The sequence below is a fragment of the Rosa chinensis genome, chromosome 4, assembly GCF_002994745.2.
Source record: "Rosa chinensis cultivar Old Blush chromosome 4, RchiOBHm-V2, whole genome shotgun sequence".
NCBI lineage: Eukaryota > Viridiplantae > Streptophyta > Magnoliopsida > Rosales > Rosaceae > Rosa > Rosa chinensis.
Genome location: NC_037091.1, coordinates 10,388,662 through 10,442,549, shown reverse-complemented (window position 1 = coordinate 10,442,549; position 53,888 = coordinate 10,388,662). Strand labels below are relative to the sequence as shown.

Sequence of the window (53,888 nt, the reverse complement as noted above, 5' to 3'; positions counted from 1 at the left end):
CCAAAAGGACTTCCCAATTCCTCCTCTTGCAAGCATGCTTCATACCATATTTACAATGGTACGATTCTTCATTTCACATGCACCATTTTGCTGTGGTGTATAGGCTGTAGTAAGCTGCTTCCGAATTCCATGCAAAGCACAAAAACTCACAAACTTCTGTGAGTTGTACTCACCACCACGATCAGTCCTCAGGATCTTAGTAGGTCTGCCAACCTCCTTCTCAACTAGAACTTTAAAGCTTCTAAATGTAGCAGGAGCTTCTGATTTTTCTAACAAAAAATAAACCCATGTTTTCCGGCTATAATCATCAACAAAAGAAATAAAGTACTTTTTACCATTAGATTCCGGAGAGATGGGTCCACATATGTCAGAAGGAACTAGCTCAAGTGGTGCACGAGCTCTCCAGGCTTTTCCTTTTGGGAATGACTCACGATGCTGCTTGCCAACACAACAATCTTCACATACTTTGTTGGAGGGAGGACAAATTTGAGGAAGACCAGTAACCATCTTCTTCTGATATAGTGTCTGCAATCCATTAAAATTCAAATGACCATTGCGAAAATGCCATAGTCATGTTGAATCTTTTATCTCAGTCAAAAGGCATGAATGAGCACTCTTGATTCGCAGCGGAAATAGTCTGTTTGGCGTCATCTTTACATGAGCAATTAGACCTCTTTGAGGATCATAAACTTCATAAGCACCTTCCCTGATTGTAGACATATATCCCTTCTCTTGAAGCTGATCAATACTCAACAGGTTACTCTTCAAATCAGGAACATAGAACACATTGGAGATTGTTTCAATATGATCAGCTTTAGTTCTAATTCGAATATCACCCTTGCCCATAACATTTACAGTAAAATTATCACCAAACCTTACAACAGTGCGAAATGCTTCATCCAAAACAGAGAAAGATGACTTACTATCGCACATGTGATTGCTACACCCGGAGTCTAAGTATCATGTGTTTGCTTCAGGCTCCTCCTTCACATGCAATGCCATCAGAAGTGTCTTTTCTTCCTCTTCCTTTTTCTCTGCAAAATTGGACTACTCCTCATTCTTTTGCTTGTCTTTGTGAAGCTTCGCATAACACTCCGAATGAAAGTGACCAAGCCCATGACATCTGAAGCATTCAACCTTGGACTTATCAAAATGCCCCCTGCCTCTACCTTGGGAATTTGAGGACTGATGATCGTAGGAGTGAAAATCATGTTTGGTCCTATCGTAGGATTGAAGATCATGTCGGGTCCTACTGCCACTGCCATCTCGAAAGCCTCTGCCTCTACCTCTCCAAGTCCCACGACCTCTTCCTCTTGTTGGAAAACCACCATTTGTTGCTACTTTCAAGCTTCCTTGCTCCTCTCCATTATTTTGATTGAGTTTTTGCTCATATACGAGCAACGAATTCTGCAGCTCATCCACTGATAACTGATCAATGTCTTTGGATTCTTCAATGGAGCAGACTATGTAGTTGAACTTGTCAGTCAAGGAGTGAAGTATCTTCTCCACTATAGTAACATCTTGCATCTATTCTCCATGGGTTCGCATCCTATTTGCCACTGACATAACTCTTGAGAAATAATCTGAAACAGACTTACCAACCTTCATCTCAAGGGTCTCAAACTCTCGACGCAGTGCTTGGGGCTTGTTTGAGCCCAAAAGTATTTTTGGTAAGATCCTTTAATGGATTTAGCATAGCGGGCCGATACCTGCGGCCAAAAAATAAGCCTGCTTGGGTTTGGGTTACAGCTTCGCTCATTCTGTAATCCATAGGGAAAACGAAGCCTTATTGGAATCAAGTAGCAGAGATTGAATAGGAAACTTCAATCAATAATCCTTCTATAGCAAGGAACAGTCAAAGCCCTAGGTATAAATACTACGGTTCAAGGATAGAAGAAGGACCTCTCTCGAATCAACTAATCCCAGCGATTACAAAGCCTCCCCGGAGCAAACCTTCAACCTCGTTGAAACTCGGTGACCGCCCGCCAGTCCTAGTCTCCTCGCGAGCCGACTGTCAGTATCACCAGATCAACCCGGCGACCGTGCTTCCAGTCCTAGTCTCCTCGCGAGCCGACTGCTAGTACTACTGCCAACGATACTACCAGCGAAGCAAGGGTAACGCCCTCGCAACCCAGCGAAGCTAAAGATACGCTTTAGAAACCCCGTGCTTTCTCCAAACTTCCCAGTGATTGCTCTGCTTAGTCTACAATACTAAGTATCGATTCGGTGACGCGAAGAGATCACACCCAAAGTCCTTATCCGTAAGGCAAGAAGTCCTTTCTCGGAAGGCTAGAGAAGAACCCTGTGACGAGGTTGGTGCTTTCCTCGTCCACAGCGCTTGAAGAAGAAGTCAGGTCAAGGGACTACCCCGACGACTGCACCCCACGGTGCTGGCACGCCTGCGTACACACGCTCAAAAGAGACAGTTTGCAAGCCAACTGGTTTCTGCGTCAAACATTTTGGCACGCCCAGTGGGACCTGTAATAGTGTCTCTTCGTGAACGCAGCCATTGGGAAGTTGACTGAAAACCCTTACCAAAAGGTTTACGCTAACTGCTCAAGACACAAGACCTCCAGTTGCAGACTGCACTCTCGCGCGAACTGTGGTGGTCTTTCTGAAGAACAAGTAAGTCAACGATTCTCTCATCCTGCTCAATCATCCGACATGTCTACTGAACGGGAAGAGAATCACCCGGCCACTACTGAGGGACAGAATGTTACTACTCAACAAGCCGGTGCTGCCGTCAATGTTGTCGCTACCGCTGTTCCTAATAAAGTGGAAAGTGGAGGAAGAGAGGCTTTTGTCGCGAAGCCTATTCCAGAAGGAGCGTCCTCGGTGGTGAGGTTCGCGATCATCATGGAGAACATTGAAAATCACCGCAAGAAGATACTCGCTGATTTTGAAAGGGAACAAGCGAAGACTGACCAGCGCATGCGCGAGTTAGACCAAAGCATCACCCAACATGCAGCAGATACCCAACAACAGATCGCACAATCAGAAAGTGCAGTAAGGGCTCATGTCACGGGTGTCGCTAGTGAGCATAGTCAGCACCAAAAAGAGATCCTGGCGGCCATCGCGAACCAAACTCAGCAGACTGCATCAGATATGGCAGGTCTTCGCAAGGACGGCGTTAGCCTCGCAACAGAGGTGGCCATGTAGAGAGCCGAGCTGAACCAAGCAAGAGAAGTGCTGAACAAGGCTTTAGGGGACCCTAATGCTCTCCTCGGTTCTCTTGGCCAGCCATCTGGCTCTAGCAAGTACGTACCGCCTAATCAGCGAGAGAAAGCTAGCAGCAGCACCGCTACACTGGCCGCAACCGTTGGCGCTACGCCACAGAAAGGCAAAGAGCAAGCTCTGGTTATCAGTGGCAGCAAAGAAAAGGTCACCTCGGCAGACGGACAGACCACCATACAGAAGCATCCAACGTCGAGGGTTATTGGAACCGCATCTGGTTCTACCACTTTTATCCAATATGATAGCGACGGGGCAGAAAATGTGTATCAAGAGCTACTAGGAAGCTATTATGGTATTGACCAGACGGGTAACCCGGTTAAGATAACAGCCTTGGCAAAAGAAATGCCCATCCCAGCAGTAACTCTTCAGCCACCAGCTACAACCCACGTGGTACATGTAGGAGAAAGAGTAGGGGCTTTGAACCAGGCACTACCCTTACAGGCTGCCCGCCATACTGTGGCAACACCTCCTCCTCCACCTCCGGGTCAGGAGTATGTGAGACGCGACGAGGTAGAGGAGATGATCAGGCTGGCTAATCCTAGGACCCAGGTGGATGGGGTCTACGAGGGACCTTTCCCTCCGCATGTGATGCTCGCGCCCTTTCCCAGGGGTTATAAAAATATCATATTTTCTACCTTTTCAGGAGAAGATACAGAGAACGCGGCAACACATCTAGCCAGGTTTAGGGTACAATGCGGCCAGTACCAGAACGATGACATCCTCAAATGCAGGATCTTTGGCACTTCTCTCTCAAGAGCTGCCTTTAGGTGGTTTTCCAAACTTCGGCCAGGGACCGTCGCAGATTGGCCCTCGATGGAAAAGCTGTTCTGAGAAACCTTTGGAGCCATTGAGCCTGAGGTTGACTTGGCTTCTCTAACTCAGATGGCCCAACAGCCTACAGAGTCTGCTGTGGCCTATCTTCAGCGCTTCCAAATTCAGAAAGCCAAGCTGAATGTCATCCTGCCCGAGAAGGAGTTAGTCAAGCTGGCGGTCAAGGGCTTGGAACCTCGCCAAAGAAAAAAGCAACATGGCAGCATGATCTGGTCAATGGGAGAGATCATCACAGAGGTAGGCAGCTTTGAACATCTCCTCAGAGAAACAGACGCCAGGAAGAATGCGTCCAAAGGGACGTATGTGCCAGGGAAGCATCGCACTGTAGCGGCCCTGAGCTACCAGCCAGCTACCTATGACCCTTACTACCATCACCACACTGAGGAAGTGTTTCAAGATGACGATGAGGAAGAGGAGAATGATGTCACTGCTTATGAGCTGACCGGGAGGAAGAATCCAGTCCTGAAGCAGCTGAAAATATCCAAAGAACCTGTCAAACTCAAAACCATGGCCTTCACCAAACCTGAGTTCGCGACATATACTTACGATGCCAATAAGGCACATGAGATTTTAGATGAGATGATCGTCGCGAAGATGGTGAAGACCGATTTTGGGCCTTTTCCTAGACCGGACCAGCTGAAAGGGAAGAAGTACTGCAAATTCCACAACTTGTGGAACCACAATACTGCAAACTGTGTGAAACTCAAAGACCATATCCAGGTAAGGCTCAATAATGGCAGTTTGCAGGTGGAGGCTCCAGTACAGGCGACAGCGCTCGTAGACTTGAACCCTTTTCCTGACACCGGGATCAATATGGTCGATGTGAACTGGTCCAGGCAGAAACAGAGGAAAACAACCTTGGATTTAAATACCAAGGGGCGAGAAGGAAAGTCTATTGAGGATGAGGTCCCTGCACAACAGACAACTAAATTAGTCGGGAAAGCCTCACCAGTGATCCTATGCTCGCGATGCAAAGAAGAGTGTGGCGTCCAAGTGTCATATGAAGAGGTCGAGCAGACGTTTCGCTTTGGCTCTCTCCCGCCGATTTAGTGGGCTTCACCATCCCGGAACTATCAGCCTTCTAGCCCAAGAGAAAAGGAAAGGGTGGAGTCGCCACCAACCCCTAAGGACTCCAACTTGTTTAAGAAACTGAAAGCAGCCGCGGTCGATCAGAAACAAGCGGAGAAGGCCACGAACGAACGAAAGGACGTTCTAACCAAGCCCTACGTCCCACCTGCTCCAGCTACCACCGTCAAAGAAGGAAAGTGGTACACTAGGGAAAAAGGGAAGGCAGTGGAAATAAGCTCTTCCAGGAAAAGGAAACTGCAACGCAGGTTCGGGGAAGCCAAGCGCGCTCTAGAGGCTCTGGATCAGGGCCTGATCAAGCCTTCGCAATTAGTCAAATCGCCGGAGTAGTATCAGAAGGAAATGGAGGCACTCGCTGCCAAGCCATTAGTGGCTCCCCGCAGCCTCCAGAAACAAGCAACAGGGGCAGATAAGCCCAGTGTTTTTTGCAGGATCACTGAAGAAAGGATCCCTCCGCCAACTCAAACTGAAACTTCGCTGGCAAGGCGACCTCACGTTAGGCGTAGGTTATTTCGCGAAGAACCAGAAGCTAAACCTTCGGTTTTCAAGAGACTGGGGGGCAAGGAACAGACTACCGAAACCTTACAGTGGAGGCCAAAAAGGGTCCAGAGTGTAGTGGTCGCCTCCCCTAAGGTCAGCGCAGAAGGGGAACCGAAGCCAGGCTCGCCCAAACAGACACCTGTGGTACATGAACGCGAGCAGTGCGAGGTCAAAGGCCTTACAGAGGAGTCGTTGGTGGATCAGTTGGCTAAGCAGTTCAACACTGACACCCCTTCCAAAGAGCCCAATCTTACTCTAGATGACAATAAGGAGGAGACCGACGTGGCTGATACGTCTTGCAATATGGTTTACGTGCTTCCCGTGCGGTATGCACTGCCGGTCGCCGCTCAGGAATGCGTCGAAATTGGGGAAAACAGTGTGCAACCCTTGCAGATCACATCAGCGGTCAAGACACCTGTGGAAGAAGCGGCTTTGCTTGAGATGGAGGATGCTCATAGCAAAGAATTCTTCATGAGCTTCACCAAGCCAACACCTGCGATGGTCCAGCACATGAGACCTCTATATATAACTGCAGACATTGGTGGCATCAAGGTTAGCAAGATTATGGTAGATACCGGCGCTGCCGTTAATGTGGTCACTACCAGAACCATGCACTTGCTCGGAATCAAGAGGAAGAAGATCCAGTCCACATCCCTTACGCTCAAGAACTTCGCGGGGACTGTGACAAAGACCTTGGGACTTCTTTTCTTGCGCATCAAGGTTGGCCCAGCTGAGGGAGTTTATGCTTTCTTTATGACAGATTGTTATACGGCCTACAGTGCTATTCTGGGCCGAGACTGGATCCATAGGAGCTATTGTGTTCCGTCTACTCTTCATCAGGAGCTCGTTATGTGGAACCGCAAGACAGATAAAGCGGAGGTGATTAAAGCGGACCCTCGTCCATTTCCCGTTTCCGCGAACTATGTAGATGCCAGGTACTATTTGGAGCCTATCACTCCATTACAGGTCGGTGGTATCGATGACAAAGGCCGCCCCACAGGGGTGACCGCCTCTGAATTGGCACAGTGGGGGCTAACGCTCGCAAAAGAAGGCTTGGAAAGGCCTGGCCACGCTGTGCCCAAACCCTTAAATGATTAATGGATTACGACCTTCCAGAAGGAGGGATAGAGGCCTTCCACTCGCTGTACGAAAGACTATCATCGTACTTAGTGGAAAAAGAGGCCTACGATCGGGTCGCGACCTTAGAGGTCGTCCATGAAGAGCTCTCTGACCAGGAACAAGAGGCTGAGGTAGATATTCAGCTCGCTCCAGCAGCGCTGGATGATACACCTCCTAAAGTTAGAGATCCTACCGAGAAAGTCAATCTCGGAACAGCAGATGAGCCTATGGAAGTGGCCATCAGCGCTTACTTAGAGCTTAGCGAGAAACGGAGGCTCATTGCGTTATTACATGAATTCAAAGACTGCTTCGCGGAGAAGTATGAGGATATGCCAGGCCTGTCACCGGACTTAGTTTACCATCAACTACCAACACTCCCTGACAAGAGGCCTGTGAAACAAGAGCCGCGACGAATGAATTCCGAAACCCAAGTCCTCGTCAAAGAGGAAGTCGAAAAAATGCATAAATCAGGCATTATCAGGGTAGCCAAGTACAATCAGTGGCTATCTAATATCGTGCCAGTTCACAAGAAGAATGGCAAGATGAGGGTCTGCGTTGACTACAGAGACCTTAATGTTGCTACACCTAAAGACGTCTACCTCATGCCGGTCGCGGATATGTTAGTAGACGCTGTAGCAGGACATGAATTATTATCTTTCATGGACGGCACCGCAGGGTATCACCAGATTCCAGTCGCAGAAGAAGACAGACATAAAACCGCATTCCGTTGTCCCGGCTTCGCGGGCGTTTTTGAATATGTGGTTATGCCTTTTGGACTGAAAAATGCCGGGGCAACGTATCAGCGAGCCATGAACCTGATCTTCCATGACATACTGGGGAAAATTTTAGAGGTCTACATCGATGACGTAGTGGTGAAGTCTCAGAAGAAGGGTGACCACATCACCGATCTCAAAAAGGTATTTGAGCGCATGCGCCAACACAAGCTCAGGATGAATCCAGCCAAATGCATTTTTGGAGTTCAAGCAGGAGATTTTCTAGGATTCATTGTCCATCAGAGGGGCATCGAAGTCCCTGAAGACAAAGCAAGCGCGGTCATCAATGCCACCGCCCCACGAACAAAGAAGGAGTTGCAGTGCTTGCTGGGTAAGATCAACTTTCTGAGACGTTTCATCTCTAACTCTGCAGGTAAAATCCAGCCCTTCTCCCCGTTGCTGAAACTACAGGGTCAGGCTGAGTTCGTGTGGGAGCCTAAACATCAAGAGGCTTTCGACAGAATCAAGACCTACCTCGCGAGTCCACTTGTGCTTGTTCCTCCGAGGGCTGGATTTCCATTGAAGTTATATATATCAGCCGCTGAAGCTTCCATTGGCAGCCTGCTAGCCTAGGATGATGAAGAGGGCGTCAAGCATGCTATTTTCTACCTCAGCAGAACACTTACAGACTGCGAAACCAGATATACTCCAATGGAAAAGCTGTGCCTTACATTGTACTTCTCCGCATGCAAGTTGCGACACTATATGTTATCTTTCACTACTTGCATCATCGTTCAGACCGACTTGGTCAAGTACATGCTATCGCGACCTATCCTCAGAGGCCGCATTGGCAAATGGGTATTGGCCTTGTCCGAGTTCTCCCTACAATACGTTCCTCAGAAAGCAGTAAAAGGACAGGCCATCGCAGACTTTCTGGCACATCACCCTACTTTGGATATCCCGACGGTGAGAGAGTTAGAGATAGCACCGATAACTATCACCCGACCAGATTTGGCGCTCATTCCAGAGTACGCCATATGGTATCAAGCCACAATCTCCTTACAGCCATGGGTATTGTTTTTTGATGGTTCAAGAACTGAAACATTAGCAGGGGCAGGGACTGTTCTGGAAAACCAAGCGAGCGATCGTTTCTCTTATTCTTTCCAACTGGAGTTTAAGTGTACAAACAACCAAGCTGAGTACGAGGCCCTTATTATTGGCCTAGAAGTCTTACTGGAACTAGGGGTCAGAGATGTTCAGGTCCGCGGCGATTCTTTACTTGTGATAAATCAGCTTCAAGAAAAATACAGATCTGCGAGCTGCTTACTCGTCCCCTATCTGAACCGCGCCGTTGAGTTACTGGATCAGTTTGACGAAGTTGGTTTTGAGTACATCCCTCGCGAGCGCAACTTCGCGGCCAATGAGCTCGCTCAGTTGGCTACAGGCGTTACATTGAAATATGGAGTTCGCGAACGCATTCTGAAAGTTGAGCACCGCACACTTCCTTCATGGCTCGTACTGCTTGACCCTCCTGATGATCCAGTCGTCGCTGCCCTCGAGCCTATTGACGTTGATTGGCGCATTCCATTGATCCAATACCTCAAGCAGCCAGACGAAACAGCTGACAAGAGGACTCGTTTTCTTGCCTTAAATTACTTCCTCAGGGACGATGAGATGCGTCGGCGCGGGGAGGATGGCATAGATTTTCGCTGCGTGTATGACGACGAAGCAAAACGACTAATGCGCGAAGCACATACAGGGGTTTGCGGCGCGCATCAAGCGGGACCTAAGATGAGGTGGCTTATCAGAAGACATGGGTATTATTGGCCTAGCATCTTGAAGGACTGTATCGCTTTTGCTAAAGGATGTCAGGACTGTCAGGCACACGGTCCGGTCCAACATGTTCCTAACATTCCCATGCAACCTATCATTAAGCCGTGGCCTGCGCGAGGCTGGGCATTGGACTTGATCGGGATGATTCACCCACATTCTTCCCTCCAACACAAGTTCATCATTGTGGCTACTGACTTCTTTACCAAGTGGGTTGAAGCTAAACCGTTGAAGGAGGCTTCTGGTGCCACCATTCGCCAGTTCATCTTTCGTAACATTATCTGTAGGTTTGGTATCCCCGAGGTGCTCGTTTCAGACCGGGGGGCAGCTTTCATGGGAGGTCCTGTCGAGCAACTTGTCAACGATTTCGGTATCCAGTTTATCCACAGCACTCCATATTATGCCCAGTCCAACGGTCAAGCAAAAGCCAGCAACAAGATTATTATTACCCTGTTAAAGAAGATGCTGATCGAAAACCCTCGACAGTGGCACGACACTTTGTATGAGACACTCTTGGCTTATCGCACCTCCAAGAGGAATCCCACTGCTACCACACCCTATGCACTAATGTTTGGTCATGATGCAGTTTTACCCTTGGAAATCAACGTTCATTCCTTACGTGTGCACGATCAGCACCACCTGATCGGTGAAGATTATGTCCAGGCAATGTGGCAAGAACACGAAGACTTAGGCGAGCAGCGCTTGGCGGCCCTGGATAATTTAGTAATGGAAAAACAGCGCATCGCCCGCGCCTATGATAAGCGGACACCTGGCCGCAGTTATAAAGAAGGAGACCTTGTTTGGAAAGTTGTTTTGCCTTTTGGCGAGAAATTGACCGGTCGCAGTAAGTGGACTCCTCGCTGGGAAGGACCCTTTGTTATTCACTGCATTTTGGAGCGTGGGACTTTTCATCTCAAGGATCTGGATGGCGAAATCCATCGCAATCCCATCAATGGGTGATTCCTGAAGAAATATTACCCTAGTGTTTGGGAGTTCGATGATCCACCCGATCCACCTTCGTCCCAGCCTGGGGGGCAATCATAGTTTTCCTCGGTTCGCATCATCTTTACATTCAGGCCTTATTTCGTGGCCTTCGTCTCATATGTTTGCTTCACCTACGAATACTAGGGGGGCAACACTCTATACACTTTTGTAACATGAGGCCTTCCTTCCTTTGGTTGTGGCATTGTTTTGATTAATTCCAGGCCTTCTTTTGAGGCCAACTTTTGTTGTAATTTTTTCCTTGACAATGTGTGTTAAGGATATACAGGATGGCCTATACATGAGGCCTTATTTTTAGAACAATATTTCTTACTTGTGCCCAAAAACATTCATTCATAGAGTGGCTTTGCGGCCAAAAGCAGTACAAATTGAAACAATTACATTTACAAGTACAAGGCCAAAAGTGGCTTAAGGAAACATAAGGATCGCAGATCTTCTGAGAGTTCCTGGATCTTGTGGTGGCGAGAAGGATCTGGGCCGTACCGCTGGCACTCTTCCTCTCTTCACCCAGATCCTCCTCCGATCTGAGTCGCCGCTGCTCTCATTTGTACCGGAGGAAGAGGGAAGGAAATAATCCATCCCAACCCTTCTAGTTGAATATCCTCCGGGATGGAGTTGGTATCCAGAGCGAGCGCGACTCACAACCACATCTACCTCCAGGGAAAAAACAAAAGCCTCGTAGTCGGGCCCTGGAAGTAGACGGCTGAAGAAGAGTAGGTGGCCTCAACGTGGCCTTCCGCCCTTCTCCCTCCTACTCCACGAGAGCAGTCTGAGAAGAGGGACCCCTCAGAATCATGTTCTGCCGCGTTAGGAGCATGACATGTTCTTCGGTTTAACTGAGACTGGCAAATTCGTCCAGATTCCCAGAAACCAAAGACATGCCACTGGACCTGAGATTAGGCCATGAGGCCTACCCAGGTTTTGAGATTAAGCCATGAAGCCTATGAATTTGTGGCTAAGGATGAGATCATGGGAAGAAGATTTTAGAAACTGAAGAAAGAGCAGCAAGGCTCGCGAGGTTATCTCTGGAAAAGACATGATGGCTTGGTTGCTTATTCTCCCTGAGTACAGGTATTTATAGTGCCAGTCGTAGTAATCCCAACTGCGCAGTGGGCAGTTGAAGTACTTTCAACGCCATCAATGAGAGAATCAATGGAATTGAATGCCAGAATCTCGGAAATGAAAGGATTTGAAAACGCGTGGGAAGCGGGGCAGTCTCCAAGGCGAAAACCGCCCAAATTGGGGTTATCTTTTCAACAGTTTCGATGTCAGTAACTACCGGAGTTAAAGTAATATTTGGGCCAAGCAAAGTGGGCCAAAACATAAATATTAATTATAATATTGTACATACAAAACAAAAAGGGCCTAAACATAAGAGGCCTAAAGTTTTCGGCCCGCATGGGTCAAGCGAAGTAAGTGTTCATCCAGACGAAAACTAGCGTCAGCAGCAGCTCGCTCCGCTTTTCGGGCTGCTTCGCGAGCCTGAGCTAAGTTTTGAGACATCGCTTCGAAGGCCGCTAGGGGTTGCTCTAGCAGAGGTTCCTCATGCTCAAGCCGGGCCGTCACCGCAGTCAATTGGGCTTGCAGTTCCTGGATTTGAGTCCTAAGATGATTCTGTGTAATCCGCAAGTCTCTGACGAGGATAACTCTATCGCCCAAGAAATCGCGAGATGTCTCTGTTTGTTGTGCAAGGCCCCGATAGTGGGCCTGAGCTTGCCTCGCTTGTGCGGTCACGGTTGTTCTTTCATTGATTCGCTCAGGAAGGTTTTGTAACAGCTCATATATCTCGATGAACTCGGCCTCAGTGATAGTTTGCTCGCGGCGAAGAACCATCAAGTACTCCTGAGCTCTGGCGGACGCGCCCGGCAGTAAGATATCAGGGCTCAGAAGTCGATGTAGCCCATCCTTCGCCTCATCTATAACTCCAGGAGGGGCTACTTCGAGTACGCGAACAAGCCTTTCCATTCTGGAGGGAGGCTCAGGTAGAGGAGCAGCAGCAGCGGGGGCCTCATGAGGCTCTATATCAGGGACCGCTCCTGGTTCTGGTTCGACATTCGTTCCTTCTCTCACTTCAGGAACATGAGGGGCAGGTTCCTAGATCACCATAACTTCACCGATTGGGTCTACTGGATCAGCGACAGGTACCTCTGCAGCGATAGCTGTTTCCCCGACAGGATCAGGATTCTGTGGTTAAGGAGGAATTATGAGAGGGCACAAAGAATAAATTAAGGACTAAGACATTATGCTCAAAAAAGAGTATACCTCTGCGGCCAGGGGCTCAAGCAGGATTGCCATCGGTGCAGGCTCTTGAGCTGCTTCACCAGGAAGGGGATCAAGCGCTATTTGCGTTAGGGGTTGTGCGGCGATCGGTTCCTCAGGCGGCGCGTCTGAAGGGGATATTCCTTCTTCCAATTCGGGCGAACTGTCGTCTATGACCTGTACCGGAATTGAGGTCAATGGCGCGTCGTTCACGTTGCTGGCAGGAGGTGGAAGATTACTCGAATCCGTGGGTGCTTGGGCAGGCGGGGCAGATGTCTCTTCACCAGCAGCCGAAGAGCCTTCCCCAGCATGGCTAGAGGACCGGCGACGAACCTGAGAGCCAAGACAGTTATAGGAATTGAAATAAAGGATGACTAAATCCTAACGTGCGTTCCCCATTTCTTACCAGTCGATCAGCGATTGGTTCATCCTCTTCCCAGGGGTCAGTACGAGGGTCAGACCGGCTGCGCTTGCGAGCCAAAGCAGCGGCGACCTGCCAAAATCAAAGGGTCAGACTCAATTCGTAGAGAGGGCATGATCATGAGAATAGAGGATTCTTACGGTCTGCGGATTGTCATCATCAAATGAGGAATCTTCAACTTCAGGCTCCGCGATCACCGCTTTCTGCTTTCCAGGCTGACCAGCGGCCGGAGAAGCGCGGATTGTGCGGCTTCCAGAACGTGGCGCGTTCCCCTGATCCAATGAAGGGTGAGTGAAAAGAAAGTAATGGAGAAAGATACATAAGATAGAGCTAAGATACTTACCTCCAGAGGGGGTTCGCGGATTACGATACCAGCCTGGGCCGGGAGAGGGGCTCGCGCCGGTTGTGTTGCCGGAAGAGGCTGGGATCGTTTAGCGTCCTCAGAGAAGCGAGCGAGCATTTCAACATCGGCAGGATAGGGATTTTTCAGTTCTCCAAAGATGGCCGCAAAGAGTTCATCATCCCGCTGAGTCCAGCAATTAACGGAGACCTCTGCCCACCATGCTTCATATCCTTCCTCAGTCCCGTCCACTGCGTCGATGACCTGAGCCCAGTCAGGAAGATCAACCAGTGCGAGCATGCTTTGTGCTGGCGCAGGCCCGGTAGGGGGCCCGAATCTACGCCAAGAAGTGTTATAGTTCCAAGCATCGTACAGAGGGAATGGCACCAATTGGAAGAGGCCGAATTGGCGAGCGAAATGGTTCGGAGCGTAGAGCTCGTAACTAAGTTCTTCAGCAGCGATCCTGATATCTGAACAGGAGATCGCGCGGCGAAAGGCTAAGCGCGCGCGGTCACTGTAGCGAGGATCGCCAGGAAGGAAGCCATATTCAAGTACAGGTGGGAATCTTCTACCCAAAATTGTATCGCAGTATGGCATCTCATCCAGGAGATACAGGTAGGAAAAACACTCGGAGTAAGGAGGGGATGAGTACCTTCCCTCATGGCTGAACCACCGACCCAATAGCGGGATGTCATCGCGACGGAAGAATGGAAAGTAAGTTTGGATCCAGAAGTCCAAAATCCAAAAGGGGCCAGACATGCTAGTCTCAAACGGATGCATCGTGGCTTGGTATAACATGCGGTAGAGGGCTCCTAGTACCGGTTGCCCGAACCCGACGTTGCGGCCGTTGTAGAGGGCCGTCGCCAGAAGAGTCCAAGTACCAGTGGGCTTGCAGGAGGAGGTGCAGAATATGAACTTGGAGAGCCAATACTCCAGGAAAGTGATTCCGCAGGTCGCATTGTGCTCTCGGCTGTAATACGCCAACCATCGTGGGTAGGAGCCACTGTGGGCGCTGCGACCGTGTTGGGCCATGGTTGAAGTAAAGTTCACAGAATCAAATTGACCATGCAAATAGGGCTCGCCATCGATGGGCAAGCCAGTGATGGCAAGAATATCCAGCAAGGTGATACTCATTTGACCGAATCTAAAGTCAAAAGTGTTGGTGGCCGCGCGGAAGATGGAAACATAGATCGATGGTGTGTGTGATACCTGCTGCATTCCAGCGCTCCAGATCCCGCGCCCGCGTCTCGCGATACCAAGAGGTCTCCGCTGAACTGATGGAGGACGGCCAATGTCCTATTTTGGCTCGATGGTTTTGAGCGCCCCAACTGCTGAAATCTCCAGGAGTCCTTCGGAGGACCAGAATAGGCCGCCGGACGGGTAGGCCGTAGAGAGCGGCAACATCGACTGGAATGGCATCTTGTGGCGCTGGCCCAGTCCGGTTTGGTGGTCGGAGAATCGAAGGAGAAGGGGTCGATGGATAGAGGTTTGGAGATGAATGCGGGCACCGATGTTGGTTCCCCAAGTATGGGCGACTGTTTTGTTTAACTGTTCTTCTTGATCGATGATTATTTTCTTCGGGGGAGCCATTTCTGGGTGTCTGCGAAGGAGATATCGGAAGAAATGGATTTTTCTGGGTTTAAGAGACTGGAAGGGTTTCTGATGTGACAGGTCTGGCGGTCGTGGGTTTAAATAAGGAATTTGTGAGGGAAACGATACGACAGAAAGGTGTTTTGTAAACGAAGGGACGCGACCTTCATTAATGACATCGGTTCAAGTGTCCGACGCATCGTTTTAGTCCCCTTCAATCAGTTACATCTTCGTGGGCCTGCTTTCGGGGCCTAGGGGGCAATGTTTGAGCCCAAAAGTATTTTTGGCAAGATCCTTTAATGGATTTAGCATAGCGGGCCGATACCTGCTGTCAAAAAATAAGCCTGCTTGGGTTTGGGTTACAGCTTCGCCCATTCCGTAATCCATAGGGAAAATGAAGCCTTATTGGAATCAAGTAGCAGAGATTGAATAGGAAACTTCAATCAATAAGCCTTCTATAGCAAGGAACAGTCAAAGCCCTAGGTATAAATACTACGGTTCAAGGACAGAAGAAGGACCTCTCTCGAATCAACTAATCCCAGCGATTACAAAGCCTCCCCGGAGCAAACCTTCAACCTCGTTGAAACTCGGTGACCGCTCGCCAGTCCTAGTCTCCTCGCGAGCCGACTGTCAGCATCACCAGATCAACCCGGCGACCGTGCTTCCAGTCCTAGTCTCCTTGCGAGACGACTGCTAGTACTACTGCCAACGATACTACTAGCGAAGCAAGGGTAACGCCCTCGCAACCCAGCGAAGCTAAAGATACGCTTTAACAAACCCCGTGCTTTCTCCAAACTTCCCAGTGATTGCTCTGCTTAGTCTACAATACTAAGTATCGATTCGGTGAAGCGAATAGATCACACCCAAAGTCCTTATCCGTAAGGCAAGAAGTCTTTTCTCGGAAGGCTAGAGAAGAACCCTGTGACGAGGTTGGTGCTCTCCTCGTCCACAACGCTTGAAGAAGAAGTCAGGTCAAGGGACTACCCCGACGACTGCACCCCACAGTGCTGGCACGCCTGCGCACACACGCTCAAAAGAGACAGTTTGCAAGCCAACTGGTTTCCGCGTCAAACAGGGCTGAAAGCGTTTCACTCTTGCATTGCCTTCATACTTATTTTTCAGCGAGTCCCATATCTGCTTCGCTATGTCCTTTTGGAGAATGGTCTCCAAAATTGCGCGGTCAATTGCCTGAAAGTGGTAATTCTTTACCTTGAGATCTTTCAGCCTCAACTCATCCAATGTCCTTCTCTGTGCAGCCATCATCCCCTTTCCAGTGGCAGGCTCAGTAAAGCCTGTCTCAATGAGGCTCCAATACTCCTTCGACCTCAGGAAGTTCTCCATTAGCATGCTCCAATGGTCATAGTGACCATCAAAGCGTGGTATTGAAGGCTGCATGTAATTGTGCTATGTTGCCATAACCCTTGCTGCTGCAAGACACACAAAGCTGCTGCTTTTCACCTCAGGCCCAATGGGGGCTCTGATACCAGATTGTTAGAATAAGAGAATGATATGAAATAGAGAAGGATTATTGGAACTGAATTGCATTATCATTGATTGAAAGAGGCTCTGTATAAATAGAGCGTACAAAACAAACTAAGCAAAAAAATCTGGAACAACTACCCATGACTAACAACTCCTAAGTTCATGGGATTTCCCTAAAGACTTGGTAAACAAAACAACCTCCTAGTAGACTAGGACTTTTACTTATTCAAAGCTAATTCAAAACAGAAAACACCTAACAACTTTTTTGATCACGTGCGCCTCACGTGCCTCCGGATAACGGTTCCGTGACGAAAATCTGACGTAGGTATTCCGTTGACAAGAAAATTAGAGTTCAGGTATCGCTTTGATCATTTTGAAAGTTCAGGTATCATTTCAAAAATCATCGAAGAGTTCTGACACTGTTGAAGTAAAAAAAACTCATACTCTTAACAGTACAAACGTGCGCTGCACAACCTCATTCCAAACTAAAAGAAAGTCTTGGACTATATGCTTGAATTAATTTTGAAAGTCTCAAACTAGAACTCTAAAGAACAGAAAGTCTCTTCCCAAAATTTTACAATAAAATAAAATTTACTTTGACAATAAAAATCGTTAAATACATAATACATAATGTGGCCAATGAACATCGGGAAACCCACTTTTTCTCTTTTGGGATATATTTTCCTTGGTAAAAGAAAAAATCCTGGCGCCACCTTCTTGGTGGCAGAAGTGACTCAGAGCCGACGTGAGGGGTGCCACATGAGGCAGCTGTCTCAAGCCACCGGTTGGCGGTGGGACTTCAGGATATCTGAATTTCAATGTATAACGTGTATTTATAACTTTTGCGCATTAGTTGCATGTCGTTCACGTTGGCGTAGCGGTGACAGTCTTACAGTGCATCTGCGCATTTCTTGCATCCTTGTAGTTGAGGCGGGATAAAGGTTTGAAGCACTGTTGTTGATTTTTAATTGTTCAGTTGCAGCCCCCATTCGTCAGAAACTCTGGCCTCTCCCGCTACACCGGAACCTCTGTATAGCTATGGGTTTTGCTGGTTTTGTATGTGCTCAATGGAGTAGTGAGTGCCGGGGTTTGGCCCCATCAAGATGTTCCTTTTCGACCTCGTTATTACTCTAACAAATTATATTGATGGGGAGATTGGTCAACCAAATGCACCGGATGTGTGGAGAATCACGGAAATCAATGGCTATGCCAAAGCAGAGGACGAAGTTCATACCTAGTCAATGCTTAGTCAGTTGATAGTAGTCAAGCTTCTCTTCCTTGTTTAATCTTTTTGCTGATTTTGGGATTGAATTAGCTTTTCTATCCTTCTTTTTGAAGGATCACTCCAAATATATAAGATCTAGATATCGCATTAGCTAGCATTATGTAAAACTAAATTGGCTCAACTCCTAGAAAATAGTGGTTCGTTTTTGGTCGGCGGCGGATTGGGATCTCATTGATATGGGATTTGTTGGGAGTTGTTTCACCTGGTTAAACAAATATACCAAGGAGCTAGCGTTTGGATACGAGCTTATGCTCCACTTCTTGGAAAGATCTTTTTCCACACACTACCGATCATAATACTATTTTGGTGATTGTGGTAATAATGTTCTTTTTGTGTTTTGCAAAGGGAACCAAACCATTTCGATTTGAAGTAATGTTGGCTTCGTTATTCAACAAGGTAGGTCTCTACCTTTATATGGTGGTAAACTGGTAATCCTACGCAGAAGGGTGTTTTGAAAATTAAATCTACAGGCAACATATAACTGAATGGCACGAGGGTGTTTTTCAACACCGGTTGACGTAAATCAACTTGGCCCGTGGAGAGCTTGATGGCCTAGTATAGTACTTACAGGAGCCAGCGGTCGAGAGTTTTATGGCTAAACGATGGTTATTGGAATACTTCTATTTTTCCGTAAGAGAGCATCTAAGCCACGAGCTAGAAATGGAATCTCTGGTCCAACTGATACTGAAAGGGTTCATCATATTCAACCCGAGAGAGTTTAGAGTACCCTTCTGGACTACTTTCCGAAAGTGTATTCTTCAAAAGGGACAGATCAAGAGGCCATTAATTTGGTTCTGGAGAACATGAATATAGTATTGAATAATAAGCTGACTTTTGGTGGTAAAATTGTAAACAAAGTGAATTAAATTAAAAAAAGATCGATCGCCAGGCATCTCCTCCAAGCAAAGCATAAAAATCTGAAAAATCCCCAATTAACTTCCAGTTATGTTTCATCTACGCAGACACACTTTCAAAAATACCATACTTAAGAAGTGCAAAGCAAAGTTAATCCCACTACAAGCAAAAGTGCAAAACCAAGCTAAGATCTGATAATGACCATTTTGATTCAGAATGTCAATTCAGGAGCACGGTTGTTGAAATGCTCATGCTTCTTTCCCTACAAGGAAGGCAGTGCTGAGAGCTGACTCTGACTGCAGGGACGCCTTAAGCAACTTCAGACCCTAAGTAAGAAGCGAACCAAAAATGATCACTCCAAATATATAAGATCGAGATATCACATTAGCTAGCATTATGTAAAACTAAATTGGCTCAACTCCTAGAAAATAGAACACACAATTCTCATATTTGGGAGAAATGTAGAAATAAATTCATACCTCTTCGTTGCCAAGAGGAACCACCTTCTCTATAAGGCTACTGACATCCTTAACATTGAATTTTTTTAACATAGCCATAATCAAAGAGGCAGACATGGGCCTCACTTCGAAATCATCCATTACAATATAAGTAACAACATCTTTCACATACGATCCCTCGCGGGATGATACTTCATCCTCAGTAAGCGGTGGAGCAACATAAGTCGCTGGGGTCGACATTATTGCTTTGCACCCTGGACAAATGGATTTAGAGTTATCCGTGACATAGTATACCCGTTCTTTGGCATTGCTCTTGCCCAAACAGGACACACATATATAGAAGTCACTATTAGCATTTGATTCATTGTCATCACTTGATTGCTTGTCGCTTGATTCATTCTCATCATTCCATTCATCGTGACTGGATTCATCATCAGTACCTTCCTCTTGGGTCAACAAGTTCAAAATATCAGCAGTATCAACTGGTGACATAGGATTTAGCAGTACATCTCTGTCAAGATCAGGGTTTAGCAAGTATGTGCTACTGAGATTTTCAACACTGTTGTAGAGTTTTCCTAAGCAACCAACCATTCCATGTTCTTCTTTGAGTAAGCCAATGATTGTGCCAATAGGCAAAGGCAGAAGAGTGAATAGAAAATCCACAAAATCCTTGCTCACTTCAGCAAACAAAACCTTTTGACGCAGCGGGTCTATCATGATTCATGAGCTTCAACTTGATAGGAGAGGTGTAGGTCTCCATGGATGAAATGAGTCTGATCAATATGCAGACTACCTATAAGAGTATATATGAGAATCAAAACCTCAATTAACCTAAATACAATAAATTATAGTCAAACCAATACAGGGAATAGGAACAGATGCGTAAAAAAGATTTCATTGAAATGTTTGGAAGAATAACTCATTGAAGATTCTTCCATCCTACATCATCTAAACTGATGTGCATTTACATATGCATGATTTAACCTACTTGAAACAAACCATAGTAGGGCATGCTACGAAACAAAGAATCACAATTAAATGAAAGTTAAGGGTGTTTCTTCAATCTAACAAAGAGCAGATTTGTTTCAGCATTTTCTAAACAAAACCACGGAACCAGTTACCAGCTTCTTGATCACTAAAATTATCCAATTGGTAAGATTACCTCCTCCATTACTACATGCTCTATCTGTAAAGAAACTTGCATACATAGAAACATCAAATGCTATAGTACTCTGAACATATTTGTCTCAATCTGCATATCAAATTGAAGGCAATTCACTATTGCCGAAGTCGGCAATGCCAAATATAAGCTTCCATTATGAGAATCATTATGATCATGAGAATGTCTAGACGCATACGCCAGTATCACACATTTCTTACTTGTACAAATAATTAACACGCAAGACACATATTACATCCCATCTGTATATCGATTTGCAGGCACAGCTACGCAAGACAAAGTCAATTTTTTTCTGAATTTAGGAACATATTTCCATGTATTCAATCTTTCGAAAATGAAACTTAGAAACAAGTTTAGTTCATTAGCAAATTTCGTACCTTTCTACCATTTAGTACTAATTTGAAATAGTTCTAATCAAGGAAATGGAGACCCAACTAAATGTAGCCTATATTATTATCAGATTTTTGGTCTTAATCACATACAAGAATAAGCAGTTCGTAAAGGGTTTTCTCAAAGAAAAATAAAATAAAGCTACAGTTCATTGTGTTGATGGAAAAGGCACATAGGCAAATGGGTCTAGCTTATAATGAAATGAATATCAAGTAAAACTTTGATGGGGAGAGAATGATACCTGGTAATGGAGGAAACCCCAACTTGAAATGGAGAAAGAATGGTGTGAGTGAGGACAGAGGGGTGTGTTCTCAGGGAGGGAGACGATGAGACCCACAGTCCGCTGTAGAAGCGTGTCCGAGACGAGTCGACTCTTCAGACCAACTATTATCTCAGTAGTTTTCGTATTAGCAATTTGGACCGAGTGCTTTACTAACTTTGCATTTTGTAATTTTGTCCCTCATAAAAACAATTTTGTAGACTCTGGTTACAGACTTACGGTAACTCAAGGCAATAAATTTGTTGGTAAAGGATCCGTTTCGTTGGCTATTTTAAGAAATCTCTTGTGGGGCCCACTTTTTATTATATCACATTTCGGCATTTTGACCGTTCAGTTTTTAGGTTCTAATGTGTAGATCACTTCTGCAAATTTTTAGCCAAATTGATGATGGTTAATGTATCAAACTAGATTAAATCAATAGATAAACCACATCTATCTACTCTGAACCGTTTATGTTTATAATTGTAAATTGCAATTATGAATGCTTTAATGATTATCAATTTAGCTAAAAATTTACAGAGGTGATCTAATCAATATATATATATATATATATATATATATATATATATAAACTGAACGGTTGAGATGTCGATAGGTGATTGAAAAGTAGGTATAAGAAGGGATCCCTTAAAATAGGCAAAAAATGGATCTCTCACTAGAAAGTCCCTTTCAGTGAGGGATGCAAGATAGTTACCATCTCACATAGAAGCCATAATCCAAATATATAGATTGGCACTTGAAAACCATAGATTGACCCAACTGCCCAAAAAGGTCCAAGTCCTAGACCAAGCCAGCCCAACTCAATAAGAGATAAGTGGACAGCCTCCTTGAAATCCTAATAAACAGGCACAACTATCCCCAACCTACACCAAGACCAGTCGAGCGCAACCTCGATCCAAACAGATCTGACTTGATTCGGGTCGTCCACCAAATTTACAGTAGGCAGGCTAGAGAACCCGTAGGAGACGTTGAAACTCTCTATGCTCGATAAACCCTAGAGCGCTACTCTTTCTATCCTCTACCCTTCCTTTTTCCCCTCTGCAAGTTTTAATTTTTTATTATTTATTTATTTTTTGGGACAATGGCTAGTTTTAAAAATTTGAAATCCTCATTGGTAAAAGTATAAATATATTACTACAAAACATGTGCTCCAAAATTACCAATTAAACGCGTTTCTATATTTAAGAGAAAATAATACTTGGGGGCAATTATTTTTGGCTTTTTAGTATATATTAACTGTAAATTTTATGATAGTATTCGGGGATCACTAGATCAAGTATCAAGCAACTTAAAAAAAGGCCTCAATATTTTATTTTTTTTGAATCGGCCCGAGGGGCAATAATATCATTCATCCCAAGCTAGAATAGACAGTTACATACCCTTCCGCTGCCATTTAAGGATATAGGCAGACAAGAAGATAGTGGTAATACTCACAATGGTACATAGAAATAGACCTACTCATTAGACATCAAATACGTAGAGATAGCGGAGATCCTCCATTGGTACTACGCAGGTGGTGCTAAAAGATCTAGGTTCCTAATACAAGAAAATTATTGTAATTAGACAAAACCAAAAACATAAAGTTGGGCCAAGGGTAAAAGCCCTAGCCCAAAGAGGAGAAGCCCAAAACCACATGGCCCCAGTAGGAAGCAGGCCTAAAATTGTATCTCCCCGTGTATCTGTGCAACGCCATCAGCTCCCACCACTAGCCTGACTGTCCGCCGTAACTCACCGAGCCGACAACGCCCAGCCACGCCAGCACGACCCAGCATACGGCGACCACCACTTGGCCTCGCCGCGCTCCCCACCAGAATCCCAAGCCGCTCGGATCCTCTAGATCCCACCGTCGCACCGCTCCTTAGAACTGTGTCGCTGACCAACCCATCAGAACCACGCCGCCATCCTAATCGGCAGAGCTCCATGCCGGACCCCCTATCCCTGCTGTTTGGCTCCAAAACCAGTTGGCGTGCAAACTGTCTCTTTTGAGCGTGTGTGCGGGCATGCCAGCACCGTGGGGTGCAATCGTCGGGGGAGTCCCTTGACCTGACTTCTTCTTCAAGCGTTGTGGACGAGGAGAGCACCAACCTCGTCACAAAGTTCTTCTCTAGCCTTCCGAGAAAGGACTTCTTGTCCTATGAATAAGGACTTTGGATGTGATCTCTTCACGTCACCAAATTGATACTCAACGTAGAAGGCTGAGCAGAGCAATCACTGGGAAGTTTGGAGAACGCACGGGTTTTGCTAAAGCGTGACTTTAGCTTCGCTGGGTTGTGAGGGTGTTACCCTTTACTTCGCTGGTTGTATCGGTGGCAGTGACACTGGCAGTCAGCTTGCGGAGAGACTGAGACTGGAAGTACGGTCGCCGGGTTGATCTGGTGATGTTGACAGTTAGCTCATGGAGAGACTAGGACTAGCACGCGATCACCGGGTTTCAACGAGGTTGAAGATTTTCTCCTAGGAGGCTTTGTAATCGCTGGGATTGATTGATTTTTGAGAGGCCTTTCTTTCGTCCTTGAAACCTAGTATTTATAACTAGGGTTTCGACTGTTCCTTGCTATAGAAAGATTATTGATTGAAGTTTCCTATTCAATCTCTGCTACTTGACTCCAATAAGGTTTCGTTTTCCTTATGGATTATGGAATGGGCGAAGCTGTAACCCAAACCCAAGCAGGCTTATTTTGGGCCGCAGGTATCGGCCCGCTGTGCTAAATCCACTAAAGGATCTTGCCAAAATTACTTTTGGGCTCAAACATTGTCCCCATGCCCCGAAAGCAGGCCCGCGAAGATGTAACTGCTTGAAGGGGACTAAAACGACATGCCGATTGCTTGAAACGATATCATTAATGAGGATGCGTCCTTTCGCTTGCGAAAACACCTTTCTGTCCTATCGTTTCCCTCACAAAATTTCCTATTTAAACCCGCAGCCACTTCAGACCTGTCACATCAGAAACTCTTTTAGTCTCCTAAAACCCAGAAACCCTCTTACTGCTAAAACCACCTTCATTGAAACCCAGAAATGGCTCCTCTAAAGAAGATAGTCATCGACCAAGAAGAGGAACTAAATGAACAGGCCGCCCACACTTGGTGAACCAGCATCGGTGCCCGCATTCACCTCCACACTAATATTCAAAGACCCCTACTCCTCCGGCTCCCAAATCACCATGTCGGATTGGGCCCCGCGCCGCGAGACTCTATTCTGGCCGACGCAATCGCCTTCTATGGCCTGCCCGTTCGTCGACCCATCTCGGTCCTCCGAAGGACTCCTGGAGATTTCACCAGTTAGGGTGCCCAGAATCATCGAGCAAAGATAGGGCACTGGCCATCCTCTATCAGCGCAGCAGAGCTTTCTTGGTATCGCGAAGCATGCACACGAGATCTAGCTCGCTGGAATGCTGCAGGTATCACTCATACTATTGATCTCTGTTTTCGCCTTCCGCGCGGTGGCAATTGTTCACCGCTCGCTGCTTTTTGTGTTTTTGGAACACCGCCACAAACACCTTTGATTTTCAATTTGGCCAAATGGGTATCACTTTACTAGATATTCTCACCATCACCGGCCTACCCATTGATGGCGAGCCTTATTTGCATGGCCAATTCGACTCTGCCACTTTTACCTTGACCATGGCCCAACATGGTCGCAGCGCCCAAAGAGGCTCCTATCCGCGGTGGCTGTCTTATTACAGCCGGGAGCACAATGCGACCTGCGGAATTGCTTTCTTAGAATATTGGCTGTGTAAATTCATCTTCTATACTTTCTCCTGTAAACCCACTGGTGCTTGGACTCTACTGGCAACGGCCCTCTATAACGGCCGCAGTGTCGGGCTCGGGCAACCTGTGTTGGGCGCCCTCTATCAGACTCTCTACCAGGCCACTATGCATCCTTTCGAGACTAGCATTTCTGGCCCTTTTTGGATTCTTGACTTCTGGATTCAAACCTATTTCCCATATTTTCGTCGCGATGACATCCCGCTGCTTCCACCGGCTGACCAACTCTTGGGTCAATAGCTCAGCCGCGAAGAAAAGTACTCATCTCCTCCTTACTCCGAGTGCTTTACATACCTGTACCTTCTACATGAGATGCCCTACTGCGACTTAGTACTGGGCAGGAGATTCCCGGCTCCGCTTCAAAACGGATTCCTCCCTGGCGCTCCTCGCTACAGCGATAGCGCGCGCTTGGCTTTCTGCCGCGCGATCTCCTGTTCAGACACCAGAATTGCTTCCGAGGAACTTAGTTACGAGCTTTACGCCCCTAACCATTTCGCTCGCCAATTCGGCCTCGTCCAACTAGTGTCATTCCCGCTGTATGATGCCTGGAACTACAACACCTCGTGGCGTAGACTTGGGCCCCCTTCTGGGCCTGTGCCTGCACAAAGCATGCTTGCATTGTTTGATCTTCCCGAATGGGTTAAGGACATCGACGCTGTGGATGGGACTGAGGAAGGATATGAGGAATGGTGAGCAGAAGTTTCCGTTCATTGCTGGAGCCAGCGAGATGATGAACTCTTCGCGACTATCTTTGGGGAACTGAGATTTCCCCATACTGCTGATATTGAGCTACTTGATCGCTTCCCTGAAGACGCTACACAACCTTCGCCTCCTTCTGAGCCGGTTCCGCAATCTGCACGAGCCCTGCGCCAAGCCTGGGCTGGTATCGTAATTCGCTAGCCCCCTCAAGATGTAAGTATCTTTGTTCATATTTTATTCCTTCTTTCACTCTTCCTTTTAACTCAAACTTTGCTGCACCAGGGAAATGTGCCACCTTCTGGTGGCCGCGCGGTTAATGCTTCCCCAGCCACTGGACAGTCCGGGAAGCAAAAGACAGTGATAACGGAGTCTGAAGTAGAAGGTTCTTCTTCCGACGTGGATGACCTGCAAACGGTAAGAACTTTGTTGATTAAACAAACAGTTTTTTTTTTTATCAAGTCGAGTCTAATCCTTTCCTATGAATCCGGAAGATCGCTGCTATCTTGGCCCGCAAGCGCAGTCGCTCTGACCCCCGAACTGATCCGTGGGCGGAAGATGAACCAATCGCTGACCGACTGGTAAGAAACTGAGAATGCACATTGGAATTTTCTTTTTATGCCATGCGACCACATAACAATCCTTGCTTGTAGGTTTGTCGTAAATCTTCAAGACAAACTGGGGAAGGCTCTTCAGCTGTCGGTGAAGGCACATCTGCTTCACAGGCCCAAGCGCCCACTGGTTCCAATAATCCTCCACCTCCTGTCAGCACTGCAAGCAATACACAACTGGCCTTGATCCTGGTACAAGTCATAGATGACAGCTCACCTGAAGTGGAAGAGAGAATGCCTCTTTCAGATACACCTTGTGAGGAACCAAACGCCACACTTGTCCTGGCACAAATAGCGCCTGACCCAATTCCTGGCGAGGCATTTCAAGAACCCGCGCCATTAGCGACCCTTCGCGAGCCTCCAGCCGCTGAGGTACATTTCTATTTAACAAGCATGATGTCCTGATTTCTGTCTTATTCTTTGGGCATTCTAATGATTTCTCCTTAACACCAGACTCTTGGTCCTGTCGGGGAAGTAGCTGGTGCTGTGGAAGGACTTGGTGCTATTCCCACTGACCCAGCTAGTGAAGATGTGGTCAACCAAGAACCTGCCCCTGCTGTTCCTGAAGAAGAAGGAGGGGTGAACGTCGAACCGGTGCTGGAAGCGGTTCCTGTTGTGAAGCCCCAAGAGGCTTCTGCTGCTGCTCCAAATCCACTGCCTGTGCCTCCTTCGAGACTGGAAAGGTTAGCTCGTGTACTTAAGGTGACTCCTCCCGGAGTTATAGATAAAGCCAGGGACGGACTCCAATGTCTTTTAAGTCTCGATATTTTGCTGCCTGGCGCATCCGTCAGGTCTCTGGAATACTTGAGGGTTCTTCATCGGGAGCGAGCCATTACTGAGAACGAGTTCATTGAGATAGACGAACTGTTACAGAATCTCCCCCAATGGATTAATGAAAGAGCGGTCGCTACTGCGCAAGCCAGGCAAGCCCAGGCCCATTATCGGGGCCTTGCTCAACAAATGGACTCCTCGCGCGACTTCCTGGGGGATAGGGTGACCCTTGTTAGAGACTTGCCAATCACGCAAAATCATCTCCGGTCCCAAATCCAAGATCTTAAAGCTCAATTGACCGCTGTGACGGCCCGCCTTGAACATGAGGAACCCTTGCTGGAGCAACCCCTAGCGGCCTCTGAAATCCTATCTCAGAACCTGGCTCAAGCTCGTGAGGTGGTCCGACAAGTGGAGCGAGCCGCTGCCGATGCCAGTTTTCGCTTGGATGAACATCTACTTTGCTTAACCCATGCGGGCCGAAAACTCTGGGCCTCTACTATTAGGCCCATTTTGTATGAACAATATTATTATTCATCTAATCTAAATATTTAGCCCATTTGCTTGGCCCAAATATATGCTCAAATTTTTAAGCAGTTCAATGTTGTTCAATGTTTTAATTTACCTTTATTGCTATTGAAGTTGGTTTGAAAAGATAATCTCGAAATGGAGCGGTTATCTCTTTGAAGACTGCCCCGCTTCCCACGCATTTTCAAGTGCCTTCATTTTTGAGATCCTTGCATTCAATTCCATTGATACTCTTATTGATGGCGTCGAAAATATTTCAACTGCCCAACACACGGTTGAGGCCACTGAGATTGGCCCTATAAATACCTGTACTTTGGATAGTGATAAACACAAGCAAATATGGCCTTCCCAGAGATAGTTTCGCAAACCTTACTTCTCTTCCTTAAGTTTCTGAAATTTTCTCCTCACGATCTCAACCTTAGCCTCCAATTTCTAGGCCTTATGGCTTAATCTCAAAACCTGGGTAGGTCTTATGGCCTAATCTCAGGTCCAGTGGCATGTCTTTGATCTCTGGAAATCCGGATGGAGTCCATCAGTTTCAGTTAGACCGAAGAACATGTGGCGCTCCTAACGCGACAGAACCAGATTTTGAGGGATCCCTCTTCTCAGACTGCTTGTGTGGAGCAGGAGGGAGAAGGGCGGAAGGCCACTTTGAGGCCGACTGTTCTTCTTCCGGGCCTACCTCATGGGTCTGAGTGTCAGGCTTCCGTTTTTCCCCTGGAGGTAGATGTGGTTGTGAGTCGCGCTCTCTCTGAAGACCATCTCCATCCCGAAGGATAATCAACTGGAAGGGTTGCGATGGATTATTTCCTTCCCTCTTCCTCCGGTACAAATGAGAGCAGCTGCGACTCAGATCGGAGGAGGGATGTGGGTGAAGAGAGGAAGAGGATGAGCGGTCACATCACCTCCCCTTATCGCCACAAGATCCAGAAACTCATAGAAGATCTGCAATCCTTATGATTTTCAAGCCACTTTTGGCCTTATAATTGCAAATGTAAATGTTTCAATTTGTACTGCTTTTGGCCGCAAAGCCACTCTATGAATGAATGCTTTTGAGTATAGCTAAAAATAAGGCCTCATGTACAGGCCACCATGTATATTCTTAACACGCATTGTCAAGGAAAAATTACAACAAAAGTTGGAAATTAATCAAAAATAAGGCCTCAACTGAGGCCCTGAATGTATAGAGTGTTGCCCCCCTAGTGTTCGTAGGCGAAGCAAACACATGAGACTAAGGCCACAAAATAAGGCCTGAATATAGAGATGATGCGAGCCGATGAAAACTATGGTTGCCCCCCAATCTGGGACGAAGGTTGATCCGGTGGATCTTCGAACTCCCAAACACTAGGGTAATATTTCTTTAAGAATCGCCCGCTGATGGGGTTGAGATGGATTTCGCCACCCAAATCCTTGAGGTGAAAAGCCCCGCGTTCCAAAATGTGGTGAACAACAAAGGGTCCTTCCCATCGTGGAGTCCACTTGCCGCAACAGGTCAATTTCTCGCCAAAAGGCAAAACAGCTTTCCAAACCAGGTCTCCCTCTTTGTAACTCTGACCACGCGTCCTCTTATCGTAGGCGCGGGCGATACGCTGTTTTTCCATCACTAAATTATCCAAAGCCGCTAAGCGCTGCTCGCTTAAGTCTTCGTGTTCTTGCCACATCGCCTGGACATAATCGTCACCGATTCTTGGACGCGTAAGGACTGAACGTTGATTTCTAAGGGTAAAACTGCATCATGGCCAAACATTAGTGCATAAGGTGTTGTAGCAGTGGGATTCCTCTTGGAGGTGCGGTAAGCCCATAGTGTCTCATACAACGTGTCGTGCCACTGTCAAGGGTTTTCAATCAGCATCTTCTTTAGTAGGGTAATAATAATCTTGTTACTGGCCTCTGCTTGACCGTTGGACTGAGCATAATATGGAGTGTTGTGGATGAACTGGATGCCCAAGTCATTTACAAGTTGCTCGACCTCACCGCCCATGAATGTTGCCCCCCTGTCCGAAACGAGCACTTCCGGGATACCGAACCTGCAGATGATGTTATGAAAAATAAATTGGTGAATGGTGGGACCTGAAGCCACTTTCAACGGCTCAGCTTCAACCCATTTGGTGAAGAAATCAGTAGCCACAATGATAAACTTATGCTGGAGAGAAGAGTGGGGGTGAATCATCCCAATCAAATCCAGTGCCCAGCCTCGTGCAGGCCAAGGTTTAATGATAGATTGCATGGGAATATTGGGAATATGTTGGACCGAACCGTGTGCCTAATAGTCTTGGCATCCTTTAGCGAAAGCGATACAGTCCTTCAAGATGCTGGGCCAATAATACCCATGTCTTCTGATGAGCCACCGCATCTTGGGTCCCGCTTGATGGGCGCCGCATATTCCTGTGTGTGCTCCTCGCATTAATCGTTTTGCTTCATGGCCATACACACATCGGAAGTCTATGCCATCCTCCCCACGCCGTCGCAGCTCGTCACCCCTGAGGAAGTAATTTAAGGCAAGAAAAAGAGTCTTCCTGTCAGCTGTTTGGACTGGTTGTTTGAGGTAATCGATCAACGGAATGCGCCAATCGACGTCAATAGGCTCTAGGTCAGCGATGACTGGATCATCAGGAAGGTCAGGCCGCGCGAGCCATGAAGGCAGTGTGCAGCGCTCGACTTTCAGAATGCGTTCGCGAACCCCATACTTCAATGTAATGCCTGTAGCCAGTCGAGCGAGTTCATTGGCCGCGAAGTTGCTCTCGCGAGGGATGTACTCCAAACCCACATCATCAAACTGATCCAGCAACTCAATGGCGCGATTCAAATAGGGGACGAGCAAACAGCTTGCACATCTGTATTTCTCTGGAAGCTGATTGATCACGAGCAAAGAGTCGCCGTGTACCTGAATATCTCTCACCCCCATTTCCAGTAAGACTTCTAGGCCGATAATAAGGGCCTCATACTCTGCTTGGTTTTTTGTACACTTAAACTCTAATTGGAATGAATAAGAGAAACGGTCGCCCGCTGGGTTCTCCAGAACAATTCCTGCCTCTGCTAATGTTTCAGTTCTTGAGCCATCAAAAAACAATACCTAGGGTTGCAAGGAAACTGTGGCTTGATACCAGATGGAGTACTCTGGAATGCGTGCCAAATCTGGTCGAGTGGTAGTTACGGTCGCTATCTCTAACTCCCTCACCGTGGGGATATCCAAGATAGGGTGATGCGCTAGAAAGTCTGCGATGGCCTGTCCTTTTACTGCTTTCTGGGGAACGTATTGGAGCGAGAACTCGGACAGGGCTAATACCCACTTGCCAATGCGGCCTCTCAGAATAGGTCGCGACTGTATGTACTTGACCAGGTCGGTCTGAGCGATGATGCAAGTAGTAAAAGATAACATGTAGTGCCGCAACTTACATGCCGAGAAGTACAATGTAAGACACAGCTTTTCCATTGGAGTATACCTGGTTTCGCAATCTGTAAGTGTCCTACTGAGGTAGAAAATGGTGTGCTCGACGCCTTCTTCATCATCCTGGGCGAGTAGGCTGCCAATGGAAGCCTCAGCTACTGAAATATACAACTTCAATGGAAATCTAGTTCTCGGGGAAACTAGCACCGGCGGACTCGCAAGGTAGGTCTTGATTCTTTCGAAAGCCTCTTGATGTTTAGGCTCCCATACAAACTCAGCCTGACCTTGCAGTTTCAGCAATGGATAGAAGGGCTGGATTTTGCCTGCAGAGTTGGAGATGAAATGTCTCAGAAAGTTGATCTTACCCAGCAAACGCTGCAATTCCTTTTTCGTTCGTGGAGCGGTCGCGTTGATGACTGCGTTTACCTTGTCTTCAGGGACCTCAATCCCTCTCTGATGGACAATGAATCCCAGAACATCTCCTGCTTGAACTCCAAAAACTCATTTAGCAGGATTCATTCTGAGCTTGTGTTGCCGCATGCGCTCAAATACCTTTCTGAGATCAGTGATGTGGTCTCCTTTCTTTTGAGACTTCACAACTACGTCATCGATGTAGACCTCTAAAATCTTCCCCAGGATGTTGTGGAAGATCAGGTTCATGGCTCTCTGATACATTGCTCCGGCATTCCTCAGTCCAAAAGGCATAACCACATATTCAAAAACACCCGCGAACCCGGGACACCGGAATGCAATCTTATGCTTGTCTTCTTCGGCGACCGGAATCTAGTGATACCCTGCGGTTCCGTCCATGAAGGACAACAATTCGTGTCCTGCTACAGCGTCTACTAACATATCAACGACCGACATGGGGTAGACATCTTTAGGTGTAGCGATATTAAGGTCTCTGTAGTCTACGCAGACCCTCATCTTGCCATTCTTCTTGCGAACAGGCACTATATTAGATAGCCACTGATTGTACTTGGCTACCCTGATAATGCCCGATTTATGCATTTTTTCACTTCCTCCTTGACGAGGACTTGGGTTTCTGAGTTCATCCTTCGTGGCTCTTGTTTCACAGGCCTCTTGTCAGGGAGTGTTGGCAGTTGATGGCAAACCAAGTCCGGTGACAGGCCAGGCATGTCCTCATACTTCTCCGCGAAGTAGTCTTTGAACTCTAACAATAAGTCAATAAGCCTCTGTTTCTCACGAGGCTCCAAATAAGCGCTGACAACCACTTCCATAGGCTCATCTGCTGTTCCAAGATTGATCTTCTCGGTAGGGTCTCTAACCTTAGGAGGTGTATCGTCCAGCGCTACCGGGGCGAGCTGAATATCGACCTCATCCCCCTGTTTTTGATCATAGAGCTCTTCATTGACGACCTCTAAGGTCGCGACTCGATTTCCACTAAGTACGATGATAGTCTTTCGTACAGCGAGTGGAAGGCCTCTATCCCTTCCTCTGGAAGGGATAGTGTGGCTAGTGTGGCCAGGCCTTTCCAAGCCTTCTTTTGCGAGCGTAAGCTCCCACTGTGCCAATTCAGAGGCCGTCACCTCTGTGGGGCGGCCTTTGTCATCGATGCCACTGACCTGTAATGGAGTGATAGGCTCCAGATAGTACCTGGCATCTACATAATTCGCGAAAACGGGGAATGGACGAGGATCCGCTTTAATCACCTTCGCTTTATCTGTCTTCCTGTTCCACATAACTAGTTCCTGATAGAGAGTGGACGGAACACAATAACTCCGATGGATCCAGTCTCGGCCCAGAATAGCACTGTAGGCCACATAGCAATCGGTCACAAAGAAAGTATAAACTCCCTCAGCAGGGCCAACCTTGATGAGCAAGAAAAGTAATCCCAGGGTTTTTATTACAGTCCCCGCAAAGTTTTTGAGCGTGAGGGATGTAGACTGGATTTTCTCTTTCTTGATCCCGAGCAAGTACATGGTCCTGGTAGTGATGACATTAACAGCAGCTCCGGTATCAACCATGAACTTGCTAACTTTGATGCCGCCAACTTCTGCTGTTATATATAGAGGTCTCATGTGTTGGACCATAGCAGGTGTTGGACCATAGCAGGTGTTGGCTTGGTGAAACTCATGAAGAATTCTTTGCTGTGAGCATCCCCAGTTTTAAGAAGGACCGCTTCTTCTACTGGTGTCGTGACCGCCGATGTGATCTGTAAGGGCTGCAAACTACTTTACTCAGGTTCGACGCAGTCCTGAGCGGCTACCGGCAGTGCATACCGCTTGGGGAGTACGTAAACCATGTTGCAAGACATGTCAGTCACATTCATCTCCTCCATGTCATCTTCTAGATTAAGCTTGGGTTCGTTGACAGGGACGTCAATGTTGAATTGCTTAGCCAAACGATCTACTAACGACTCCTCTGTAAGGCCTTTTACCTCACACTGTTCGTGCTCTTGTACCACAAGTGCCTGCTTGGGCGAGTCTGACTGCGGTTCCCCTGCTGCGTTTACCTCTAAGGGAGCGACCACTACGCTCTGGACTCTTTTTGGTTTCCATTGTAAAGTATCGGTAGTCTTGTCCCTGCTCCCCAGTCTCTCAAAAACTGAAGATTTAGCTTCTGGTTCTTCCCGAAATAACCTGCGCCTGACATGTGGTCGCCGAGTCGGCGATCACTCCTTTCGAGCTGGTGGAGGTGTTCTCTCTTCAGTGATCCTACAAAAAACACTAGGCTTAGATGCCCCTGTTAACAGCCAGTGCCTCCATCTCTTTCTGATACTGCTCAGGTGATTTGACCAATTGTGAAGGCTTGATCAGATCCTGGTCAAGAGCCTCTAGCGCGCGCTTGGCTTCCCCGAAACTGCGCTGCAGTTTCCTCTTCCTGGAAGAGCTTATTTCCGCTGCCTTCCCCTTTTCCCTAGTGTACCATTTTCCTTCTTTGATGGTGGCAGTTGGAGCAGGTGGGATGTAGGGTTTGGTCATAATATTCTTACGCTTGTTCGTGGCCTTCTCCTCTTATTTCTGATCGACCGCGGCCGCTTTCAGTTTCTTGAATAAATTGGAGTCCTTTGGGGATGGTGGCGACTCCATTTTCTCTTTTTCTCTTGGGCTAGAAGGTTGATAGTTCCGCGATGGCGAGGCCCACTTAATGGGCGGGAGAGAGCCAAAACGAGATGTCTACTTGACCTCTTCATGTGATACTTGGATGCCATACTCTTCTTTGCATTGCGAGCATAGGACCACGGGTGAGGCTTTTCCAACTGGTTTAGCTTTCTGCTATGCAGGGGTCTCATCCTCGGCAGACTTTCCTTCTCGCCCCTTTGTACTCAAATCCAAGGTTGGTTTCCTCTAGTTCTGCTTGGCCCAGTTCACATCAACCATATTGATCTCAGTGTCGGGAAAAGGGTTCAAGTCTACGAGCGCTGTCGCCGTTACTGGGGCTTCCACCTAAAAACTGCCATTATTAAGCCATACCTGAATCTGGTCTTTGAGCTTCACATAGTCCGCCGTATTGTGATTCCACAGGTTGTGGAATTTGCAGTACTTCTTCCCTTTCAGCTGGTCTGATCGAGGAAAAGGTCCAAAGTCGGTCTTCACCATCTTCGCGGCGATCATCTCATCCAAAATCTCATGTGCCTTATTGGCAGCGTAAGTATATGTCGCGAACTCAGTTTGGTGAACGCCATCGATTTGAGCTTGACAGGCTCTTTGGAAATTTTCAGTTGCTTCAGGGCTGGATTCTTCCTCCCTGTTAGTTCATAAGCAGCGATATCATTCTCCTCTTCCTCATCGTCATCTTGAACCACTTCTTCAATGTGATGATGGTAGTAGGGGTCATAAGTAGCCGGCTGGTAGCTCAGGGCCGGTATGGTGCGATGTTTTCCTGGCATATATCCCTTTAGACGCATTCTTCCTTGCGTCTGTTTCTTTGAGGAGATGTTCAAAGCTGCCTACCTCTGTGACGAGCTCTCCCATTGACTGGATCATCCTGCCATGTTGCTTCTTTCGCTGACGAGGTTCCAAACCCTTGACCGCCAGTTTGACTAACTCTTTCTCCGGCAAGATGACATTCAGCTTAGCTTTCTGAATTTGGAAGCTCTAAAGATAGGCCACAGCGGACTCTGTAGGCTGCTGGGCCATCTGAGTAAGAGAAGCCAAGTCAACTTCAGGCTCAATGGCTCCAAAGGTTTCTCGGAAAAGCTTTTCCATTGCTGGCCAATCCGCCACGGTCCCTGGCCGAAGTTTGGAAAACCACCTAAAGGCAGCTCCCGAAAGAGAAGTGCCAAAGATCCTGCATTTGAGGATATCATCATTCTAGTACTGGTCGCATTGTACCCTAAACCTGGCCAGATGGGTAGCCGCATTCTCAGTATCTTCCCCTGAAAAAGTAGAAAATATGATATTTTTATAACTCCTGGGAAAGGGCGCGAGCATTACATGCGGCGGGAAAGGTCCCTCATAGACCCTATCCACTTAGGTCCTAGGATTAGCCAGTCTGATCATCTCCTCTACCTCTTCACGTCTTACATACTCTGGGCCAAGAGGCGGAGGAGGGGGTGTTGCCACAGTATGGAGAGCAGCTTGCAAGGGTATTGCTTGGTTCAGAGCCACTGTCCCTTCTCCCACATGTACAACGTGGGTTGTAGCTGGTTGCTGAAGAGTTACTACTGGTATGGGCATCTCCTTTGTCAAGGCTGTTATCTTAATTGGGTTACCAGCCTGGTCAATACCATAATAGCTTCCTGGTAGTTCTTGGTATAAGTTTTCTGCCCCGTCGCTGTCATATTGAACGAATGTGGTAGAGCCGGACATGGTTCCACCAACTTTCGATGCCTGATGCTTCTGCCTGGTGGTCTGTCCGTCTGCCAAGGTGGCCTTCTCTTTACTGCCACAAATAACCAGAGCTTGCTCTTTGCCTTTCTGTGGCGTAGCGACAACAGTTGCGGCTGGTGTAGCGGTATTGCTGCTAACCTTCTCTCGCTGATTAGGCGGCACGTACTTGCCAGAGCCAGACGGTTGGCCAATTGAACCGAGGATAGCGTTAGGGTCCCCTAAAGCCTTGTTCAACACTTCTCTTGCCTGGTTCAACTCGACTTTCTGCATGGCCACCTCGGTTGCGAGGTTAGCGCCATCCTTGCGAAGGCCTGCCATATCTGACGCAGTCTGCTTGGTTTGGTTTGTGATGGCTTCCATGATCTCTTTTTGGCACTGATTCTGCTCACTAGCGATACCCGTGGCATGAGCCCTTACCGCACTTTCTGATTGTGCGATTTGTTGTTTAGTATCTTCTGCATGTCGAGTAATGCGCTGGTCTAGTTCGAGTATGAGCCGGTCTATCTTCACGGTTTCCCCTTCAAAATCAGTGGCCATCTTCTTGCGATGATTTTCAATGTTCTCCATGATGATCGCGAACCTCTCCTCAGAGGTCACCCCTTCTGGAATAGGCTTCGCGATGAAAGCCTCTCTTCCTCCACTTTCCAACGTATTGGAGACAGTGGTAGTGATAACAGGCTCGCTGGCCTGATTGGTAGTGACATTCTGACCCTCAGTAGCGGTCAGGTGATTTTCTCCCCGTTCAGTTGACATATCGGATGATTGGGAATGACGAGAAAATCTTTGAGTCACTTGTTTTTCAGAAAGACCACTACAGTCTGCGCGAGGATGTGGTCTGTAACTAGAGGTCTTATGTCTTGAGCAGTTAGCGTAAACCTTTTGGTAAGGGTTTTCGCTCGACTTTCCAATGGCTACGTTCACGAAGAGACACTATAGTATGTCCCACTGGGTGTGCCAAAATGTTTGGCTCCAAAACCAGTTGGCGTGCAAACTGTCTCTTTTGAGCGTGTGTGTAGGCATGCCAACACCGTGGGGTGCAGTCGTCGGGGGAGTCCCTTGACCTGACTTCTTCTTCAAGCGTTGTGGACGAGGAGAGCACCAACCTCGTCACAAAGTTCTTTTCTAGCCTTCCGAGAAAGGACTTCTTGCCTTACGGATAAGGACTTTGGATGTGATCTCTTCGCATCACGAATCGATACTCAACGTAGAAGGCTGAGCAGAGCAATCACTGGGAAGTTTGGAGAAAGCACGGGTTTTGCTAAAGCGTGACTTTAGCTTCACTGGGTTGCGAGGGCGTTACCCTTGCTTCGCTGGTTGTATCGGTGGCAGTGGCACTGGCAGTCGGCTCGCAGAGAGACTAGGACTGGAAGTACGGTCGCCGGGTTGATCTGCTGATGCTGACAGTCGGCTAGCGGAGAGACTAGGACTGGCACGCGGTCACCGGGTTTCAACGAGGTTGAAGATTTGCTCCGGGGAGGCTTTGTAATCGCTGGGATTGATTGATTTTTGAGAGGCCTTTCTTTCTTCCTTGAAACCTAGTATTTATAACTAGGGTTTCGACTGTTCCTTGCTATAGAAGGATTATTGATTGAAGTTTCTTATTCAATCTTTGCTACTTGACTCTAATAAGGCTTCATTTTCCTTATGGATTATGGAATTGGCGAAGCTGTAACTCAAACCCAAGCAGACTTATTTTTTGGCCGCAGGTATCGCCCTGCTGTTCTAAATCCACTAAAGGATCTTGCCAAAATTACTTTTTGGCTCAAACACTTGCAACAACGCGAGGCGAACACACCGGAGATCTCTGTCTGGAAACTATCCAGCCCCGTCTGACGCCATGAGTTTGACGCTTCTCCCTCTGAACCTCTGAGCAACTGGCGCTCAACACCCTTCCGGCAGCAGCCCACTAGCGGCGAGGAGAACCTTCACTGATCCTGAGCGCCGCCGGACGAGCAGAATTTCTCAAAACCTCGACCTAGGGCAGTCCGAGTTTCTTGGAGCGTGGGTGTCCAATGCTATTTTTTTTTTTTTTTAAAAGGCCTCAATATGATGCAGACAGTTCCATGTAAAATATTAATTCTCAATATGTGACCGGACAATGAATTCATTAAAATAAGTTAATATTCAAGATTCCACGAAAGATCAATCTATCAAAATTCCAAGTACAAGGGAAGATACAACTCACTCAAAGCCTGCGTCTCCTAATTGCAAATTTATCTAAGCTGCTCAAGCTAATAAAGAACACTCGAGACCAAACTAAAGAACTAGGTACTCATTAATAAAATGCCGATAAATACGACACCAATGCCGAGCATAATACCTATGAAATAATAACCACCAAAATATAGAAGACCTCCGACGGCAAAGAAGAGACCGAATAGCATTAGTAACATAGAGTCTGACGGTGGTGCATCGGAAGTAAACATTAACGAGTCATCATGAACATATGGGCTAGAGCCTTGGTCAGATCGCTCTTGCATTACGCGATGATGTTTATGCTGTTCCACATCTTTGTCAAAAAAAAAAAAATGAGTATTAATGGTGACTTGTTCTAGTTTGTTCATATCAAATGTGTTGTATCGACTATATATATATAACAGAAAAAAAAATACATATGGAGAAATTAATAACGTTCTTACGAAGCTTGTCAACAGATGTTTGAGTATCCTTTGCAGAAGAACGGAGAACTATGGACTGTTCACAAAGAACCAGCGCCATCAAGAAGAAGATGAACATTGAAGCTTTTGTGAAAGCCATTGTGAAGGAGACGAGCAAACTATAGGTTATGAGAATAATATGCACCACAACGATCTCATTATATAGAGTCATCCTAAATATTCTAGGGTTCTGGTTATCGATTTCCAAGAAATTCTTGATTTTATTAAATCATGCATAATATTTTGTTGATTCACTTTCCCTTTTTTGATTTCTTGTTTTTCTACCACCGACCCTCCTCAACCTTCCCTTCTAGGGATCAGTCAGAGAATCAATCTGGAAGTTCCCAAACTATTGGATTAATTTGGAAGGTCTCAAACTACAACTCCAAAGATCGATTTGGGATTCAAAGACAAAAATTAATACAGTGGTAGATCTTTGACGATTAAAACTTTACCGATGACATTTAAACCTTAAAATAGTTAAAAGATTTCCTATCGGATGTGTGATAGAAATGAAACTGATGGACATGAGATTCCAACTGTTTTGTGTGTTTTTTTTTTCTTTTTTTTAGTAGACCCTAATTTGTTAGACCTTGACTTGCATACAGTGGATGTAAATATGTTTTGATTTTATTTCTATTTTACCCATTTTTTGTGGTTACTGACAATTTTTCCTATTTTACCCGTTTTTGATAAAAAATATTTCTCTGCTACATATTGATATATCATGGACATGAGAGGTAATTCAAAAATTTAACCACTCTCCTTAAGAATTGGCTTAATATATAAGATGTCCGTATTTGTTAGGATGGAATGATAGATCCTAGCTTGTCCCTAAATCTATGTGTTTGTTAAAGGAAAAACATATTGTGTGCCTTCGTGAAAGTGATTGACGGAGAGGGAATCAAGCAATTACTGATTAACATCAATCAGCATGGATTACGAACCAATCAGTAGTTAATGTCATCATTGTAATTGTTCTATTCATTGTAATTCTCTCCCTATATAAAGTGATTAACATCAATCAGCATGGATTACGAACCAATCAGTAGTTAATGTCATCATTGTAATTGTTCTATTCATTGTAATTCTCTCCCTATATAAAGGGGTTATGAAATGAAATGAGTATACCAATTCCAATCCATTTTTACTTTTACACGTTATCAGCACGCACAGAGCAAATAGCCAAGAATTTTCTACTTTCTTTCTCTTTTCCGTCGAAAAAAAAAAAACAAAAACCTAGAAGAAAAAAATAAATTTTCTTCTTCTTCTTCTGCCGCCACCAAAAAAAAAAAAATTGCAGATCGATCAGCCGGCCTCATCCTTCTTGGCCACGAGCCTCCCACCTGCCGCCTGCAGCAGATCCCAACCTCCAGCCTCCACCCAGGCCTCGCTCAGCGCCCCCCACCCCCCCCCCCCCCCCCCCGGCGCATCAGCACCACCTGCAGCCCACACCCACGCCTTCGACTAGATCGGGGACCGCAAGCCCTGCCTAGCCACCTCCTGCTCGCCCAGAACGCCTCCTGAGCCTGCAACATCGGCTGACCAACCATTCCAGCAGGCCTCAACCAAATCCCATCACCTGCACCGGAGTCATCTGCAGCAGCCTGCAAGGGCCTTCTCTGCACACAAGCCGCCTGCGCAGATCCCGCCTGCCGCCTGCTGCCCCACCCGAACCTCGCCTAGCCAACGCCCCTGCGTCTGCATCAGCAGCCCCGTGACCTGCATCAGCAGCCCAGAAAACCAGAAAGAAAAACAGGCGGAGGAAGAAGACGTGCAGGAGAGAGAAAGAGAAAAAAAGACGCGAAAAAAAAAATAGAGAGGAAAAAAGGTGTGACCCGGCCCACAGAAACGGACCCGGCCCAACAATCGCATTTAAAAAATAAATAAAAATAAAAAAAAGGCCTTGCGGCCCATAGAAAAAAAAAAAAAAGGCCCTGCGGCCCAGACAAAAAAAAAAACAAGGCCCACTGCTGAAACAAAACGGAAGCAGCCCAGTTTTTCTCACCCCCAAAAACATCGCTACACACGCCTGCATCAACACGCGCGTGCACTAGGATTGTTTTATTTTTTCTTCAAAACCAAGTATGTTCTCTTTAATTTATTTAATTTCATACTATGGTAGATTCTCATTATTTATTTTCTTGAGCATGCTATATATATTTTATTGTTTATGCTTTTATTATAAATTTTTCGAGCATGTTTAGTTAGATTATATTAATCATTTTAAGCATGCTTTGTCATTTATGTTTTATATGATTATCTTTAAGTATGATTTATATATTTTTACTGTTTAGTAAAATTTCAAACATGTTATGTGAAATTTCATTTACGCTTTATAATTATGCGTACACATGCATTTTCATTATGTTATTGCTTATATTTTTTTTTTTTATAGTATGCCATATATATTTTGTGATTTATGCAATTTTTAGCATGTTTTATTTTATTTACGCTTATATAAATTATGTCTACGCATGCTTTGTATTGTGCTATTGTTTCCATTTTATTTTATGCATGATATATTCTTGCTATTATTATGTGTAGTATATAATTTGTTGTATATTTGTGAAATTTGAGCATGCCATGTAGTTTATTTTTATATATGCTATGTTTAAATATTCTATGATTAATTTTTAGAATGCAACATATAAAATCCGTTTTGCCATGATAATGAAAATTCATGCGCATTATCCATACACACTTACTGTGATAAAGTATTTTCACATAGCATTGAAAAAATGTGACCATTACGAATCTTGGTCTTGAAATCTAATTCATACGTTTGGAAAATAATTCACGTGGATGTCTTTATGACTGCGTAATTTATTTCTTCTCTCTTGTTTATGTAGATGGCTGATCCAACTCAACCTGAGTTTGAAATTTTGGACTCAGACGGACTTGAGTACCATCGTTGGGTTTCCGATATGGAAACTGCCTTTGTGGCAAAAGACTACATTGCCACCATTACTGATCCCAAAGATGATGAACTATCTAATAAGGTGAAAGCATATGCCTTAATTTTTCTGAGGCGACATATTGATCCTAGCCTACGCTGGGAGTATCTTCAGTTGAAGACACCCAAAGCACTGTGGGATGCCCTTAAAGGACATTTTGGAAACATTCACGATACTTTGCTCCCAGGACTGGCTGTTCAGTGGAATGGAATCCGCTTGCTTGACTATAAAAAGGTCAATGACTTCAACAAGGACATGTTGCGCTTAAAGGCACGTCTCAATTTCTGTGAAAGGGAAATCACAGAAGATGATATGATCTACAAGACTCTTACCACCTTTCCTAATTCAGCTTTTATATTAGCGAACCAGTATCAGTTGGATTATGACAACAAAAGAATCACAACCTTCAATAAGTTGATAAGCCTACTGCAAGTGGCTGAGAGACGAAATAAGATTCTCTTGAATAACAATGACAGGCCCACTGGGACAAAGAAAACTCCCGAGGCTAATTATGGAAAAATGAAAGGTGGAAATAACTCCAATGCAAGGGGGTTTAGACGTGCTGATCCCTACCCACGTGGCAACAATGCACCATGTGGAAAGGGACATGAGGATCATGGAAACAAGATGCCAAAGGAAAGAGTTGACAATGAACCATGCTATAGGTGTGGATTCATTGGGCATTGGTACAAGAACTGCCAAGCAAACAACAGAGTAGCAACCAATTACAAGGTATAGAGAGTCTACAGAACAAGTGGCTCACTATATGGAAGAAGGAGGTCATGACCTAGACGTCAACCTTACAGTTGCAGACTCCAATGGCAAAGAGGAACTTGCTAAGTCAATGGATGCTCTCAATCTTGACTGATCTGCTTTATTCATTTTATTTTCCAAAGACAGTTGTGCAGGCATAATGCCTCATTTTTAATTAGACTATTGTTTGGTCTTAAAGCTTATTTTCAATCATGGATTGTTGAATAAGATTTCTGAACAAGACCTTGATTTGATTATCGTTGGCTTATTAATAAATTTTGAATTTTATTCTGAAGCACTGAATTTATTCAAATTTACTTACTACACATATTTACATGGTTCGACATAGCACTATAAAGATGTAAAGCAATACATCTAGAGAAAAATTATTAGAATGAAAAGAATACCATTCTACGCAAATAGAAATACTCTAAAGAATATGAGTTATATTTTCTAAATACCTCCCATTTATTTGTAGGAATGAATGGAGGAGAACTTGAGTGCTTAGATGATAGTGGGACTACCCACACAATATTAAGAAATAGGCAATTATTCATTGAACTAATAGCCTATAATTCCTCTGTGACTACGATGATTGGATTATCAAAACTAATAAAATGGCGAGGAACTGCCAAATTTTTGCTGCCTAATGGCACAATATTTCAAGTCACAGACGCTCTATATGCACCAAGAGCTAATCGAACCTTGTTAATGTTTCAAAGCTATTTGTGCCAACGATTATCCAGTAAAAACACACCGTGAGAATGGAACTGAATACCTTGATATTACATCTCATGACTGTGGAAGGAAACGCATCTTAGAGAAACTTATGAGTCAATTTAGTGGACTGTACTTCACTACTATTCGGATCATTGAATCCTATAATGTCACCAACAATGAAATGTGGGACACTGACTCATATAGGCTTTTGCATGACCGCCTATGGCACCGAGGTCGTAACATGATGATCCATATTTTTCAAGAACTCACATGGACATCCCTTCTTTCGAGTGAAAAAAAAAAAATGGGAGAAAAATCCGCCACACTGTAAGGTGTCGGTTCTAGGATTGCTCACATGCAGTCATTGCTTTTCTGAAGTACCAGAAGCACTACCTCCCTCCCATTATGCCTCATTGACTATTTCAAAGGCACATCACTCGTTTTGCAAAGCCTGCTCTTTAGCAAAAATAGGATCGAGACCTTCCTACGCTAAAGATACAAAACAAAACATTCCATTCTTACAAAGGATACAAAGAGATGTCTGTGGACCTATCCATCCAGAATGCGGACCATTCAAGTACTTTATGGTTCTGGTGGATGCTTCGACAATCCGGTCACATGTCGTTTTATTGTCCACAAGAAATGCTGCAATACTCCTAGCATAGATTATACGTTTAAGGGCTCACCACCCTGATCACCCTATCAAGTCTATAAGGCTTGATAATGCTGGAGAGTTTACATCAAAAGCATTTGATGATTATTGCATATCTATTTGGATCGATGTAGAGCATCTTGTACCCCATGTGCATACACAAAATGGTCTCGCAGAAGCCACCATCAAAAGGATACAGATGGTGGCTAGGGCATTGGTTATGCGCACCAACCTGCCTATATCTGCATGGGGTTATGCAATAGTGCACACAGCTTTACTTATTCTTTTCAGACCCACAGCTAGCCAACCCTTATCTGCCTACCAGTTGGTAACTGGATACGAGCCTGACATTTCACACTTACGCATATTTGGTTGATCAGTATATGTGCCTATTGCGCCCTCACTGCGCACCAAAATGGGTTATCAGAGACGATTAAGTATATATGTTGGATACGAATCCCCAACAATTATACGCTATTTGGAAACCTTGACAGGCGATCTCTCTACCGCTAGATTTGCGGATTGTCACTTTGATGAGACAGTCTTCCCGTCGTTAGGGGGAGATAGGAAAAAGGATTTTCCAAGGGAACGACAGGAATTGTCGTGGTTTGTCCCCACTCTGTCTCATTTTTGATCCCCACACTTCACAATGTGAAAGTGAAGTGAAAAGAATAATCGATCTTCAGAACGTAGCAGATTCGATGCCTGATGCGTTTACTGATATCGTAAAAGTGACGAGATCACATATACCAGCTGCAAATGTGCCTGCAAGGTTAGAAGTCCCCAACAAGGGGCACGGTGCCGCAGATAGAGGCACTGCAACCGCACTTAGTGGAGGTGTGGTTGAGGCCGTGGCTCCCCAAGGAAGAGGGGGAGGTCACTTGGTTCGATTGACACTCACCCAAGGAAGAAGAGGGTGAGTAAGGCACAAACCAATCATCAATGTATAGAATCCCTCTCATGAGATTGTCTCTTATTATAGTTATGTCCATGAATCAATACTGGAGGACGCTCTGATGTTTAAAATGATTCCAGAGAATAAAGAAATCTCAGAGGATTATGAGAGTGCGTATGAGTTGATAGAAAGATCTTCCATACACATTGATGATATATATACTGTTTCTCAAGGAACCATAGAGCACGATGATATCAAACCACGCTCTGTTGCAAAATGTCAACAAAGAGCATATTGGCCTAAATGGAAAGAAACAATCCAGGCAGAATTAGATTCTCTGACAAAGATACAGGTATTTGGTCTGGTAGTGCTAACCTCACCAAGTGTAAAGCCTGTAGGACATAAATGAGCCTTTGTCAGAAAGCGTAATGAGAAGAATGAAGTCCTGAGGTACAAGGCTCGCCTTGTGGCGCAAGGTTTCTCACAACGCCCTGGAATTGACTGTGAGGAGACATACTCTCCCGTAATGGACGTTATAACGTTCCGCTACTTAGTTAGCTTAGTAGTTTCCAAAGGACTGGAAATGCAGCTCATAGATGTGGTTACTACATATCTCTATGGGGATCTAGATTCAGAGATATATATGAAAGTGCCTGATGGCCTTACATTACCCAAGTCAAGTGACTCTAAACCACGAAGTGCGTTTGCAACTAGGTTGAAACGCTCTCTTTACGGATCAAAATAATCCAGACGGATGTGGTATACCTGTCTAAGTGACTACTTGATTGGGAAGGGATATAAGAACGATGAAGTATGCCCCTGCGTATTCATAAAGAAAACAAGTTCCGGATTTGCAATTGTAGCTGCATATGTCAATTATATGAACATAACAGGTACTCTTGATGAAATAAGAGAAACCGCGAGCTACTTAAAATCCGAATTTGAGATGAAGGATCTTGGGAAAACTTGAGTCTGTCTAGGCTTTGAACTAGAACACCGAGTTTGTGGAATACTAATCCACTAGTCTGCGTATGTCCAAAAGTCAGGCGATATAACATGGACAAAGCGCATCCTGCTAACACTCCCATGATCGGTCGAAGTTTGGATGCAAGGAAAGATTCATTTCGTCCAAAGGAAGATGACGAACAAGTGTTAGGAGCTGAAATTCCCTATCTAAGTGCAATAGGAGCATTATTGTACTTAGTCCAAATTTACTCGACCAGACATTGCATTCTCAGTGAACTTGTTAGCTAGATTTATCTCAGCGCCAACGCAGCGTCACTGGAATGGTATCAATAACATTTTCGATACCTAAAAGGAACCATTGACTTGGGACTGTTCTTTCCCTACAGAGAGACAAGAGGGACCGCAGATGGAACTGCAATCCCTAAAGGAAATGTTGATGGCGAAAACGCCACTCACTACACTAAAACGCCAAATGACGTTTTGGTCGGTTTTGCTGATGCTGGATACATATCTGACCCACACATCGTTCCCAAACTGGTTATGTATTTACCAATGGGAACACAGCGATATCTTGGAGATCAACCAAGCAAACCTTTGTGGCTACCTCCTCGAACCACTCAGAGATCATTGTTCTACAGGAGGTGGTTCTTGAGTGTGTATGGTTAAGAACTATCATTGCACATATTCGAGGGACTAGTGGTTTGAGTTCTACCACTGAAGAGCCTACTTGCATTTACGAACACAATGCAGCTTGCATCGAACAGATGAAGCTAGGTTATATTAAGGGTGATAACACAAAATACATATCGCCAAAGTTGTCCTATAATCAGCAACAACAGACTCTCCTCAAGATTTAAATGAATCAAGTAAGGTCTGAGGAGAATGTGGCAGATTTGTTCACCAAATCATTGCCTAAGGACACATTTGAGAAACATGTGAAAAGCATAGGAATGCGAAGACTTTCCAAGCTCCCTAGATTAATGTAAGTATCAGGGGGAGGTGTAGACGTCAGGGGGAGTCTAACACACACATGTCATACTCAAATATAAAAGGTGCGTTGTGCTCTTTTCCTTCGACCAAGGTGTATTTTTGTCCCACATGGTTTTTATTGTTACTTGGCAAGGTTTTTAGTAAGGCAACAACTCATGCACCATTTCGTCTTTGACTTGGCACAAGGGGGAGTGTTAAAGGAAAAACATATTGTGTGCCTTCGTCAAAGTGATTGACGGAGAGGGAATCAAGCAATTACCGATTAAAATCAATCAGCATGGATTACAAACCAATCAGTAGTTAATGTCATCATCGTAATTGTTCTTTCTATTGTAATTCTCTCCCTATATAAAGGGGTTATGAAATGAAATGAGTAGATCAATTCCAATCCATTTTTACTTTTACAGTGTTTTAATTCTATTTATTTAACTACCTCTTGATACGTAAGTGTGTGAATATTTATTTGAAATGGAGAAAGAGCTTTTGATAGAAATGAATTACCTGCTCATCCTTTGTAAAAGACCCCAACTTCCAAAGCTCATGAAAACATAACTTATTGTTATTTCGTGTATCTATATAAAAAAAAAAAAATCACCTGGGCCAGGAGAAGGATTGACATTAACCCAAGCCTTGAGTTGGTCTTTAACATGTCAAACCCAAATTCCCTTCCAACTTCAAAAGCTCCAAACCCCCAACTTGCTCCACATCAATGTCATACACAGTCTCTCTTGCACAACTTGTAAGAAGATGATGTTTTGTCTCCCAACAAAATGCAGCAGCCAGCAGCCACACTACTGCCTGGTACATGCATAATGGAATTTGCTCTCCAAATGAACTAAATTTGCAGCTCTAATTATTAAAGCAAAACCTTATTTTTATACCAAAACAATCCCATAAAGCAAAGCTTATCCGACAAAAATCCAATAAACCCAACACAACTGGGCCTTTTCCTCCCAATATACTGTACCACTCCCAGAGTAACACTGCCTCCATAAGTGTATAAAAGAGGCAGAGACACACAGAGAGCAATACACAGAGTCAAACTAAAAACAAATGGCAGAGAACAAAGCAAGCATAACCCATCAGCTCCAGAGTGTGAAACGCAAGTGTGGCAAGTCATATAGTCAGATAGCCAAGGAGACAGGCCTGACCAATGTCTATGTTGCCCAGCTTCTGAGACGCCAAGCTCAGCTCAAGGCTGAAACTGCCCCCAAGTTGAGGGCTGCCCTTCCCGACCTGCCCGAGGACCTGATTGCGGAAATGATGACTCCACCCTTGAGGTCATATGATCCCCAATTGATTCAGGATCCCACTATTTACAGGTGGAAACCTCTAAAGTCTTGTTCTTTCATGGTTTTTAGTTCTAATAATTTAATGGGTTGTTTCTTTTTTTCAAATTTATCAAACTCTAGTTCTGATAAGAATCTTGGGTGGCTTTCACATATACATAGTAACCATATTGTTGGATTGTTCATAAGCTTTGTTATTATCTATATGGTGAGGGGCCCTTGTTGTGTTGTGCCAAAATGGGATATGATTAAGGCAAAATTATACTTTTGGTTTAGGCACAATTTCAGTTTAGTCCGCTAAATAATAATTCTAAAAAAGTTATAAAATATCTGTTTTTGATCATTTCCATCAAACAATCGGTTAGAAATGTAAAGATAGACCACATCAACAAGGTGATTTAAAAGTGTAGTGATAGCTAACGAGAGTCTTACAGAACAGTGATAACTGGAGATAGTGCAGAGTGTATAGAATAATCGTGCTTCATCCATGTTATATTCATACTTGATTTTTTTTTTTTTTTTTGTCCTTCTCTTTTACAAAGTGTTGATGTTGAGAATATTTTGAAGTGGTTTATATGGTTGCCTTTCATCTGATGATTCTTCAATGCTGTAGGTTGAATGAAGCAGTTATGCATTTTGGTGAAAGCATCAAGGAGATTATCAATGAGGAATATGGTGATGGCATGTAAGTTCCACTTTGTGTCGGTGCCTTGATATACAAAAAATTGCTACAGGATTGTTTACAGACTTGGTTCTTGATGAACTCTGTTGAGATTATAAGTCGTATCTGAACTTAATATCTGATTCTTGAAAAAAAAAATTGTATTCAGTTTGCCTGGACTCTTGGAATTTCCCAAATTAGATTAATTTACCTCTGTTAACTATTTCACATTCCATATGGAGCTGAAGGGCCTGGATTCCAGTTCTGTATGCATTTTCTTATTCCTCACCCAAATGATCACTTCATTTTTTATTTTCTTTTCTACTTGAAGACGTTGAGAGGTTTGAACAAGTGATTAATGATGGGATAATCCAATAGCTGACCCTCCTTTTCTTTTTATGCACAGTTTAGATACAAAAGTGGATATATATGCTAAAATAGTGTCTTTGCTTTTTCTTTGAATCCAATTGGGCTTAATTGTTTTGAATGCCTCTACCTATTCTCGGAACAATTAAACAGTAGGTTTTTCTGTTTCCCCAAACCAAGTGACTCGTGTTAGTACTAAATGCAATGAGATTGGATTTCTGTGGTGCTTCTCTTTTGAATATTTTTGTGCTTTGTTACCGCTCACATTGGCTTTTCATGATGTATCCTTTTCAAAAGTTCCAAAATCATGATAGAATGGTTTTTCTAGCAGTGTAGCACTAAAAAATGGAATCATATAGTAACATTTTCTTTGATTTGAAACTCATTAGTATTTGAGCACTACTGCTAATGAAATATTGGCAGTTACGGTGAGTGATACATATAGTACCCAAGACAACTCATGTTTGAATTGCTGTACTAGGTTAGAAAAATTTATTTCACAAATTTTTTCTTCTCAAACTTAATTCATTTTGTTTCATCTGTAGTATGTCAGCTATAGATTTCTACTGCTCAGTCGACAAAGTTAAAGGTGTGGATGGTAAGGACCGTGTAGTTCTGACATTTGATGGGAAATATTTGCCTCATACTGAGCAGGTCAGTTGCATTCCTAGTTCGCTGCCTTTTCCTGAGTATCTTATTTATAGATGTAAAATTTGAAAATAGATTAAACAAGAAATCAATAGTAAATCTTATTGCACAAGTAGCCTTTAAAGAACAAATTAGAAACTATAGATGATTGTACTTTCTTTGTGATTGAAGATGCTCAACTCTAATCATGACTAATATGTGAAAATATCAACATCAGACTATTTGCTCACAAGTTTGACAGACCAAGTTAGTACAATATTCCATTCATGTAGAAGATACATTATTTATTATATTTTGGCTTTGTATATGGCCAAGGTTGAATTGAATATAGGGATGCTCATGCTGTTGAAGGCAGCTACCCTTCTGTGCTTTATTTGTTTTCACAATATCCCAATTTCTGGAAATGCAGAAATCGGAGCACATGGTTTCAAGGCTGAATTTAGGATAGCCTCATGCTGAAGCAGGTCTTGCAAACTTTTATGTTTACTTGATCAGTGATCTCCTTTCATTTCTTTATAACCCTTATAAACAAATTCTTTAGTTGACCTCCATTTATAATCCTTTACTATGATTATGCTTAAATTGTTCACTTTTTCATGGACAGAAGATGGTTTCAAACCTGGAAGGAAGATAATATTTATACAGCCTCATGCTGAGGCGGGTGTTGAAAATTTATTTCCCCTTTTACCATAAGCTCCAAGCAGTATTCTATCAAAATACTGTAATGTATGGTGTTGCATGGAAATCAAATCACCTGGTTTGCAGGCTGCTAGGAAGATGATGTTGCAGCCTCAGCTCATGTTGACACAGTGTTTTTTTTTTTTTTTCCTTTTATCAATAAACTCCATGTATTTACCTATAGTTGTTGTGCTGCATGCTCTAGTGCTGAGGCAAGTGTTGTAAACTTTGTCCTATGAATAAAATCTTTGCATTTCCCTTTAGTTGTCAGTGTTACCTGCATCTTTTCACTTGCATCTGGCCTGTCTGTTTTACACGGTTAATTTCAACGACCGCCGCAGATGCGCTTCAACCGCACGTGAGTGCGGGTATTGGATATAACTGGTATCAACAATGCAATTTCAAAATTTTGAAATTAAGCACTGTGCGAGAACCAACACCATTGATCTTTCCGAGTTTGGAGGGAGATGAGAGTTGAGGAAAGAGAAGATAGTGAGACTGCAAAGATATGAAGAGGAGAGTGAAAAGCCGACCTTACCGGTGATATTGCAAAGAGGGCAGAGATATGGATTCCAAAATAATACTTGGAGAATATGACAACACTGTTTCCAAAATCTGCAGAGTAAAAAAAGGTAAATAGTTGAGACTTGAGAGGCTTAAGTTGTTCATTCTTCTTAGTATGAAAATTAGAATCAAAGTATACATACCTGTGAGCAGGGGTGGATTCACATATAGGCGAGCTTAGGCGCTTGCCTAGGTTGGGTTTTTTTTATTTACCTTTGATTATATAGGTTGGCTGTAGGCAAGTTATGTAAAAATGACAGAAAAGAGCAAAACCAGATGAATTTGGGGAAGAAGACGACTACAAGGCGGTCAATTCTTTTTTTTCTTTGATAGTAACTCAAAACGACGTCGTTTTGAGCTTTTCATTTAATATTAATGATAGGCCAAAACGATGTCGTTTTAAAACTAAATTAAAAAAAAAAAATCCAAAAAAAGCCTAAGGCGCAGTTCAAATAGAAATTGGGTTAGCAGACGTCGATTTGTCTGCTACTTACATCGTTCTCCCAAATTCCCAATTTTGGAGAGCTTCCATATCTCTCTTTAGCCCTATTGTTTGGATTCATTTGGCAATTGAAGATTGCAATTGATCCATTGACAATCAAGTAAGTTTTTTTTTTTTTTTTTTGGATCATGATGTTTGATGATGATGCTTTGAAACGTTTCAATGTCTCAAAGTCCAGGGCTTATTGCATCCTTGACATTGAAAGCTTGACCCATTATGCTTTGATGATGATGCTTTGATTCCTATAATTACATAGCTACTGAGTACTGACCATATTTATGCTATTGGATTTCATCAAATTATGCTACTGAACTTTAACACAATCCATTTAAGCTACTGAACTAGTGAACTTCATCAAATTAGAATTAGTTTATCCATTTGTATGCATTTTATTATTTTATGGCAAATTGACAATATCTTTTATGCGTAAAATTCAATGACAACAGTTATGAAGAGATAATTTTAAAAAGTATCGAGACCAGAAGAGACTTCATCTTCTACGAAGAACAATGTTGATAGTGAAAGCTCAAAGAAAAATGAACTTGAAGCAATTTTGGATAATCTTACTAACTTAATTTGAATCTTGCCTTACCTAAGAAAAAATCATGGATCCGCCACTGCCTGTGAGACTTGAAAATTAGAATCAAAGTATACATACCTATGAGACTTGGGAGGCTTAAGTTGTATCGGACCTTAAACTACTTGCAGGACTCAGCTTAGCCGTTGTTCACTTGTGGTGTTGCTGTTGGAACTTGTGGGACTTTAGTCCGACATGGAAGAAGTTTTGAAGGCTCGTAGTTTTTATAAGGAAACATCCATGTAAAGAAGTAAATGGGTGATAAGTTTAGAGGTGGGCTTTGTGGGCTTTTCTATTGGGTTTCTTTTAGGATTATGCATATATATAAGGGAGAATTCCACAAATGATCACTCAACTATGACTCATTTGACACTTTGGTTAATATATCACTTAGGTCACTCAAGTATTACACTGTTATTCACAAAAGTCACCCAAGGGGCATTTTTTCTCACAACAAAGTGACTTTTGTGAATGACAAGGATTTCATTGGAATTTGGAACATATCACACGGGATATCCTTCTTTGACAACAGAAGGATATCCTATGTTCTTATCTCTATACCAATGAAGACAAGAGCAAGGTCTAAAGGCTAATGAACCTTGTTGTCATGACTTCAGTGAAAAACACAAAACTAAATTCAAACAGTCTTATCCCAAAATCCACATTACCCTTTGAAAGTGATATGTCGAAAGATGCACAACTTAAACCTTGCACTCAAATATCATCGTTGGTAATATAGTGATCAAGTAAGGGTCATTACCCGCTGAAGATTGTTCCTAAACTGCTAACCAAATGTCACAAACTACTCTAAACTATGGTACTGAATAGTTAACGAAAATAAATTATTTAACTAACCTAGACTCGATGAAATTTTCTGAAAATTTTATAGGACACTAAAGATACAGTGAGTAACACGTTTATAAAATTTTAGAACAATCGGAGTTGATTTGATGTATGAAATAACTCACGCAATACTGAACACAGAAAATTAACAAAGCAGAAACAGATTTTTTTTTTTTTTTTTAACTTTAAAACTATTGATAGAAACAAAGCTAAGGACTGATTCTCCAGCACAAACACACTCAATCATATCAAAGCTCAGTTATGGAATCCTAATTCTCAATTGAATTCACCCGAAGTTAACTCACAAGCTTGAATTAACCCATTACCCTTTCTTAGTTCCTCGTTAAGTGAATACAAGCTCACCACTTAATCTATTTTCGAGTATGCAACCTAGACATACAAGCTCGCTAAGTTTAACATATCATAATCATTAAGCAAAAAAAGGGTTTGGATAAATCTAGGGTCACAAGTATGTTGGTAGTCTTGCTAAACCTAGGATTTGAGTCACATGTAATTCGAGAAAACATTTTGCTACTCAATTGGAATGAACACACGACATATACGAATCTAGTGTTACTCCTAGCATTAGAACCCTAACCTATTCATTTAGCTGTGCACCTAAACAAACAAGTAAAGATTCATCCTGTAGACACAGTGAAACAAACACTCAATTGATAACATAGAAAACCAAAATCTGAATTGTCATCAATATGTGACTTGATACACATTTACGCAAGCATACGTATCATTGTCAAGATAGGGAAGTATTGAGCCCAAAGTTTATCGTACCACGGGGATTAGTGGCAAACCCACAATCCTTGGGTGGTCGGAACTAAAGTCACTAAGCAAACAAAATAAAAATAAAGTGAATAAAAAGGCTAATCTAAGGCACCAAGCCTTAGCAATGCTCAGCTTTTGTTTTCACCAAAGCCTAATCAAAACTAAGAACCTAGTGGTGGATATGCACAAATGAGTCTAAATTTGTAGGGGGTTTTGAATTGGGAATCAACTAAATTAAACATAACCGAAAAGTAAACTAAACAACTAATTAACGAACTAGAAAATTCAATTTGGGTTTTCAAATTAATGGGAACATGGGAGTGTCAAGTGATTCACACTAACTATCTTGCAAATATTGATGCCAATTTCACAAATGCATGCATTTCCTATATGTGTCGAGTCCCGTATCTAGTACCGGTTAAGGCTACTAAATCAATTATCCTTTCGGTGTATTGGCTATGCCGGTTAAGGCCACAATCAACTCTCTAATATGGGCATTACGCCGGTTAGGGCCGCAATATCCAAAATTAGAGGCCTAGGGAGCAAGATAATAGAGACCCAAGCAAACTTAGCTACAATTAAGCTAGCTAATGGTTACCACACTTAAATCCTAGATGCTACAAGACTAATAAGTTGTCAATTTATCAACCTACTCATCACAATTGCCCACAACATAATTTCAAAGGTTGACAAAGCCTAGAAACATGCTTCTAAGGACCAATAAATTCGGATTTAAAGCATACACAATGGAAATTGCATTTATTAAAATTAAAGCATCAATATTTATACCAGATGAGTTAGGGCTTCACAACCCTAACTCCCAAAATTGAACTACTCACTATCCGTAGTCAAATACACCATCAATAGCAAATAAAATTATGGAATAGATAATAAGGAAGAGAGGGGAGAGTTAGCTTGGTCACTCCTAGCTATGAGCTAGTAT

At 44.4% G+C, this 53,888-nt stretch overlaps 3 protein-coding genes across 4 annotated transcripts; 2 read left to right on the top strand and 1 right to left on the bottom strand.

Moving 5' to 3' along the window:
• The first annotated feature begins 8,234 nt into the window (after window positions 1-8,234).
• Window positions 8,235-10,313, top strand: LOC112198783. Its single transcript, XM_024339890.1, has 2 exons — window positions 8,235-9,411; window positions 9,574-10,313. Exons 1-2 carry the CDS (start codon window positions 8,235-8,237, stop codon window positions 10,311-10,313), a joined length of 1,917 nt encoding a protein of 638 aa, XP_024195658.1.
• Window positions 10,314-18,542: 8,229 nt separating this feature from the next.
• LOC112200047 lies at window positions 18,543-21,013 on the bottom strand. Its single transcript, XM_024341047.2, has 3 exons — window positions 20,857-21,013; window positions 19,067-19,838; window positions 18,543-18,913 (listed from the first exon to the last, which is right to left on the bottom strand). The coding sequence occupies exons 2-3, from the start codon at window positions 19,760-19,762 to the stop codon at window positions 18,836-18,838; spliced, it is 774 nt and encodes a 257-aa protein (XP_024196815.1). The 5' UTR covers window positions 19,763-19,838; window positions 20,857-21,013; the 3' UTR covers window positions 18,543-18,835.
• Window positions 21,014-47,006: 25,993 nt separating this feature from the next.
• LOC112195928 (cyanate hydratase) lies at window positions 47,007-49,942 on the top strand. Of its 2 annotated transcripts, none has more exons than XM_024336159.2 (5): window positions 47,007-47,359; window positions 47,940-48,011; window positions 48,899-49,007; window positions 49,411-49,465; window positions 49,609-49,942. In XM_024336159.2, the coding sequence occupies exons 1-4, from the start codon at window positions 47,091-47,093 to the stop codon at window positions 49,447-49,449; spliced, it is 489 nt and encodes a 162-aa protein (XP_024191927.1). In that variant the 5' UTR covers window positions 47,007-47,090; the 3' UTR covers window positions 49,450-49,465; window positions 49,609-49,942. The 2 variants fall into 2 exon arrangements, with proteins under 2 accessions (XP_024191927.1, XP_024191926.1); XM_024336158.2 differs by having other exon boundaries at window positions 47,011-47,359; window positions 49,606-49,942.
• The last annotated feature ends 3,946 nt before the right edge of the window (window positions 49,943-53,888 follow it).

Coding starts and splice junctions, on each gene's coding strand:
- LOC112198783 (XM_024339890.1), top strand. CDS start 8,235: ATGGAAAAGCTGTGCCTTACATTGTACTTCTCCGCATGCAAGTTGCGA. Junction 9,412..9,573: donor TCAGGACTGTCAGGCACACG/GTCCGGTCCAAC, acceptor AGTGGGTTGAAG/CTAAACCGTTGAAGGAGGCT.
- LOC112195928 (XM_024336159.2), top strand. CDS start 47,091: ATGGCAGAGAACAAAGCAAGCATAACCCATCAGCTCCAGAGTGTGAAA. Junction 48,012..48,898: donor GAGGAATATGGTGATGGCAT/GTAAGTTCCACT, acceptor TTTCATCTGTAG/TATGTCAGCTATAGATTTCT. Junction 49,008..49,410: donor ATTTGCCTCATACTGAGCAG/GTCAGTTGCATT, acceptor CTGGAAATGCAG/AAATCGGAGCACATGGTTTC.
- LOC112200047 (XM_024341047.2), bottom strand. CDS start 19,762: ATGATAGACCCGCTGCGTCAAAAGGTTTTGTTTGCTGAAGTGAGCAAG. Junction 18,914..19,066: donor TTCCTCTTGGCAACGAAGAG/GTATGAATTTAT, acceptor CTTCTTACTTAG/GGTCTGAAGTTGCTTAAGGC.